Raw genomic sequence first — 71,322 nt, 5'->3', positions numbered from 1 at the left:
AATGAGGGAGTTGCCACCAAGTCAGGAAACTCAGGGCAGATGTCGACGTCATAACTCTATTGCGTACTCGTAAGTCCCTTCCCAAATGACTTATCCAGGCCCAAATATTTACAGCTTGGTATGTATTTGTAACCAGTCCAATATTCCCTGGCTTTCTGGCAGGGGCTCGCCGTACCATGCTGGCATCGCCTCTGCCTTCGTCTTGATGAGGCCCTCACGGCCATTCGTTTTATCTTGGCATGGTAGGTGACTGGACTGCAAGGGGAGGTCCCCAAGGTCCAAGCACGCAAGCATACTGAGCTGGGCCAGAGCGGGGGGTCCACCGTGTTTCATTTGAGAGAAGATTACAGGAGCAGTGGCGAACAATCATGAAATCAGCGCTGCGCAGTTTTCACGATTTTCCAGACAGAATTCTCCCAGTGGATGCTTCTCCACAACGCAAACGTGGATCAGTTTATCGAGGAATATAAGTTCTTCACCGTTTTTGGATGTAATTTTATTGCAAGGCAGAATGCCTACAGGTCAAGGAAGATGTTGTCTTGGTGGTCGGCAACTCGGCATTCAGAGAAAATGCAACAGTCACATCTTACAATTTAATCTAGAGTCTCAATGAATTGGTCATCAGACCAAGGACGCCTCGGAAGCTAGGCCCCTGCTCCAATTTTATCAACAGCCATTAGCCGGAGCGGCAAGACACACGACGAGACCGGGATATCCAAGTCCCGATAAGACGAGCCAGTTCGGAAGGACATAGGCCCACCTCCAAGGGGCAGCAATTGCGTTCCAAGCCGGGTCACGCCGGTGGGATCCTAAGATGGTCACAGCGCGTCCGGCGGCAGTTTAAGAAGAGCACCAATGACGGAGCGCAACTCAACTGAAATTGAGCGTTTCCAAGCCGGCTACAAATGGCAATTCTCCACCTTCCGCCACTGCCCCCGCTCCCGCAGCCGCCGCCCCACCCACCTCTAAAGTGATACTTCTCCATTGTCTCCCATTCTGTCGTCCTTCTGGAAGGAAGGCAGTTTGTTTGCTGCGCTTTCTAAGACTGCCGCCGCCAATGCGACTGCTACCCCTGCATACATCAGGACCTCAATCTTTGGGAAAGGAAGAACAATCTAGCAAATCCATGGACCAGCAACCCATGACTATCTTGCAACAAGTCAAAGGACTTGAAATCAAAGACAAGTGAAAAAATGATGGCCACTTGATTAAGGTCTTGCATGTCTTGACCAGCTGACTTGAAAACCAGCCAATCCCAAGAAGACAAAACAAGGTATTGGGAGAGGGGGAAATCCTCAAAAAGAGACCCCAGGAAGCATTTTGAAACCTAAACATATATCATTGTCGCAGCAGCGCGCAGAGATCATTTTGTTATCCAAGCCTGTTTTTTTGCCCCTTGATTTTCTTGAGTTATTTATTTGTGAAAGGATATCAAGAAGGCACTAGAAGTAGACCAAGTCAAAGTAAAAATGTCTACAGCTTGTATTCTCTTTTCTTTCTTTCAGTTTTTCTGCTTGGTTTCTTTTTTCTTTTTGCTCATGATGACTAAACATAAGACAAGAGTGATTTCTATTCCTTTGATAATGCCCCTTTTCTCCTTCTTTGGTCTCCTATGATTTTCCGCTTCCTCTCTCTCTGTGTCGTGCCTTTTGCCTCATCTCTTTACTCTTTCATTCTTTTGTATACTATTAATCCTCTGAAGGTATTATTATTTGGATAGTTTTAAGATTCAACAGGTAATTCACAAAAAGAACTTACTGTTGAATGATATATAAAATGACAAGCTCAACTGACTTTGAAATTTGAGTTGGAGATGCAGCAAGCATAGAGGATAAATATCACTAATTTGGTAGTTTCTTGGTGTTTCTGCCACTAAATCTCAGTGCAGCGTGGGATTTCTTCCATGATATTGGTACCAGAATGATCACATGCCCTCAAAAATTCACGGTGTACCTTGAATGACCACAAAACCCCCAAATGGAGCAGCCACAATGTGATCAGTTGCCAAATATCACTACTTTGGTAGTTTCTTGGTGTTTCTGCCACTATATCTCAGCGCAACATGGGATTTCTTCCATGATATTGGTACCAAAATGTTCACATGCCCTCAGAGATTCATTGTGTACCTTGAATGACCTCATAACGTCCAAATGTAGCAGCCACAATGTGATCAGTTGCCAAATATGACTAATTTGGTAGTTTCTTGGTGTTTCTGCCACTATATCTCAGCGCAGCGTGGGAGTTCTTCCATGATATTGGTATCAAAATGTTCACATGCCCTCAGAGATTCATTGTGTACCTTAAATGACCACAACCCCCCAAATGTAGCAGCCACAATGTGATCAGTTGCCAAATATCACTAATTTGGTAGTTTCTTGGTGTTTCTGCCACTATATCTCAGCGCAGCATGGGAGTTCTTCCATGATATTGGTACAAAATTGATCAAATGGCCTCAAGGGATCATGTTGTACCTTGAATGACCTCAAAACGGCCAAATGTAGCAGCCACAATGTGATCAGTTGCAAAATATCACTAATTTGGTAGTTTCCTGGTGTTTCTCCCACTATATCTCAGTGCAGCGTGGGATTTCTTCCATGATATTGGTAATAAAATGTTCACATGCCCTCAAAGATTCATGGTGTACCTTGAATGACCACAAAACCCCCAAATGTAGCAGCCACAATGTGATCAGTTGCCAAATATGACTAATTTGGTAGTTTCTTGGTGTTTCTGCCACTAAATCTCAGTGCAGCGTGGGATTTCTTCCATGATATTGGTACCAGAATGATCACATGCCCTCAAAAATTCACGGTGTACCTTGAATGACCACAAAACCCCCAAATGGAGCAGCCACAATGTGATCAGTTGCCAAATATCACTACTTTGGTAGTTTCTTGGTGTTTCTGCCACTATATCTCAGCGCAACATGGGATTTCTTCCATGATATTGGTACCAAAATGTTCACATGCCCTCAGAGATTCATTGTGTACCTTGAATGACCTCAAAACCTCCAAACGTAGCAGCCACAATGTGATCAGTTGCCAAATATGACTAATTTGGTAGTTTCTTGGTGTTTCTGCCACCATATCTCAGCGCAGAGTGGGATTTCTTCCATGATATTGGTACCAAAATGATCAAATGCGGTCAAAGATTCATTGTGTACCTTGAATGACTACAAAAACCCCAAATGTAGCAGCCACAATGTCATCAGTTGCCAAATATCACTAATTTGGTAGTTTGTTGGTGTTTCTCCCACTATATCTCAGTGCAGCGTGGGATTTCTTCCATGATATTGGTAATGAAGCGTTCACATGCCCTCAAAGATTCATGGTGTACCTTGAATGACCACAAAACCCCCAAATGAAGCAGCCACAATGTGATCAGTTGCCAAATATCAATAATTTGGTAGTTTCTTGGTGTTTCTGCCGCTATATCTCAATGCAGCATGGGAGTTCTTCCATGATATTGGTACAAAAATGATCAAATGGCCTCAAGGAATCATGGTGTACCTTGAATGACCTCAAAACGTCCAAACGTAGCAGCTACAATGTGATCAGTTGCGAAATATCACTAATTTGGTAGTTTCCTGGTGTTTCTCCCACTATATCTCAGCGCAGCGTGGGAGTTCTTCCATGATATTTGTACCAAAATATTCGCATGCCCTCAAAGAGTCATTGAGTACCTTGAATGACCACAAAACCCCCAAATGTAGCAGCTACAATGTGATCAGTTGCCAAATATCAATAATTTGGTAGTTTCTTGGTGTTTCTGCCGCTATATCTCAGTGCAGCATGGGAGTTCTTCCATGATATTGGTACAAAAATGATCAAATGACCTCAAGAGATCATGGTGTACCTTGAATGACCTCAAAACCTCCAAATGTAGCAGCCACAATGTCATCAGTTGCCAAATATGACTAATTTGGTGGTTTCTTGGTGTTTCTGCCACTATATCTCAGCGCAGCGTGTGAGTTCTTCCATGATATTGGTACCAAAATGTTCACATGCCCTCAAAGATTCATTGTGTACCTTGAATGACCACAAAACCCCCAAATGTAGCAGCTACAATGTGATCGGTTGCCAAATATCACTAATTTGGTAGTTTCTTGGTGTTTCTGCCAAGATATCTCAGCGCAGCGTGGGAGTTTGTCCATAATATTGGTACAACAATGATCAAATGCCCTCAACGGATCATGGTGTACCTTGAATGACCCCAAAACCTCCAAATGTAACAACCACAATGTGATCAGTTGCCAAATATCACTGATTTGGTAGTTTCCTGGTGTTTCTCCCACTATATCTCAGTGCAGCGTGGGAGTTCTTCCATGATGCAAGACACCTTACTCAAATCTGGTACAAACATTAAATCAATCTCAGGCCTAGTAGAAATTTAAGATATTGGATACAATGAGTCCTATATACAAGCCATAAATTGATGTAGCATGATATATTGAGACTGATTGTTTTTTTTTTTTTTTTGGAAAGTAGATTTCAACACTTCTGCAAGGCTCAAGTGACAATAATTCATGCCTCCCCATTCCTCCTCCCCCCTTCCCCTCCCTGCTTGACTTAACAGACTATTTTTTCTCAGGAATAATTCATATTAGTATGTAAAAATGACCTATTTGATCTGGCAACAAAATGAAGCTTTTACTATGGTTGAAAACTAAGAAAGGAGGAAATCAAGAGAGAGATGATAGAAGGGTTATGATGTTGCAGGAAGGAAACAAATTAAAGAGAAATTTCAAAAAAAAAAAAAAATGATCAATATATGCCTTCCCAAATTCATCCATGTTTGTAGTGCGAAGCCATCTCTAACGCTATCTTCACGAGCGTCATTAACGACGACAACGAGCAGGACCCCTACGCAATATGGTCAGACATAAAGACCATTTAGGCATCTGACTCTCTGTTGTCAGTGTTCCAGGTCTGGAACAAGTGGTTAGATATCCAATACAACAAGGATATGAACTCCTACATCGTCGAGATGGAAGAGAGCCTAGCCGAGTTCAGCTCTCTTGGTCTCAAGGTCCCGGACGTGCTCGTTGGATGCGGGATAGTGGGCAAGATCACAAAAAGGCGACCGATGTTGATGCAGGCGTTGTTCGCAGACCTCAAGGCCCTGGCTAAACCAAAGGAAATCATCGCCAAACTTCGCGACATCGGACGCCACGAGACAGCCACAAAGAGAAAATTTGTAGAGGACCCCGAACCCACATCAACAGCCCTTGCCACAGGAACCAGTCGCAAGCCGAAGAAAACCTCGGCTCCGATTATTAGATGCAGCAAGGGAAAGCACAATCCCAAAGCCACCTCGCACGTGGAAGCGGACTGCTGGACCATCAATCCTACTTCTCGCCCTCCGGAAAAGCCCCTCGTGGAAAAGGAGCGCCCTCAGAAACGGCAAAGGACCGCATACCAAGCTGAAGTCGATGAAGACGAAGAGGAAGCGCATCATGTGGCGCTAGTCAAGCCGTCTTTTACCTACAACACGACGGCAACCGCCAAACCATTGTCGACCATCTTAGACTCCAGTGCAAGCAACCATATGCTCAATTCGTTGGCATACTTCATTGACACCACCCCGGTCCACATCAGCATCCTTACCGGAAGCGGCAAATCCGAGCTGGTGGCCATTGCTCGCGGCACTGCTCGGCTTTGCCTTCCCTCCGGCGAAACTCTGACACTATCAGGAGCCCTTTACGTGCCGAAAATAACACGTAACCTTATCTCCATGGTTCAACTCCTGAACCATAAGGCAGCAATCCGCGAAATCAACGGCGCCTTCGAGGTGCAGATTGATAACAGCCGTCCCTTCCAAGTCAATGTCTCCAACGACCTGCTAGAGATAGTAGATGTTTCCCCGGTACCTCATCTAGCAACCGGGCTAAGTACCACTACCGCGGCCAGTCTCTCTGAATTCCAGAAATGGCACAACAGACTCGGCCACGCCAGCTCAGGACGTATAGCGCGAATGGTACCGGAAAGCCTTAACCTGACGAAGACCCATGCGTGTGATGCATGTATGCAAGGAAAGATTGCAAGGCCCCCCTGTAATGGCAATTTCAAATCTGCAAATGCCCCTATGAGCATCGTGCACGCAGATCTGGTGGGACCCATTTCCCCCCCGACGAACGGCGGAGCCCGGTATTTCCTCACTCTGGTCGACCAATTCACAGGCTTCATCCACACGACTATACTCAAAGAAAAGAGTCAGGCCGCCCAATCCATCCTGGACTTCAAGATTTTCTTCGAGAAGCAGACCGGCCATCAATTGAAGAAGCTCATCTCGGATGGTGGAGGTGAATTCGTCAACGGCACCTTGGCGGATCACCTTAAGGCCGAAGGTATACAACACAACGTTGCCCCGGCCTACACGCCACAAAACAACGGAGTTGCGGAGCGGGCAAACAGGACTATCATAGACATGACCCGCTGTCTCATGATGCAGGCCAATCTCGCCCCAGAATGGTGGGCGGAGGCCGTTCAAACAGCAACAGCCACGACAAACTGCCTTCCCTCTCTCGGAAAAAGCAAACTCTGTCCGCTCGAGCTGCTGTTCAACATCCGGCCAAACATCCAGTTCTTCAGGCCTTCCGGCTGTCGCGCCTGGATTTTCAAACCGAAACCAAAGCGCGACTCAAAATTCGCTTCAATCTCCTGGGAAGGAGTACTCCTGGGCTATGCAAATGATTACTCGTCATATAAAGTCTACCGCCTTGAAGACAAGGCCATCGTTACCGCCAAACACGTCCACTTTGATGAATCGTGTTTTCCGGATTGTCCCCCTCTCAGCAAAAGCTACACTCCTCTGGGACACAACAAACTCCCAAGCTTCAAAACTGACGAGCCGTTGCCCTTCTCCGAGGAGGACCACTTGCCTGAGACCTCCGACATGGCTGCTGCAGCGGAGGAACTAGAGGCCGAACAGCAAGACATCACTAGGATCATCCGAGAACTCCGTTCAACCAGTCCTCAAATCCCCACCCAAGAACTTCAAACTCAGGCCGGGCAAAAAGACGCGTCGATCCCACCGGAGGCCGCTAGCGGCCGGCGCTATGCCTGGACCACCGCCCCTCCGGCAAAGGAAATCTCCAGCCAAATCGATGCCAGCAACATAGTCTCTGGAAAGCGGACTAGACAAGAATACCTAGTGGAGATTGAGGTCGACCCCAAGAACCACAAGCAAGCTATTGCAGGAAAGGACAGTCAAAACTGGTCGGCGGCAGAGAAGAAAGAAATCGAGAACATGATCAAACACGAAGTTTGGGAGATCCGCCAGCGACTAGACTCCGATGAGCCAATCCCATCAACGTGGGCCTATAGGAGGAAGCTCGGCCCATTGAATGAAGTAATTGAGTTTAAAGCCCGTATTTGCGCGCAAGGTTTCAGGCAGATCCACGGCAGGAACTTCAACGTAATTTATGCGCCAACCGGAAAAGCCGCTTCCCTCCGCCTGCTCATCTCGTTTGCAGTCAACAACGGAATGAAGATTCACCAGTTGGACGTCAGGAGCGCGTTCCTCACCTGTCCACTGGAGGACATGGTGACTCTCTTACCGCCGCAGGGTTACGAATGCCCGCCGAACTCAGTGTTGCAGCTCAAGAAGGCGATCTACGGGTTACGGCAATCACCCCTAGTTTGGTATAAGCGCCTCACAGCATACCTTAAGACCCTAGGCTTTCAGATCTCACTGTCGGATCCGTGTGTGTTCTGGAGGCGTGAGCAGAAAGGACGGTCAGCTACATGGTTATTTGCTCATGTGGATGATATAGTCATCATCAGCAAACACCCGGAGGTTTTTCGCAAGGAGATGGAGAAAGAGTTCGACATCAAGTACCCAGGAGAAGCTGAATTCCTCCTCGGAATGAACATCGAGCGCTTCGACGGAGGCCTTCAAATCAACCAAACTCAGTACGTCAAGCGTAAACTGGCTGAATTTGGATTTGAGAAAGAGCATCCTGCCTCATGCCCCCTGAATCCTAGAGAGCGTCTTTCCAAGGCTACGGCACAAGAGATTGAAGTCTTCAACAAACTCAACGTGAATTATCGCGCTCTAGTGGGTTCATTGAACTACTTAAGCATCTTAACCAGACCAGACATATCTTTTGCCGTCAGTCAACTTTTGCAGTACCTCGAAAGCCCAGGAATCAGGCAGTACCAAGCAGCGGTACAAGTATTCAGGTACCTCTCGGGCACGCGTCGGGTCGGATTGACCTTCAAGCGATCGGAGGCGGCCAACTTGAAAGCCTTCTCAGATGCCAACTGGGGCAATTGCTTGGACACTAGGCAATCGACTACAGGCTTCGTGATAACCATGGGCTCTCACCTGCTAAACTGGAAGGCAAGCAAGCAACCTACAGTATCTTTATCCACCGCCAAAGCAGAATACAAAGCCCTGTCCGACTTAGGCCGCGACTTAGCGTGGTTTGCTAGCATCATCAAGGAAATCGAACTCAGCAACAAGGTCAAGCTGATAGACGTAGCTGCCAACAACAGAGGCGCGATAGACCTGGCCAACAGTGAGACTTTGCAGAACAGCTTCCGAACGAAGCACATGGACATCCGGCTTCATTTCGTCCGGGAACTTATCTTCTTTCAAATCATCAAACTCAGACACGTCAAGACCACCGCCAACGCGGCCGACTTCCTGACCAAAGCCCTTGGCCGTTCAGTAATCCGCCGCTCACTAGCCCAAATCGGGGTAGTCCAAATCTCCGACCTTGCTTCGAATCTCACGACTCAAAGCATGCAAGGCTGTAAGAATACAGGACCAGAACACCCCCAGCAACCGCTAAGGAAGCTGGTGCGGCCAAGCCCAGACCACCCGCAGCAACCGCAAAGGAAGCTCGCGCGGTTAGCCAGAAACATAGACCCAGCTGCGCAAAGAGGTAAGACCCCTCGAGCAGTCCAGACCCAAAACCTAACCCAATCTCGAGCTGACAAGCCCCGCTTGATCACTTGCAGATACGGAAACCGTAACGGCAACCGCACCGGGGAAAGGAAGAATAGACTCAGCCTCCGGGTACGTGCTTGTGGAGAGATAAAGTTATGGCTCAGATAAGCTGACCAACTTTACTCTCGTAGATCCCTCGCAGACCGTCTCGGCAGTCAGACCCCAGCCCTCCTACTCAATAGGATCACGGCCAGCACCGCAGCCGGTGAGTAGTCCAACTCCTGTGACCCAGGAAAGGATAAAAAAGCAGATGACTGACTTGATCCGAGCTATGCGCGACAAGCAGATCAAAAGAAACCAAACCCGTACCGACAGGATAAGACCAGGCTACTTAGTTGACTGGCTCCTGCATCGACCCGCCCTCGGACAGTCATCTCTCTCATCTCAGCTCAAACCCAGACGAAGCAACTTAGAAGAATTATCCCTAGAAGCAAAGCACCCACTCGTGCTGCTTTCAGGTAAATTCTCCATTCAGATTTCATTTTCACTTATCTCAATATAAATATGTAAATACAATAAGTTATTGAGATAAGGAAAACATTTCAGTTGCTCCAAAATTTTCAAAGTCTCCTGGAGAAATCCGCGTCTTCGTACATACAGAAATACTCACTACAGGCTGCTTGAATGTTGCAAATTTCCATGCTACCAGCAATTTTGGGGTCAAGATCAGTAGGATAGATGCAGTATGTCCCACGAGACCGGAACTATTGACGACCCCTAACCTTTGTATATATCCACTCGCTAGTATATGCCCACATATTGATTCGTTCCAAGCATGTTTTTTCCGGTGACACATGTGGTTGTAATGTCAATTTCTCTGGCAAAGTAGTTTTCAGAAATTAGGTTATGTATTGGTTGAAGTGGGAAGACAATCAAGAGAAATTTATGGATGGAGAGGAACAATACGAAATCTGAATTAGAGCAAGAGAGAGAGGGGAGAGGAAAGAAGATAATACGGACCGCTTGAGTGGCACGGAATTTGCAGAGGGGTCAGCCATGATTAGTGCGAGCGGCGTCGATTCAATTTTGGTTCCTGATAGTCTAATTGAGATTATGAGAGCATCCTTACCGGTCGAGCTATGTTGGCGCGAGTTTTGACTCGCAGCTGTTGCAAACTAACTTAGCGACAGCGATTCAGCCGTATCGGTTCGGCTTGCGCGGGGTGGAGCTGAGTGGTGGGCGCGGGAAATGACAGTTAGCTTCGAGCTAACCATCACTAAATGTAGTGACGGTTAGCTGAAATTCAAGCTCCCCACTAATTTAGCTTGGGCTTAGCTACACCCGGTGTGGTTGAGATTGGTGGCTAAACTAGCTAATTTCAAGCTAAACTAGTCACCGGTAAGGATGCTCTGAGTATCTGAAGGGAAAGTGGGATGGAGAGTGTCGGGTATTTGTGGCGTTTCCTAGCGAGTACTTCGAGTCTTCTAGAGATAAGAGCGGAGAGATAGTCCCGATCGGCGCTTTAATGAACCAGCCATACAATTTCTTCACGCCTGTTCAAACAACTGAGATAAAAGCCGTAATCAGCAGCAAGAAAGAGGGAACCGGGTTTGAAGTGGCTGTACAAACCAGCGAGGATGAAAGAATGCACGGGGGCTGAGGACAGTGGGGTCGTCGGGATGAGCCTGGGGGAGCGCTTAAGGAACGCCTGGAAAATATTCCGCCCAGCGATGGTAATCCAAGATGCGAGGACTGGAGAGCGGGCGATGATGGTGATGGCTTCGCTAGGATGATCACATCGCGGATGCCGACGGACTCATCTACCGATTCCCAGCCGCAGACCGACGCGGACGGGCTGCCCTGGACCACGACGAGGTTGAGCGTACTGTCCAAGTTCCGCAAAAACATATGCATTTGTCTTGTTCAGTCTTCCACTCCAAACCAGTAGTCACGTTTTCTTTTTGCTTACATCCAGGTCAAGATAGATGCCGCCGTCGTATTAGAGAACCGTGAGTCAATCGATATATTCCGAGGTGCCATCGCACATGGGGTAAGAGGCGACCATTAGGTCTGGGTGAAAAAGACTGAAGGCAAGTTTGAGCGGAGTTTGAGTTTGTGTCCTTACGTAATCCTCGACTCCGCCGAACTCCAGCCCAGTTGACTCTGGCTCATCACCACCACACCAACCGACGACCACAACCTTGCTAGTCTGTAAGTCTCTTTCGATTGTGCACACCCAGCTACGAATAATCAAGCACTGACTGACAAGCCTGCACATACGAACCCCGATCACATACCTCCAATCAGCTTCCGCCCGTCATGCCTCCTCCCGAGTTCCAAACCATCCTTGCCAATCTTCTCCAACAACCGGACAACAAGACTTGCGTCGAGTTCAGTACTTAAAATCACTCTCTCTTGGCCTGCATCCACATCCTGACCCCTTTTCGTTTACTTTCTAGTTGTGACGCACCTGCCCCTCAAGTTGAGTCTTTCTTTTTCTACTTTTTCTTTATTGTGTGAGTATAGAAGAGATGAAAAGCAGGAAAGCTGAGATAAAGAGTACTTGGAAATTTGTAGTGGGCTTCAGTTAGTTACGGGATTTTCTTTTGCTTGAATTGTTCGGGATCCCATCGGAGTCTAGGCGTTCATCTCTCCTTCGTCAGGAGTGTTTCTTTAGACAAATGGTCTGAGGACCAACTCACAAAAATGAGTTGAGTACCTTAAAAATAATGTAACTGTTGCTAAACGGACTTTGCTGATTGATTTCTTTCTGTTTCTAGAATTAGGTGGGAACGGTAAATGGAAAGAATGGTGTAAGGAGCATGGAGCGGCGGAGAACTACAATAGTGAGATGACGATTCCCGTACTTTACAACACGCATTTTGCGGCGCAATATCGAGACAAGCTAGCAGCGGAAGCGGAAGGCCGAACATGGCAGCCATCGGACACGCCGCCCACGTTGGTGTTACCCGCTGACCCGGAGGGCTCGATGGGGCTGCGGAAGCCGCGAGGACAGCTGGGCCAGAAGCTTGGAATGTCTCCCCGTACCAGCTCGGCGGGCTCGTCACGTGCAGGAACGCCGGTGGGGACGAACCGGAAGGCGGAGAACGAGGCGTATTTCTCCTCCTTAGGCTCGGCAAATGCCCAACGCTCCGAAGACCTCCCTCCGTCCCAGGGAGGCAAATATGTGGGCTTTGGGAGCTCGGCGAGCACGAATGTCGGCGGCGGAGGAGACGGCTGGGATGATGCTCCGGCGGTCCTAAGTAAGGGCTGGGGATTCCTGAGCTCGACGCTTTCACAAGCGACGAGGACGCTGAACGAGGCCGTTGTCAAGCCGGCCCAGGAGACAGTGAGCGACCCGGAGCTCCAGTCGCAGGTCTGGTCCTTGGCGAGCCGGTTCCAGAGCACGGTGCTCGAGGCCACCAAGGTCGGCTCGAGCTATGCCGCCGAGGGCCTCAAGGTCGCCTCCCAACAGGCCAAGGCCCATGGCTACGACCTCGGCGGACTCGGCAGCCAGACCCTCGAAGAATTCAGTCGCCAGCAGAACCATCCGAATACGAGCTCCGCCGACTACTCCCCGATCGATGGTAACTTTCATCTCGACCAAGATCCTGACGAACACGACCAACACGAACATGAGGATGAGAGGGACGATAATCTGCAAGGCTACTCCCACCACCATGACGACGGCGCAAACTACCAATCTCTCTCCTCAATCGCGCCCCCTGACGAAAACGCCTCTGCTTCTAATAAAGATTGGTCCAAACTCGCCCCGCTCACTGCTGCTCGGCTCAAATCTCAGGCTAACACTACTAAGCCCACTGAGAAAGCTGAGAAAGCCAAGAAACCGGCCAACGATGACGGCTGGGATGACTGGTGATCCGCCCTCTACATACGTCTGTCTTTTCTTTCTCTCAGGATCAAGGTCTTGCCTTCCATACACTTTTTTCAGATCTTTTTGAACGTTTCTACTCCCCCCTCTATAATCCCACGTAAACACACGCCCACTTAGATCCATACGTAGACCAACCCTCACACTTTCGCTTTCTTTTTAGTTTCTTTTTACTTTGGTTGGAAGACCCATGATACGCAAAACTTTTCTCTTGTCTCTCTCGTTCCCCCCTCTCTCTCTGTCTCCGTCAGACCCTTGCCCCTGTGTAAGTATATAGACTTTCCATTTTGTCCATGTGTGTCCGTTCTTTGCATCGAAATCAGACTCTGTTTCTTTTCTCGGTGTCTATATGGAAGGGCAGTCGAGCTACTTCAATACTTTCTTTTTGAATATAGCTTTTTCTGATTGGTATGTAATTGTCCATTTCTCTTGAAAAATTAACAAGTTGAAGTACACTTGGCACACAAAACAATTGCCACCATCATCAGTCTTCACAACAAGAGAAACCAAAACAATCATATTTCTATGTTCATACATCCTAAGTCATTGATGCCTGTCTTCGGGACTTCCATACCTTTGATATTGTTTGTATTAATCAAGAAGAAAAAAAAATCTTTGCTGATGTACCAGTCCAGCATAGCAGCCTTTTCATCCTGACTGGAAGTAGCTGCTACACATCCCTAACGCGTTTCTCTGTATAAAAAAGAAGTTGCAAGCTAAACAAAAGCAACACTCTTTTGGCATAGCTTTGGTCTTGTGGATTTTAGGAGAGGGTATACCGCTGGGACACTGCCTGATAGTATACCACCCGCCCAACCGGTGCCGGGTGAGGTATATACCATCTGTGCGTTTTGGGCTGAAAATGGCCTAGTACCCGGGTTCTGGCGGTCATCTTCACTACAGCACCTTCATCTTAGACTAATCACTCCAATGATGGTCAAAGTATGCACCATTTATTCATACAAATTTGTTTAGCAACAGATAGCAAATCACACGTTCAACTAGTATTTTATATTGCAGGCCAAAAATTTGGTGATAAGGGGGATTGGGCTTGCTGATTTCTGACACAGTGTTATGTTTTGGTGAGAAACTCCCCGGTAGACTAGAAGCAAGATCTTGCAAGGAAACTTTACTGAAATTGTGCCTGAGTGGGGTTGGGGTTAACTAAAAAAAACTAGGGTTTGGATCAAACGTAATCTGCTGTAATCCAGGTGTACCAATTTACGAATCAGGTGATCAATACAGGAACTTTGGAGTTGGGATGATCTAGCAAAGGCCATGAAATCATTGAGAAACTATTTCTACTGCCCCAGCAAGCTCTTTGGCGTAATCCACAGCGGGGAAGGGATCTGCCCAGAGTTTTGAGAATTCAGCTCGGTACCAATGGCCTAGAAGATCGAGTGCAACTATACCAGCATTGAAACTGCTTAGCTGCACCGGTTCAACCAGTACATAATATAAGCGCTTCTGGGCCTCATTAAAATTCTTCCTGATCCCTCGAAGTGCAGAGAGGGGGGGGCGATATACGTTGTAGTGGGCTTCGGTAAATCTCGTGTTTGGACTAATTTCTTCCAGTTGCATTGTGGCCATGCCTAGAAGAGGGGGGTGAGCTGGGGTATCGTAGAATAGCTGCTCGTAAAACCATGGTAATGGACCTGGATGACCGGCGTTCTCTCTTTTCAAAATCTTTTGATCCAGTCCATTCAGAAAAACCAAGTTATGATAGTGGTTCAGGGCTTTTAGTATTGCCTGGATCTTGAGGAACATCGGAAGATATTTCCTAGCTTGAGTTTTTGATTTGAGAGGTATTCGGATGTCGATAATACGAAAATAATGTTCTCCAATATTCAGAGGAAGTCCAAGGTTGCGTACGCTCATTTCCAAACCGTCGTATATTTTTGTAAGCGTATCCGATGAGGGTACACTCAAAGAATTGCTGTACAAGACATTTATCTCGTGGTATTTTTGGTTCAACATTGCTGTGAACACATTGAACTCTTTTTTTGCTAGATGGTCCTGGAATTTAAGGGCCAAGGTCGCCCGACGTTCAAGCATACGCATATTAGGTCCTTTACTTCCAAAGTATCGGAGATCAGCTCCCTTCGTGACTCTGGTTGGTGTTTCGTTGTCTTCGTATGGTCTGTTTGGCTGGCTGATTGGGTCCGACGTGGAGAGAAAGCGTTGTGGATGCGGAGCAGATGTTGTGGGGGTCTGGGTTGCTTGGTTGATAGGTGTTTGAATTTGTTGATCAACTCTCAACCTTTTGTTGGATCCTACTGGTTTGCTCCCATTGGGCTCGGCTTCCGAAATGGTCTGGGAGGCCTCCAAAGGGGCCCCAGTTTGCATGGGAGTGCTGGTTTGGTGGATAAGTGGTTGATCTGGTCGAGCAACTTGTCGTTGTCCATCATGCGGCCCGGCTTGCCCAAGTGTTCCGGAACTCTGAGAATGCGCCGCATTTTCGGTAAGTGGTTGGATATCATCGGTATAAGCTCTCTTCAATCCTGATCGTTCATTCCTCCCAGATGGCTCGACTTCTCGAGCGGGCTCAGAGCTCTCGGGAGGCGCCACGTTTTGCGCTGGGGCCTGGATCAATATGTTGTTCGATTGTACTCCTTCTCTGTAATACGCTACCTGGTCGTGATTAGCACGCGCTCCGACTAGATTTTTAGTTCCGAACCGAAAGGGTCAGTTTGTGAGCCGCGCGTCTAAGTTGACTGAGCACCGCGTCAGCTAACCTTTCTCCTCAGATGGCCGGAATTCCATCGGCACAAAGTGGTCTGCCAGGGAAACGCATTCATCAGTCATGCGTGGCTGCCAGTCTTTATAACAAGATGTGGCTATATATCTCACCAGAGGCATCGCTATGGGGATCACAAGCCGAATCAAGATTTCCAAATGCATCCCAATGATCCTTCGTGAGGAAGTTGGGATCGCCCGGGGTCGTGAGCCCTAGTACTTCTTCTGGCCCAACAGGAGGAGCGGCGGCGACCCAGTTCAGGAAGCAAGGAATGGTCTTTAGCCAAATTGCGAGCCGAGCCATATCTTATGGTAAAAGTTGAAAATACGACTTAGATCGGAGATGAAGTGACTTCGTTGAAGGGAGAAACAGGCAAAACAGAACTACGTCTCAACCCACTGGCACTGTTTCGGAATATTTTCCAGCTGGTCATCCCCATGGGCATTGGGAAGCCCATGGCATCAGGCCTCTGCCGTCGCAATGGATCTCATGATGAAGTGGGGCCTGCAGCTGACCCTGTTTCAGTTCACCAATCCACAACATCATGTGCAATTTAGGACTCACTGAAACACGCTCATAGAGTCAATTTGGAACAATAGGACCAACTTTGTCCCAAACCTCAAATCCGAAACGCCCCAGGTGGTCACTATTTTTTCACAGTTGGATTCCCTGATGAGGGGGGGAGCTCATTTGCCTTGCTTTGGAAGGTCCCTTTTAGGGCCCAACTAAAAACAAGTTTTGCAATGGTTTTGGGTTTGGTTCCAAACAAGTTTGAAATAGCTTTTTGCTAAATTTTTCAGGAAAGAAAATCTCAAAACAATCTAAACCTATTACAGCCATTCCAAAAAAGCTTGGCTTTGTTGGAAGGAATTTCCACCCAAACTTTGTCTTGGATTTGCCAATAATCACTGGCAAGGTTGGACATATGTATATTCATGCCCACCTCATTCTTATATGCAGGGTGCATATACAGCAGCCAGATGCCCTCAATCATCTCCTTCCTTTCATTTTTTCCTAATTCTGAGTTCAGAATCAAGCGGTTTGGCTGATTTTACCCTGGATGGCATACTGATCCTGTTTGCAAGGTTGGATGGTGCTGGTCCCAGCGGCCTGCGTGTTTTTTTTGCTACCAAACAGCTTGATTGGTGGGATCCTGCAAGCAACTGCGCTCGCAGGTCTGGATATCATGTGTCCAACCTTGATGTTGGATGCACATACATTGGCAAATCCGGAAGGAATTTCCAGCAGAAATTCCTTCCAAAGAAGCCAAGCTTTTTTGGAATGGCTGTATGTCAGCCTTAGAGTCAACTCAGCTGACCTAAAGTCTGCCTTTTTCTACTTTTTACATATGAATTACTTCATATATTTTTAATCTTAAGAGATAACCTTGTTTTGACTTGATATTCTGTTTCCTCTTGCAATTTTAACCCTAGTTACAACTTACCAATTCTTTGTAACTATACTCCTTCCCTGAGTTATTGAGTTGTGACGCGCATGCGCAGTTGTGATGTGTCAGCGCTACCAGGCGCGCCAAACCACATGTACATATGTAAATTACATAAGCAAACTGTGAAAATTTTTGTAGCCAGGATCCCCCTTGCCTGAGGCGGATCTACAGACTCCAGCACACTAGAACCACACCCCAGATTAATGGGCGACAAAGGTGTGATGCCTATGGGAGCAGCAATGAGCTGTGAGCTAAAGGAATCAGTCAGACTGATGATAGGTGGATGCACACCTATGGGAGCAGCAATGAGCTGTGAGCTAAAGGAATCAGTCAGACTGATGATGTCAGGCTTGGTGATGCCAAGACACGAAGTCCTCTAGCTACACGAGTGACTGCGGCGAGTGAGCGCGTCGGTAGACGCGGTAGGATGATGGTGTTAAAGTTTTTATATCCCTAATGGGATGTAACGGAGGGGCCGCGAGAGCAGCGGAATGGTTATGGTGCCCTCCGGGGCGGTTCTTACAGGGCCTGACGAGCAGGGGTAGTGGATCCTGTGTTGTCTGGGGTCCGACAAGCGGGGGTAGTTCAACAGATTCCCAAATAGATAGATAGGGAATAATTCCCGAGGTGATAAAGAGAAAAGAGGCTGGACTTACTGAGAGTCCAGCGAGAAAAACAGCGAATCAAGAACGGTTCTAACACAAACAGGACAGCGAACAGGTTGGCAAGGGTGTGCGCTGATGTGCGGTTTAAGACAGTTGACGATTCTGGGGAGCAAGAGTCCTCCAGAGCCCGTTCTTTTATGCGGTTCTGGCAAGCTCTTCGGCTTGGTAAACTCCTAGCTATCCTCCCGATACATCTCATCGGAGAACATAGCAATTTTACTGCTCATGATACTCGTAGGACCCGTATCTCGTGGAGACGAGTCATAGGCAACGGGGCCTCTTTGCTGGTTCTACGGAACCTTCCTACTCAACCTGACGCTCTATCCATCCTCCGCTCTCGTGTAGAGGATGGATAAATGTCGGTATACATGCGGCGAACTCCAGAACCTTTGGGATTTGGAGTTACCGTCTCTGAGGTGCTATGGCCATTGGAAACTCGTTTCCTTGGCGCTAACTTCCAGGCGGCTGTCTTCTTCACGTTATCAGGTACAGAAGTACTCTGTTTCGCGTGGATTTTGTTGTTTAGCCGCCTACAGGCGGCGGTAGCTTCTACACAATCGAGTACTGTAGTACTCTGAGTTACATGGCTGATTTATTTTTGCCGCTACCCGGCGCAACCTGTTTCCAAGCTAACAGTGGCTGGATGCTGTAAACCACTTGGGTCTTCTAAGGAGGTCTTTCTCTACTTAGTTCCTTTTTTGTTACATGTATATTTTTATGATTTGCTGTACAATGAGGTTCTGGACCGCGCAGCGGTCTTTTTCGTGTCTAGCTTCTCTAGGAAGCTATTTGTTGTAAAAAAATGTTCAAACTAATCTAACCTGTGCGGAGGTCCGCGCTGCGGTCTACTCTGCACCTAATTTACTGTGCTCTTGACTGCGCTACCGGAGCTGCAGGCGGGGCTCTATTCTAGAATGGTAGCCCGGCTGACAGATGATAGGTGGATGCACACCTGCGGACAAACCAAATGAAGAGATGAGTTTGATGATTGATTGAAAACAAGATGAATGAATGGAGAACAACTATCATAAAGACACTGATACTAACCTATGGGAGCAGCAATGAGCTGTGAGCTAAAGGATTCAGTCAGACTGATGATAGGTGGATGCACACCTGAAGTGATGAAAAACAAAGGTGTAAGACAATAGCAATGAGGGTGTCAATGAGAGGAGAATGAAGTGGCATACCTGCGGACAAACCAAATGAAGAGATGAGTTTGATGATTGATTGAAAACGAGATGAATGAAGTACAACGTGAGGAAAGAATGTTGGACTTATAAATACAACTCGGTTAGGTCTATCTAAATTCAACAACTAGGTTTGCTCCGCAGCAGAGCAACCACTTGGCTATGTGCCCCAATACAGAAAACCCCAGGATCACCACCAAAGAGATTACCACATTCCCAGTATACCTACCGTCACAGGCGCCTAGGATATTGACAGTAAGTAACCTCTTTCACTGAACCTTGTTTATCTTAGAGGTACAACTCTGTGTCTGCTTGATCTGCTCTTCTTTGCTGGCCTTTGCCTTATCCTTGATCACAGGGCTGCCCCTGCTTAACATCATTCTTTTTCTGTGGTTTTTGTAAGAAACAAACCACATAGGTTTCCCTTTAAAGAACCTTGACTATCCAGAAGGAAGCTAAAAAATTGTGGCTGGATTAAACTTGTCTAATCCAGAAGCCCTCCACGTTTGTTTGGTGAGAGGAGGCTGTTGCACTCTCTAGCACAGCTTGGCAGCACTCTTCTAGAGAGGTAGCATTGCCAGTAGAAGTGCATTCCCACCAGAATAACCTTGAAAATCTGCTTAATCTTGAATCTGCTCAGTCTCTTTCTCTCTCTCTCTCTCTCTCTCTCTCTCTCTTATATTTTTATTTTATTTATCCAAAGAAATCCAAATATTCCCCCCCTCTTTTCTTGTGTCCTGCTGTCACTATAGAGACTCAGGCTCACACTGTACCTATGGTGGACCTGACCTACGCAAGCCAAGGTACAACACAATTGTGCCACCCCCATGTCACATGTCCTGTGAAGCCTCTGCCTTCAGCAGGGTTTCACATGAAGGTTCACGGGATTGTGAACCCCGCGCAGATGGGTACATATACTTGACCCTCTCCTCCAGCAGAGAGTTTCCTCTCTCCCAGCTAGCCCTTTGCAATTGAGTCCCCCACCGTTTGGAACTAGAAAGTTCCCAAAGGCTCCGGCCTTTTCCCCTTTTGCCCGCTTTCCTCCTTGTCGCCAGTGAGGGTTCACAGAACCCTTACATGTCCCATGTGCAAAAGCCAAAAGTCAAAGACTCAAAATACTCAAAGCCCCTGGTCAACCCTGGTTGTCCATGTGTCAACCTCTGTATGTATACTACATATGTCCAATGGCAATATCTTCTAGCTGCCTTTACAGCAAAGCCTACCACCTACATGTTGGGAGCCTCCCCTAGGAGCCGTTGCGCCCCACGGGCCATTGCCCTGGGTGTGTGTATCCAGGTTGCTGAGGGGAATCCTCTCTGCAAGCTGGATGCATGTGTAGCCAGCTTGCCAAGAGGAGAGCCTCCCAGCCAGCTAGGCTGCCAGGAGCAAGTCGGGAGCGGTGCCTCCTCTTGGCGACCGGTATATCATATACAGCTTGCCAAGAGGGGTCCCCCCAGTGTGGAACTCTCATGCAACGGGTAAGTAGAGCTTGGAGGGGAAATGTAGAATATCACAAAAATTACACGCTACAAGGGTGCTTGAGAGGCTGCCCTCCTGTAATAAGCTTTGGAAATACACTAGAATTTAAGTGTGGTGCAATCTTCTGAAGATTTTTAGTCTCAATCTTTTCTACCTAAGAAACCTTATAAGGATTTGAGAATTGAGACAATTTTTGAATGGGCAATTTTAGAAGGGAGCTATTTTTAGAAGTTTTCAATTTTAGAAGAGTTCAATTTTTGAAGACAATATTTGAAGTGATGAATGCTATATATCCAAGTTTATTGAATCCACAGAAACGTGGACTACAATTAGATCTAAGTTTTGGCATACATTTTAATGAAAAAAATGAAAAAATTGTTGAGTTTACTCCCCAAACACTCCAAAGAGCACCTTGGAATCACCCTCCAGCCCGTGCCGCAGCAACACACAAAAAAGGGTGGGTCATTTTGGAAATCAAGGAGGGCCTAATCAAATGATTAGGGCAGCTCCAGGGAGGGGGTAGGTGTTATGAGCCGTAGCGCGGGCTCCGCAGCGCAGACTCACATGTACATAGACTACATGTACATGTCACGGACCATACTCAAGGTTCAAGAGGCTGGAGATCCAAGCCTCTTCCTCATCCTGCAATCTACTATCTTGGATCCAGAACCCCCAGAACCCCAGAAACCAGACCCCATCTTCCTCTCCACAGAACAGACCTTAACATATTGCAGGATCTACTTAACGGAGACAAAGACCAAGAACCCAACAGACCAATAAGAACCAGATCGCTCCGACTCCAAAACCTTGAACATCCCAACTCCAAAACCTTGAATATCCCGTAATCCACTCCTAGAAACCTTGAATATCCCACTCTGACATCACACAGCAATACAATGGATGCCTCCAAAGCCACCAAACTCCGACAACAACTGGCGGACATTACTAAGAAGGCCAACAACGAGGAGGAAAAACGCCGCCAGGCCGAGGCCAAGTTGGAGGACGCACTCCGCACTCCAAATCCACCCCCTTCCCCAACCGCAACCAAGACCCCCAAGATCGCTCAACCCAACAAGTTCAATGGAGAACGCGGAGCGGTGGCGGAGACGTTTGCCCGCCAGGTCGGCATCTATATGACTGTGAACAAGCACTTGTTCCCGGCCAACACGACACGAATCCTTTTTGTGTCCTCGTACATGACCGGACCCGCGGGCGTGTGGGCAGCCCCGTTCCTTGACCAGGCAGCAGTGGAACCACCCACCCTGACCTACGCGGAGCTCACGGCGGCCTTCTGGGGCATGTTTTTCAACCCGGAAAAGAAGGCAAAGGCAGAACAAGCCCTCCGAGCACTGAAGCAGACTGGTTCTGTGGCAGACTACACCCACACCTTTGTCCAGCACGCCTCCACAGCGGGATGGGAAATCCCCACCCTCCTCAGCCAGTACCGCCAAGGTCTGAAGCGGGACATCCAGATGGCGCTCATTGTTTCCCGCACCGCATTCACAACCATTAATGAGGTTGCTACCTTGGCCCTGGAGCTTGACACGGCGATGAGTGGAGCGGAGGCCGGAACAGCGCCGGCTAAACAGAAGATTGACCCCAACGCCATGGACCTATTGGCGTTAAACGGACGACTATCCGACTCCGAGAAGGCCCGGATGATGCGGGAAGGACTCTGTTTCCGATGCAGAGCGCAGGGCCACATCTCCCGCGACTGTCCGACCAAGAAGGGAAAAGGCCGCGGAAACGCCAGGATTGCGGCAATGGAGGATCAGATCCGACAATTAGTGGAAGGGATGGCAGCAATAGGTGGAGGCGTACCAGCGGATAAAGGCGGAAAAGGCCGGGCCGACTCGTCAAAAAATGGAAGCGCTCAGGAATGAAGGTTGTGCCTTTCTTGAGTGCGGCGGAGTTGTCTTGTAGTATTGGTGCTAGTCAAACTTTAACCAGAAATGAAATTGACCCTAGATGTTTCATCTCTTGCACCATCACAACTCCCAGAGCCACACCCCAGAACCCCTTACCCCCTGCCTCCTTTTTGATTGATTCCGGAGCAACCCATGATGTGTTGAGCGAGTCCTATGCCGCCGCGGCGGGATTACTCCGCAACGCCACCGCCTCAAGGGGGACAGTGTCAGGATTTGATGGATCCACATCCCAAGCGGCATATGAGATTGACCTGACCCTGAATGAAGAACCCCGCCCTTCAAAATTCATCATCACCCGACTGAAAGACACGTACAACAGCATCCTTGGGATGCCATGGATCCGCAAACACGGACACCAAATTGACTGGACCACCCGCACACTCCGCTCCGACCACTCCAACATTGCAGCTTCGTCCACTCCGAAAACATCCTCAACAGAGGGCCAAGGGCCTATGATGGGGAAAGCTAGGATTTGTGACGAGGGGGTGTGTGTTTTACCGCCCCCGCAATGTGAGTTTGATAGACTACCCTCTTCCATACTCCCTGAAAAGGCTGGCAAGCTTTTTGTCCCCGTAGATAGTACTCCGCACCCCAACTGGAATCCCGCCCCCCCGCAGCTGGAATGGAACCCCGCCAACCCCGCCAACAATTTTGCTGCCGCTTCGGCGGTATCGTCCACTCCGCAAACATCCTCAACAGAGGGCCAAGGGCCCATGATGGGGAAAGCTAGGATTTGTGACGAGGGGGTGTGTATTTTACCGCCCCCGCAATGTGAGTCCAATAAAGTTTCTCCGCAATCATTTTCCGAAGCAGCTGGCAAGCCCCTTTCTCTCCTAGAACTGTACACTGCAGATATTAGCGCCGCCAAGACATTGTGGTCGACCTCCGCCCGGCTAGCAGCGGCGGGAAAGGCCGCTATTGCAACACGGACTGTTGAGGAACTTGTCCCGCAGTGCTACCCTTGATTCATTGACATGTTACGGAAATCCAGCGCTAAGAGCCTACCGCCACGAAGAAAGTATGACTTCCATGTTGACCTAGTCCCCGGAGCCACACCGCAAGCAAGCCGGATCATTCCGCTTTCACCGGCGGAGAACCAGGCACTCGACACACTGATTGCAGAAGGACTGGCCAGCGGAACAATCCGGCGGACCACATCACCATGGGCGGCCCCAGTCCTATTCACCGGAAAGAAGGACGGAAAACTTTGCCCCTGTTTTGACTACCAAAAACTCAACGCACTGACAGTGAAAAACCGCTACCCCCTTCCGCTGACCATGGAACTGGTTGACAGCCTGCTAGAAGCTGACACCTTCACGAATCTGGACCTCCGCAACGCCTACGGAAATCTCCGAGTGGCGGAGGGAGATGAGGATAAGCTAGCGTTCATCTGCAAGGCGGGGCAATTTGCTCCGCTCACCATGCCGTTTGGACCCACAGGAGCGCCGGGATACTTTCAATACTTCATGCAGGACATTCTCCTTGGACAAATTGGAAAGGACACCACCGCATACCTGGATGACATTATGGTATACACACAGAAAGGCTCCGATCACACGGCGGCGGTCAACGGAATCCTGGAGACCCTGAGCAAGCATCAATTATGGCTGAAACCGGAGAAATGTGAATTTTTGAAACCGGAGGTGGAATATCTTGGACCCTTAATTGCGTGTAACCGGATTAGAATGGACCCCGGAAAGTGAAGGCGGTGACGGAGTGGCCCGCACCGCGGAACATTACGGAACTTCAGCGGTTCATCAGATTCTCCAACTTTTACCACCGGTTCATTGACCACTTCTCGGGGAAGACCAGACCTCTACACAACCTGACCAAAGCAAAAAACCCCCTTTGTCTGGGATGACAAATGTAACTCCGCTTTTGAATGCCTAAAGACCGCCTTCACCTCCGCTCCGATACTTAAGATTGCGGACCTGTACAAGCCGTTTATCCTGGAATGTGACTGCTCCGACTTTGCGCTTGGAGCAGTCTTGTCTCAAGTCTGCAACAAAGACAAAGAACTCCACCCCGTCGCTTACTTATCCCGATCATTGGTGCGGGCGGAGAAGAACTACGAGATCTTTGACAAGGAACTATTGGCCATTGTTGCCGCTTTCAAAGAGTGGCGGCAGTACCTGGAAGGAAACCCGCACCGCCTGACCGCCATTGTTTACACGGACCACCGGAACCTAGAAAGCTTCATGACCACCAAGGAGCTCACTCAGAGACAGGCGCGGTGGGCAGAGACCATGGGTTGCTTTGATTTTGAAATCATCTTCCACCCGGGCCGCCAAGCCACCAAACCCAATGCCCTATCAAGAAGACCAGACCTAGCCCCCGCCCATGGTGAAACACTGACCTTTGGACAGCTGCTGAAGCCCAATAACATCACGGAGCGGACTTTTGCGGAGATATTGGAGTTTGAATCCTGGTTTGAGGACAAATCAATTGACTTGGCGGAGGCGGAGCACTGGTTTGAGGTAGACGTACTGGGGATAGATGCGGAGCACGGAGCGGAAAATGAACTGGCAATGGCTGATGCGGAGATCATTGCAAGAATCAGAGAATTGACCCCACTTGATTCCCAACTGACAGGATGGATAGAATCCTTGAAAACCCCCACAGGTAACCGGAACAGATACACGGAGACTGATGGCATCTTGTACAACAAAGGGCGGATAGTGGTACCGGCGGACCCAGCACTGCGGACCGAGATCCTGAAGAGCCGACACAACACCAAAGCGGCGGGCCACCCAGGCCGATCCCGCACCCTTGCCCTGGTCCGACGGAGTTTTGTGTGGAACGGCCAGAAGAAGTTCGTCAACCAATACGTGGATGGATGTGATTCTTGTCAAAGAGTTAAAGCCTTGACGCAACAGCCATTTGGGACACTGGAGCCACTGCCAATTCCGGCGGGGCCGTGGAGGACATCAGCTATGACCTCATCACAGACCTACCTGAATCCCGCTCCCACAACAGCATACTGACTGTTTTTGACCGTCTGACAAAGATGGCACACTTTATCCCCTGCAGGAAGTCCATGAATGCGGAGCAGTTAGTGGACCTGATGGCGGAGCACGTTTGGAAACTCCACGGCACTCCGAAGACTATTGTTTCCGACCGAGGGAGCATTTTTGTATCCCAAATCACCCGGGAATTTGACAACAGACTTGGCATCCGCCTCCAACCATCTACGACGTACCATCCAAGGACAGATGGACAGTCGGAAATCACAAACAAAGCGGTGGAGCAATATCTCCGCCATTTTGTGAGCTATCAACAGGACAATTGGGCTCCGCTCCTGGCAACGGCGGAATTTGCTTACAACAATCACACGTCAACAGGGGTGTCACCATTCAAGGCAAATTACGGTTTCAACCCATTGTACAGCGGAATTCCATTGGCGGGACAGGGTGTACCGGCGGTGGCGGAGCGACTCCGCCAGCTTGCGGAGGTACAGGAAGAACTGAAGCACTGTCTAGAAGCGGCGCAGGAGGCCATGAAAAGCCAGTTTGACTGCGGAGTGCGGAAAACACCGGAATGGAACAGTGGAGACGAGGTTTGGCTAGATGGGCGCAATATCTCAACAACACGCCCCAGCCCCAAATTGGAACACCGCTGGCTTGGACCATTCCCAATAGCTAGCAGAATTTCAACCTCCGCTTACAAACTGACCCTTCCGCTTTCCATGCAGGGAGTCCACCCAGTTTTCCACGTGTCTGTACTCCGCAAACACAAGCCCAACAAGATCGCCCACCGACAGCGGTGGACCCCGGAGCCAGTAACAGTCAACGGCGGAGATGAGTGGGAGGTTGACGGAATACTGGACAGCCGGCGGAGAGGGCGGACGACTCAATACCTTGTCAGCTGGCGCGGATTTGGACTGGCGGAAAATTCTTGGGAGCCGGAGGCGAACTTGAAGAACAGCGGAGACCTATTGGCGGAGTTTAACTCAAAATTTCCGGAGGCGGCGGCCAGGCATCGGAGGACGCGGAGAAGAAAGTGAGAGGGCAAGCTTTTTCCCACTGGGTTTTTTAATGCTGCCCGGGGACAGAATGCAGAGCCAAAAGAGGAGGATTTTTTTTTCTCATTGACCAACCAGAAAAGGGGGCGGCTTGGGCATTAAAGGGGGGATAATGTTATGAGCCGTAGCGCGGGCTCCGCAGCGCAGACTCACATAGAGATCGCCAAGTGGACCCGCGCGCGGGTACCCGGCACCCGCCACATGCCTTGAGATGAGCGGGAAAGATCCTGGTCATCAAAGAGAATCAGCCCTCTCGATGACCGAGACAGACCCCAGTCATCAAGAGGAATAGTACAGCCCTCTTGATGACCGCATCAAGAAGAATCAGTCCTCCCGATGACCAGGATCTGTCCTGGTCATCGGGAGGGTTGTTTTTTTCTCAATGACCGGGACAGATCCTGGTCATCGGGAGGAATCAACCCTCTCGATGACCTGGACAGACCCTGGTCATTGAGAGGAATTGAACCCTCTAGGTGACCCGGACAGACCTCGGTCATCAAGGGGAATCAGCCCTCTCGATGACCGGGACAGATCCCGGTCATCAAGAGGAAAAAACCCTCTCGATGACAGGGACAGAACCCGGTCATCAAGAGAAAACAACACTCTTGATGACCGGGTCCTGTCCCGGTCATCGAGAGGAAACAACCCTCTTGATGACCGTGACAGAATCCAGTCATCGTGAGGAAACAACCCTCTCAATGACCGGGAAAGAACCCGCTCATCAAGAGGGTTGTTTCCTCTCAATGACTGGGACAGACCCCGGTCATCAAGAGGAAACAAGCCTCTCAATGAGCGGGGTCTATCCCGGTCATCGAGATGAAACAAGCCTCTTGATGAGCGGGGTCTATCCCGGTCATTGAGAGGAACCATCACTCCTGATGACCAGGATCTGTCCCGGTCATCGAGAGGAAACAACCCTCCCGATGACTGGGACAGAGCCCGGTCATCGGGAGGAACCATCACTCCTGATGAACAGTCTGTAGCTGTCACCGAGTGAGGGTGTTGGAAAAAAAAAAACACAAGTACCCGCGGTACCCGCAAAAAGTACCGCCAGTACCCGCCCGCAGGTGCCGTGTACGGGTACGGGTCTCTGAATATCACAAAAAACACCGCGGGTACCCGGACACGCGGCGGGTACCCGGGTCCACTTGGGGATCTCTAGACTCACATGTACATAGACTACACGTACATGTCACAGACCATACTCAAGGTTCAAGAGGCTGGAGATCCAAGCCTCTTCCTCATCCTGCAATCTACCATCTTGGATCCAGAACCCCCAGAACCCCAGAACCCAGACCCCATATTCCTCTCCACAGAACAGACCTTAACAGTAGGACAAAACTGGATCCCCTACCGCTCCCCAGAAGGAATCCCTCCACTATTTATAGCCAGTCTGCTCAAAGCTTCACCAGTCCACACCCAACTTGCCGCATGTGCCTGGCTTTGCCACCCCTACTGTTTCCTAGCCCACGCCGTGCAACCACCAACCAAAACCATCAGCCCATCCGCCCTGCTGCCACTCAATTCAAAACAATCAACAGCAAAAATTGTCATGACCGCAAACGCTGTGCTCAACTTAACTTGTCCTTCAGGGCCTACCCACCCAAACCAGACACCTACCATGCCGTCTCCTTTTCATCTCCAGCACGCCACTGCCGCCAACCATGCCTGAAACTCATTTCAATCAGTACACTCAATCCCAAGCCCTTTCCCTAATAAATTAGGGGCAGGCTAAATCCACACCAAAAAATTACTTCATCCACTCCAAAAATGGAGTGAACAGTAGTCCACTCCAACTTTCATTGGAGTGAACCATAGCCTACTCCAAATTTTGTTGGAGTGAACAAAATTACACTCCAAAAAAGCCTGTTTTTTGGAGTGTACCCATGATGCACTCCAAAAATTTTGGAGTGAGCCCAATTCCACTCCAAAAATATTTTTTCAAGGGAGATTTTTTCATTTTTTTTTGGAGTGCACAGATGTTTACTCCAAATTTATTGGAGTGGATTAAGGCTTCTCAAATTTAAAAAAAATGCAATTTGGAATCTGTATAATTGAAACTTGTAACTTTGAAAAATGTATATTCCAAGTTCTTGGGATGGAGTACCAGGAAAACTTTATAGCAGTAGTATGCAGGTTACATGAATCAACCTAATTGAATCCCCCCTAATTTATTTCTGGTGAAGGTTTTAGTCATTGTAGAAACTGAAAGAATTGCACACACATCATTTTAGATGTATTTTAAATACACATATGATGCTGACATAAGGCTTTGTTCCTCTTTGAGAACCCTGAATTCTTTCACTAGAATATTGTGGAAAACCACTCCAATAAATTTGGAGTGAACGTCTGTGCACTCCAAAAAAATGAATCATTTTACTTTGGAAAAAATATTTTTGGAGTGGAATTGGGTTCACTCCAAAATTTTTGGAGTGCATCATGGGTACACTCCAAAAAACAGGCTTTTTTGGAGTGTAATTTTGTTCACTCCAACAAAATTTGGAGTAGACTATGGTTCACTCCAATGAAAGTTGGAGTGGACTACTGTTCACTCCATTTTTGGAGTGGATGAAGTAATTTTTTGGTGTGGATTTAGCCTGCCCCATAAATTATTGCCCTGCCCACTCATTTCGCATCCAACCAGCTACAGTCTTGCGCTTCACCCCATCATCCACTTGGCATGGCGCGCCGGCAGGTGTCAGAGGAGCAGCTTTGCCAAACTTCTTTGATTGCCATGAGCTTTTATTCACTGCCCTATCCAAACCGGCCCCATTCTTCCCCTTCAAATTGCAGCAATCAACGGTCACAGCCAATTCCAATGATGACGAGCATCTTACTTCACCCGGCGTCTTGTCTACCAGCCGCATTGTTTCCCCTGAAGGGAAATACTGAAGCAATCTGTTCAAGCCGTCAGAGAGCCCTAAATGGAAAACCTTTGGATCTCCTGCCTGTTAATCCTCAACCGGCTTGTCAAAGGAAACGGGACACTGAAGATTCATGGTTTGATTCCTGCCAGCAGCCAGACCGGCAGAAGCCTAAAGAAAGTCTACCAACGTATGTAAGCCTTCCTTGAAAATCCCAGGGATGGGGAACTGATGCCGGGGGTGATTATCCAGCAACCTTAAGAAAGTCTACCAACGTATGTAAGCCTTCCTTGGAAATCCCAGGGATGGGGAACTGATGCCGGGGGTGATTATCCAGCACCCTTACTTGACTTGGTTGAGAAAATTAGGATCCCTCATTACTCGCTTCCTTGGCCAGCAAGGCAAACCCGCTCAAGGACTGGTCTGTGAGTGGTCAACTAGCACCAAATTCAGTAAACGATTTTATTGACCAACGAATTGGCGATTCCAGATACCAGAGAAATTTGCACGACTGGAAGAAGACAATTGACACCCGGAGCCAATGCTACTTAGTTCATTTTTTGCATACAGGATCCTGGCAGAGATGATTGGCCGGTTCAGACATCTACAAGCGCTGAACGTCAATCCGTCCTTACTACCGCGGTATCAGGACGCGGCACCGACCCAATGGCAGCTGGCCAAGTTGGAGCCCAAGCTGGGCCTGTCGATTCAAGAACTCAGTCCGAAGGCCTTTGACACTGGCGCTATCCTTGCTCAGAACTCACTCTTGCTGCCCCCCACCACTTGCTACCTTGCGGCGAAGACACCCCTTGTGAGCCTGAGTCTCTATAGTGACAACAGGACACAAGAAAGAAAGGGGGAAATAGTTGGATTTCTTTGGATAAAGAAAATACAACTATGAGAGAGATAGAGAAGGAGAAAAGAGAAACAGGACAGGATCAGGATAAGGAGATATACTAGGTTATTCTAGTGGGAATGCACGTCCACTGGCAATGCTACTCTTCAGAAGAGTGCTGCTAAGCTGTGCTAGAAAGTGCTACAGCCTCCTCTCACTAAAGAAATGTGGAGGGTCTCTGGATTAGATAAGTTTAATCCAGCCACAATTTTTTAGCTTCCTTCTGGATAGTCAAGGTTCTTAAAGGGAAACATGAGGGACAGCCCTGTAACCTAGATTTGAGGCAAAGGCCAGCAGATAAGAAGGGACAGCCCTGTGATCAAGAATGAGGCAAAGGCCAACAGATATGGAGGGACAGCCCTGTGATCAAAAGAAGGCAAAGGCCAGCAGAAAAGAACAGATCAAGCAAGACACAGAGTTGTACCTCTGAGATAAACAAGGTTCAGTGAAAGAGGTTACTTACTGTCAATATCCTAGGCGCCTGTGACGGTAGGTATACTGGTGGTGTTGTAAACTCTTTGGTGGTGATCCTGGGGTTATCTGGGGTGTGGTTCTGGTGTGCTGAAGTCTGTAGATCCGCCTCAGGCAAGGGGGATCCTGACCACTAAAATTTTCACAGTTTGCTTATGTAATTTACATATGTACATGTGGTTTGGCGCGCCTGGTAGCGCTGACACGTCACAACTGCGCATGTGCGCCACAACTCAATAACTCAAGGAAGGAGTATAGTTACAAGGAATTGATAAGTTGTAACTAGGGTTAAAATTGCATGAGGAAACAGAATATGAAGTCAAAACAAGGTTATCTCATAAGATGAAAAAGATATGATGTAATTCATATTTAAAAAGTATATAAAGGCAGACTTTAGGTCAGCTGAGTTGCCTCTAAGGCTGACACCCCTAGCAGACCTTGCTGCTGATATCCTCAACCAGCTGATCCCTCATGTATTTTCAGCCTTTCCCTGTATCCCTCTCAATAAAATCAGTCACTGACGGCCAATCATTCATCCAGGCTTTGGCGCGGCCTCAGGATCCTTCTAAATCCACCTAGGCACCCAAAATCACCTGCTCAATCTACGTATTGACCCCAGCTGGAGCTACACCAAGTTACCAGGAAGATGCCGCGGGATGAGCCACCAGGTCAGTACATATCCATGCTCTCTGTCACGCGGTGTTTTGTAGGAATGTGAGAAAGACTGATGGAAGAAGGCATGACTGCAGCATCCATTAAACATCCAACTGAATGGCGAGATCTATCAGGTAGAAGTAGATCTACCAGAGACGCCAACAGCGGAAACCTTTGCAGCGCATAATTGGCGCGCACAAAGCCAGGTGATTTGCTGTTCGACCGCACCCTTGACCAGATTGCGCTTTGTCTTGGCCCGGATCCATCAACATGACCAGTCCTCATCCAGGCGGGCGGGAAGGGCTGGCTTGCCCCCGGTTGGTGGGATAGACTCTATAATACCATCTCCCCGTACCCAGGACCCCTTGCTCCCTTAAGACCTTCACCATTGCCGTCAACCCGCTCCCTGCCTCTTCCTGACTGCCCTCCTTGCTTTCCCCACTTCTACCTGTTAGCATATCCACTACCCAATTGCTTGATTCAACTGCAGTGTGTAATCCCTGACTCTCTGGATAAGTGACATGGAGGGTCAGAGAGGCTTGCCCCCAAGTGTCCAATTCAAGCGTGGAAGCTGAGGGATTTTAGGTCTGGCCAACCCCCTCTTTGCTGGATCCCTTTGTACACATCAATCATTGGCCAGAAATGGATATGGGTGGAAGCACCATGTTGCCTTGCTTCTTCCACAGGTAACCATCTGTGCATCATGACTCATCCATCAAGCAGGGTTCCTTCAAGATAAAAACATACAAATTTGTAGCCTTATGAGTGCAAATGGTGACTTACTGTTGAGATCTTTGGGCCTCCCAGAAGTGATCTGGAGTCCCAAAAGCCAGATTTCCTTGCAAAAATCTAGACTTTTTTAACATATTTTTTTTTTGAAGAATGCAAGCTGAGCCTTAACCTCTTCCAAAGGCTCTAGATTGATCCAAACTACCAGCCAGACAAAGGCAAGAACTTTACCATTCCTTAGGGTCAGGACAGCCATGAGCTCAATTAACAGCAAGAACAAGCATACAATGAATCACCACATCCACCAGAAAATTGACGGAAGGCACATCTTGTAAGGAAGTTCTCAACAATAAGGGTGTTCAAATTTGAAATTACAATAATAATAATAATTTAAGTGATAATTTCTTATGTTTCATTCTAGAATCGTTGATCTACTTGTCAGTTTTGGGTGGTACACATTTCTTTTCATTATGGAATTTGACAACTTTATAGCATTCTGATTTTGTGCAACTCAAAATTGAACCCTCCTTATAATGCAGCTGCAAAAATTGTTTTTTTGTTGACATGGTTTTGTTGATGATATGGTTCTATCATGTCCTTTTTGGAGCTATCAATTGATTGTTTTTTGGCATTCTGATGTGGCAAAAAGTAAAAAAAAGGAAATCCTACTTTGTGTTACTTAATACTTTGGCCTGAATCAAATGCAATACAAAAAACTTGGTGCCTCAGGACATCCAAGCATCTGAAAAATCAATCTCTTTTCCCTGCAGAATAGTAAGATCTGAAGTACTTCAAGTTTCAAAGAAAAACTGGCTTGGCAATATGTGGAGGATCATCTTGCCATGAAGAGTGTAAATTTAGTTCTTGCACTGTCAAAGTGGGGTGGGAATCAGGGTTTAGGGCTGACCAATATTGACAATTGGGATTCCTCCATGAGAAGTGCAAAATGAAGGCTTTGAGAATGGGGGGGTAGGGGTGGGTTTTTTTTTTTTTTTTTTTTTTTGGGGGGGGGGGGGGGGGGGAAGAACTGGACCATTGAAAGTGCAGCGGCGTAGCCGCCTTGAACTCTAGTTCTAAAATACAAACTAATGCAGACATGGGGAAAAGAAACAAGAAGGGGCAAGGAAGGCCTCCTTTTATAGAGGAAAACTTGTCTGAGAGTGGTTTTTAGATGTATGAAATAATAAGCAGTGTGAAATAATAACAAGAAGGTGTGAAAAGACTTTTTTAATATAGTGTGAAAAGAAACTACTACTTTGGAAAAGCTGTACTGTGTGTAGTGAAAGATATACCAAATTGGGAATTAGATGATGTGAAATAAAATTCCTCTGGCTTTCACCTTAATTATTTGGGGGGTGGGTTAATTTTACAAGGTGTGCTTTACAAGGTGCAAGGCCTTGTAAAAAAGGTCCTTGTAAAATTACACATTGAGAGGGTAATGTGTAATTTCACAAGGAGTTTTCCAAATTTTGACCTTGCAATTAAAGTCCTTGCAAAAAAGACCTTGTAAAATTCCACCTCAGTTTTCCCATGTGCAATTTCACAAGGTATCTTTTTGCAAGGGGTGACCTTGTAAGAAAATGAGCTTGCAAAATTGCACATTTTTAGCAAAATCTTGAATTTTACAAGGTAAATTCTGGAATTGTAAAACTCCTTGTAAAACCCACCTTGTAAAAATCAATAAAAATGGTTAACCAGGTGAAATTTAAAATGTTTCTAGAAAAAATTACAGTGTCATTTGCCCCCCAACCCCTTTCTTTTTTTTTATTTTTTTTGAAAAAAAACAGCTTCTCCAAACTGCCCAATGTGCCTAACTTTAACTGGGTGCCTCCCCCTGGGAGTGACTTAGGCCTTACAGGCAATTTGATACCAAGAGGTTGTAAGACCCCAGCACCTTGGGTTTCACAAACCTTTCACAAGAACCAACTCAGTCCAAATAGTCACGTTCCCTCCTTTCCTTCTAAGTTCAGCAGACACAACCCCAACTAACTGTCTCTCTGAGCTAGTTTAGCTTTCCATTCTCTTCTCTCTCCCTGTTTCTATTTTATATATAAAGAGTGTTACAATTACCTAGAACATTGATGTAACTTTTTTAGAGTTGGTGCTATTCACTGGGCTAGGGGAAATGGCACAGGGGAGATAGGGTCTCAGTTATTTCTGATGCTAACAGTTGGGAAGAATTACATAGGCCTAGCCCTGAGAGACAGTCAGTTGGGTTTGGGTCTCTGCTGGATATATAGAATCCAAGTTTACTAAATCCAGAGATTTGCCAAAACTCAGATCAAGGTTTCCCCCTTACACAAGTCAAAAACACACAAAAAAAAATCAAATGTTTCCCTACAACCAAATTTCCAAAAAAAAAAAACAGCAATTGAATGACTTCCCGTCATATCTGAGACCCTTCCAGTTAATGATATAGACCCCAAAAGTTTAGATTTTTGCAGAGAAATCTAGCTTTTTGAGCTTCAGATCACTTCTGGGAGGCCCTCAGATCTCGAAGGGAAGTCACCCATTTCCTCCCTTACAAAAAGCAATCCGCTGCCATTACAATTCACAAGCAAAGCAAAAAAAAAGTTCTCAACCCAGCCTTCCAACATCAGCATTGCTGTGCAAACAGGCTCACGTTTCAGCCCGCGTCAAGCGCACGGGTCAAGAAAGGTGGACGTGAAGGCCCCCAGCCCGCAGCAAAGGCCACAAGCCAGGGGGGGGGCACTCTTTTCCCCCCAGACTGCGCAAATGCAACAGTGGGGGCGTTGAGGGCAGTGGGTAGCTGGAAGTACAGCATCCCCAACCGCCCTGGGGCTAAATCAACAAAACTGGGCCTTAATTTATAGTCAACAACCCTCCCGGCCTGCAAATCCACCCCACCAACACCAAACCACCGCCCCGCCCTTGGCTAAGGCAATTACCACGCCGCACCCTGCCTACTGATTGCCACAAAAATGCCTGCAATGCCAATACTCATCAGCTTATATGAGTGCTCAGTTCAGCCAACCCCCAACTCGTAAGTCACCCACCCCTCCACTCTACAAGAAAACCCTACCAACCTGCTCATAATCAAACCTGTATTGCCTCCAGTGTCACTCTATAAACTAATTTTTATCCCATCTGGGCCAGTCCTACCAAAGCATCTCCTGACCTGGACCCTGTTGACAAATCAACTAACACCAGGAAAAATAAACTGTCACTAGACTACAGGTGACATCAGCCTAAGTCCACTGAGCTACCCACCAGCTGCACAGTTGGCCACATGGACAGCCCCTGTAGGAAACAAAGGGGCCATTGTAGCCTAGTTGTGGTAGCACCAGAGCTGGAACAAAGTGATAGTCATTGTTGCTTGATGTCACCTGATGTCTGGTGACAATTGATTTTTCCTGGTGTAACCATTCCCGTCCGTTCCGCTCTCGATTTGTCCGAATCACCAATAATTCATATCATTGGCCCAGTACCAGCCATCTTTGGCTGATTCAGCTTCCTCTAATCATAGCGATGCGCTGGCTTGACTTCAAATTGCCAAAACAGCTGCCAAAGAAGCCTGCCGACATGCAAATTCTTTTTCCGTCTCCTGGCAGCGCGGGTTCCGCCACTCTTCCCTCCAACGCAGTGTCCTCCTTGCTGAAGCTCACACAAACGCACTTGACACTTTGTAATGAATCAAAGGTCTAGGAACAGCGAGATAAGAATTTGATCTATCATGAAGCCTTACCCTCTGAAGCAAATCTACCCCCAATAGAGAAGAGTAGCGTTGGCGACTCTATTGCAATTCAGGAAGTCTATGGAGCACCGGAGGTTCAAAAAGTCGTGAGCCAAGATGTTTTTTTTGCCTTGTGCCACTGAGTGTTCATCAAATTTCAAACCTTTACAGCGAGGAAAAAGCTAATCTCATTCAAACCAAAGGACAAAGGTGTGAAACAGATGATACAGAACTTGTCACTGCCCTCGAATACGCCGGTTTGCCCACAAGCTACGAGAAATTTAGTGACTTTGTCAGCAATGGATTGGCGCGCCTGTGTGAGATGACCAAACCTCCCAACCAAGCTCTTGAATTGGCAGAAGAGGTTCAACAGGGCAAGGAAGTCATGCCAATCAAAAAGATGCGGGAGGAGTCAACTGGCCTGCGTAACAAAGTCCTTCAGGATCTTGACAGCATCCAACAAAAGCTCAACACCGACGCTCACAATTGTGAACAAATGCGCGTAAAATATGATCACCTGTGGGAACAGCAACCCTCTTCTAACTTTACCAAAGCATGGCGGCACAGCTTGAAATCCCATCGAGAAGCACTTGAAGCAGCCAAGAAGTCCAATCAGCAAATTGATGAGATTTGGCAATCGCCAAAGACGGACCTTGAAACTTTAGCTGATCCAACTGTGGAACCGGAACTCACCACTTGGCTCCCACTATTACCCCCGTCAGTTCTGACTGAACCAGACTGAATTATCTTGAGCAAATCTTCAGTCAGACTTGCCACGACGCCCTGAATAAACAAACCTAGCACAATCAACACCTCTCTCAGGATAAGATGAGTTGGCCAAGGCGGTGATGGGAAAATCATAGCAAGTTTGCGGGGTATTGTCACGTCTGCCTGTGATATTAAATTAGGTATACAATTATCTGATCAGTAAACAAATGAAACCGGTCCGCTTCTCACCAATGTCCGCTATGTGTAAAGCTTAGGTGGTGGATTGACTTGGGCAAGGTATCATTTGACTTTGGCTACGTTTGCTGGCTATTGTGGTGGTAGGCCGACAAGTCAAAGGTGACAAAGAGTTGATATTCAGGTTTAGGTCGGAGCCTGATGGCTGAGTTAATTAAATGCAACCTGTTTTTTTGGGTGGAGGCTTGGTTGTTTTGAGTCTGACAATTAGGGGGGAAGCTGGTGCGGGCTGCGGATCTATGATTGGGTCTCTGCTGATTGGTAATCTTTTGCATGTCTGTTATCAGGATGTTCAAATATGTGAGTTGCCTTGCGTGTGTAGCGGCACAGCTGCCCCCATCCTAGAAAATGCTACTGCTAACTATCATGTAAATCCAGAGGTCAATCTCTCCCAACTGGGCCTTGACACAGAATGGCTGGTGGGATGGTCTTGATGCTTTTTTGAGGAAAAGCTGCCTTGTTCATAACTGGTCTGAGGCCAAAGATTTTTCCTGATATTTTGCATTGCACACCCAAAGGAAATCTCGGCCGCTGAAATTGCAGCGGCAAAGCCGCCTTGGCCTCTAGTACTAGATAAAAGAGAAATAGGGAAAGAAACAAGATTGGAAAGCTTGCCTAGCTCAGAGAGACAGTCAGTTGTGTTTGACTTTACTGAGCTATGAAGGGGAGGAGGCAACAGGACCCTGTGGTCTGAGTTAAGTTTTGTGAAACCCAAGGTGCTGGGGTATTACCATCACCTCTTGGGGAGAAAATCACATGTAAGGCCTAAGTCACTCCCAAGGGCACTCCCGGGGGGAGGTACCAAGTTAACTTAGGCACATTGTGCAGTTTGTAGAAGCTGTTTTTCCAAAAAAAAAAAAAAAAAAAAAGGAAGGGGTTGGGGGGCAAATGACCTGGTAATGTTTTTTAGAAACATTGTAAATTTCACCTGGGTAACCATTGTTAATGATTTTTACAAGGTGGGTTTTACAAGGAGTTTTACAATTCCAGAATTTACCTTGTAAAATTCAAGATTTTGATAAAAATGTGTAATTTTGCAAGCTCATTTTCTTACAAGGTCACCCTTTGCAAAAAGATAACTTGTCATGGGCTGATCTACTGCCAGCCCAATTATCATACCAAAATGCTTTGCGCACTGCAAAAAACTCTTTGTGCAATGTACAGTGTGCGCATTTCCAAACACTTTGCGCATTGTCATGGGTGAAGGAAGCAACATTTTTTATATGCCTGTTAAAAAAGAAAAAAAGAAAACATCACTTGAAATCATCAAATTGTGGAAAAAATATATGCAAATATTCTATTCTTGGTATTTGCAACCACAAATCTCCTTGGAAAAGATATTTTTTTGCTTCTTCCTTGCTGTTTATTGGTAGGTAGGAATCCTTGCAGGTACCTTGAATAAATCCTCAATTGTGTGGCAAATGTTTTCCACTAAAAAGCAAGCATAAATATTGGTTTTCTGATATTCTTTTGCTGATTCTTGAATGTTCTGGAAGTGATATTTGATGTGTTGAAATTCCCAATTTCCTTCAATTGCTTTAAAGTGTTTTCCAGGATTGTTCAAATAGAGGGAAAAATCATTTTCTATTTGGAAATTTTTTTTCTTCAAAAGATCTTCCGCGCGCTCCAGTAACATGACACTGAGAGACATGCTTTCAAATTTTATCTTGAAATCTTGGAATGTGTTGAGGCCAATTTTGGAAACATTTTCCCCATAAACCCTGTCAATAAAATTCAGAACCCAGTATGTGAACCTGAATTTCCACCTGCAATCATCCATAAACTCTTTTGATTCCTGCAGATCACCAAATTTTACAAACAAATTGTGTAGATCAAGAACCTTCTGGATGATTAGATTGCTTTCTATGTGTGATAACTGCTTCCATTTGCGGCAATAATTGTTCAGTTTATTAATAATAAAATCATCTTTAAAAATAGAATCCATAAGAGCTGTGAATTCTTTTTCAATGTCTTCAATTTCATCATAGCTCTGATATCTGGAACCATAAGAATGTCCCTTGATGAAATTGTATTCCAAATCACCCAACATCCTGTAATCAATGGCTTGGGTTAAGAAATATATGCAAAGAAAATTTCTGAGTCAGTAATTGAATAGCAGTCAAAATTTGGATAATTATCAATATTGGAAAAAAAAACTCACATTCAACCACTTTTTTTTTATCCAAACCTTTTTCTAGAGCAGTTAAGAAATATTTGCTTCCATGGTATGGTAATCTATCATCCTGTATGTGATTTACCATTGCAAACTTTTGTCCCAAAGATTCTATTACATCTCTTGAATTGAAGAACTGCTGTAATTTTCCTGGAGAGATCATTCCATTTTCATGCATGTAAATAATTTTTTCAATTATCATATACTGTAGTGAAAGTTTTGGACCAATTATATCTTTCCCTATGTTAAATTTCTTGTTTTGGTGGATGGATACCATGCCATCTAAATGTAGATTCTTCAATTCCTCAAAAACCTTTTCTTTTACATTTTTCTCTTCATATCCCATCATATCTTCTTCTGTGCTACCCATCTCTTTGATATTCCTTTTTTGAAGTAATGATATGATAGCATCAAGATTTTTGAATTGTTTAAAATGTGCATTTAGCACTTGAATTTCAGGGTTGTTTTTTCCTTCATGTTGCAGTTCTTGAAGTTTTTCTTCATATTCATCCAATCTTATCCCCAGAGTATAGAAATCATTCTGAATTCTTTGGTATTTTTTGTAAGATGGATCCTTGTGTAGTTGAATTTCTTCTGACTGAAAATTTTCCAATGGGGATTTTTCCCCTGGAAGAGAACCTTTATCTCAATAAGAAAATTTGAATATGGGTTTCAAAATTGAAAGAGGAAGAATAGTGGTAAATTTCAGAACAAAACGATCCTGGTGACTCACATGATATTCTCCCATCACCATTGGAAACATCATTCATTTCTTGATCCAGGGATCCATGTTGCATGTGTGTATGATCAAGCATGGATTTCTTGGAATCATTAATTTCAGAACCTTAAATTCATTGATTTTTTCAAGCACAGGGGATCAAAGGTGATATCAGCTTCTCTTTCTTTGGATTCATGGTTCAAAATCAATATGGAAATTTTGACCTTCAGCTATTAAATCTGGGGTATGGCTTGATGAGTGCATCTGCATGCTTTGGGCTCCTTTAAATCACCATAAAGGGAGCAATATAAGCACAAGATGTAAAGATCCCAATGAAATTTTCATGTTAAACAGATGACAGAGGTGTGATTTCAAAAATATTGTATGGTAAAATTGGCATGAAATTGAAATTTTCATAACTGATATGAGATTTGGGATATTGATTGGACATGAAATAGCATCCTGTCTTTATAGAAAAAAATAATCTATTTTCAGAGTCTAAACACCACATATGGGATTCATTCATTGAGACAAGTTTTATCAAGCATTGATCTGATTGTGCCATATACTGTTTCCATATTCTGTACAACACTGCACACCCTCAAGTTGGAATGTATTTCTTGAGGCAAGTTTTGTCAAGACTAATTTTATCACATTGTGATATTTTCATAGATCCAAGTATTGTCTTTTCCGAGAAGCTTGGAAACATTCACAAAATTTTATTTGGGGTAGATCCTGGCAGATCCCATATCTTTCATGTTTACTCCACGCTTAGTCTTGACAGGTGTCAGATGAGGCCCAAGGCTAAATCTAATCCCTGAGCCATTGTTCTCCAGATGATGGTCAGGGAGTAGACTCTTGGAAAAACAAAGCTCAAATTTGCAACCGGAGAGGCTTTGTTACCCTCCCAGCCCCTCATCAAGTAGCTGGGCTGCTGCCCTCTGCCCAAATGGAGGGACCGACTGAGCTCAGGACTGTTACACACGCTACAATCAAATGAGGGCTGTGGGATATTTAAGCCCGAAGTCTATCTGGAAGCTGAAAATAAATCCATAACATGAAACAAAAAATTACTGAAATCGTTCAACCTTCTTGGAAAACACAATATATTACATCCTGTAAAAGATTAGACAGATTAGACAAGAGTTTCACTCACTCATACTAAGGTACTTTTCAACAGAGCCTATATGTCCACATCTGTAGCCAAGCATTCACATCACAGCATTGGCTGTCTGGAAAGGAGAAAATCCCAATCTTCCAGCTGTGGGCCTGAGTCTCTGAAGTGACAACAGGACACAAGGAAAGGGGGGCAACATTTGTATTTCTTTGGATAAAGAAGCTACAAATATTAGAGAGAGAAAAAGGGAGAAAGAGAATAAGAACAGAGTCAAGATATGCAGACTTTCAAAGATATTCTGGTGGGTACTAACTTACACTGTCAATGCTACCTCCTTAAGGGAGTGCTGCCAAGCTTTGCTAGAGAGTGCAACAGCCTCCTATCACCAAGGAATTGTGGCGGGCCTCTGAATTAGACAAGTCTAATTCAGCCACAATTTTTTATAATTCTCTCTGGATAGTCAAGGTTCTTTAAAGGGAAACCTATGTGGTTTGTTTCTTACAAAAACCACAGAAAAAGAAGGATGAATTGAAGAAGAATTCTTTGGTTATAATGAGGTCAAGATGTGAGAAGACCTGTGATCAAAGATTGGCAGAATAAAGCAAGGAAAAGAGAGCAATCAAGGAGAAACAGAGTTTTACCTCTGAGATAAACAAGGTTCAGTGAAACAGTTTACTTACTGTCAATATCCTAGGCGCCTGTGATGGTAGGTATACTGGGAGTGTTGTAAACTCTTTGATGGTGATCATGGGGTTATCTGCGGTGTGGTTCTGGGTGTCTGAAGTCTGTAGATCCTCCTCAGGCAAGGGGGATCCTGACTTCAAAAATCTTCACAGTTTGCTTATGTAATTACATATGTACATGTGGTTGGTGCGCCTGTAGCGCTTACACATCACAACTGCGCATGGGCGCCACAAATTGAGAACTAAGGGAAGAAGTTACAAAGAAATGGTAAGTGTTAACTAGGGTTAAAATTGCACGAGAAAACAGAATTTGAAGTCTAAATAAGGAAAACTCTTACGATGAAAAATATATAAGGGTATTTAGGTGTAAAAGAGTAGAAAAGGCAGACTTTAGGCCAGCTGTGCAAAGTTTGAATTTCTGTAAGGAATTAAACCATTGGAGTAGATCTCTTCTCACTTCTGAACTTCCTGAGAAGGATAGCAGAGTCTGGAATGTCCTTCTCAAGATGATCAGCACTCATACCTTTGTATCTAGCCAAGTACATCAATATAAAATCTCTGTTCTCCACTCTCAATCTTTTTTCTCTTAGAATCTTTTGTATGACTATATTCTGAGGGTTCTTTTCCATCAGAGGAATAAAAACTTTAACCTTTTGTCTTAGTGGGAACTTATCAGGGTTAGCTTCTTTCCATGGTTTCACTAGGCTGACAGAAAAAGTAGGATGTTTTCTGCTAAACTCTTCAGTCAGTATCACTTCTAAAGCATTCTTTCCATGTAAAGCTTTCACACGGAATGGTCCAGCAAAAGAGTCTCTCATCTTCTTTGGACCAGAAAAATTGTTGAAGTTTGCTGTGGATATCAGAACTTTGTCACCAAATTTGAAGGATGGTTCTTTATGAGTCTTGTCCCATCTGTCTTTGTTGTAAGAGGTAGCTTCTGTTATGCACTGTTCAGCATGCTTCCTTGCTTTCTCAACAATTTTTCCATAGGCAAGAGCTGTGGGATGAATGTCTACAGAGTCTTGCTTCAAGAAGTTCCTATGCAGGTTTGGGATGCAGCCTTTCTGTAGTATGGCAGGAGCTTTTCCAGTGGTTGAATGTATACTGGTGCAGTATGCTAGTTCCAGAATTAGTAGGAGTCAAACCCAGTCATGAGTGTATCCATCATTGTCTTTGAACTCAAGTCCATAGGCACAAAAACTCCTGATCATATCTTCAAGGGTTTGGATCATTCTTTCAGCTATACAATCATTCTGGGGGTGGTAAGCAGTGGAGAAGGAGAGTTTGGTTCCTAGCATGTTATGCAAGCCTGTCCAGAATTCAGATGTGAATTTGGGATCTCTGTCAGAGATGATGAATATGATTCTTGGGATAGGACTTCTGGAATATTTGATGTTGTGGAACTACTCAAATGGGAAAATAGAGCTGGGAAGGGAAATGTACAACTACACTAGTACTAATGTAAGCTATCCCAAGGATGCTGATATAAGAGCTGCCTTCCTGACTAATACTGCTGGGGATGAGTCTAACACTAATCAAAAAAGAAGAAAGGTGTGGCTTTTCTACTATAATCTTGAACTGACTAATACTATGAGCTGACTACTTGTACCTGCAGGCTATGAGGAGGATAGGAGGCGTATTGGGGTAAAAGATGAAACGTGATGTGCAAATGTGAATGATTTATGCAGGGGGATATTTCCTGGTATGTGTGAAAGTGTATAAGATGTGTGAATGAAAATTTTATCTAATGGTGTGGTGAGATATGTACTGATGAAGATGAATCTAATGGTGTGGTGAGATATGGGGTAGAAAATGCATGTGCATGTACAACATCTAGAGGGGAGTATATATGTGAGGAAGTACAACAAGGGGGAAAGCATGATGAGCACAATGTAAAAAAATTCTGAAGATGAGCAATGATGAAATGTAATGATGAAGTGAAGTAATGATGAGCACTAGTAATGTCTATGTATGATGAATGAGATATGTAATATATGTAGTTATGGTGATGATGACTAGAATATTTAGTGTAGATGAGCTGTAAGGAGCAAGAAAATACCTATGAAACTATGAATGCCAATAAATTCTGATCCAAAGGGAATTTCAGGGCAATATGGGTGAGTGACTAGGGATGAAATGAGGTGTAGAATCTGAATCTGGAATAATAATGGTGGGTATGTGAAGGATATGCATGATATGAGAATGGTGATATGAGTGGGAACAGGGTTACCACAATGTGTTCTGCAATTTTTTTGCCGGTGTGATGTTCTGTGCCTGTGTCAATGCCAAAAAGTATACAACAGGGGGTGGAGACAGTACAGTCATCATACAAGACGAGGAGATAGTATCACATCAACAGTTAGGCACATACAAACCAAGGAAGTATTTGTAGTAAGGAATAGTCTCAACCAGGAACAGAACAAAGGAGCACAAAGGAAGAAGGAAGCGAGGAAGGAACAGGAGGAAGAGGAGGAGAGGCCCAGACCCCCAGAATCCAGAATGGACAAGGATAGTTGCATTCTATGCACCTGCTTGTTCAACAAAGATTCTATCAGGAGGCTGTGTTATTTGGAGGTGGAGTTAGAAGGTATCTAGCAAAGCCTGCACAGCATTTTTGGCTGGAGGCTGTGTATTTGTTTGTTCAACAAAGATTCTATCAGGAGGCTGTGTTATTTGGAGGTGGAGTTAGAAGGTATCTAGCAAAGCCTGCACAGCATCTTTGGCTGGAAGCTGTGTGTTTGTTTTTTCAAGGAAGATTCTATCAGGAGGCTGTGTTGTTTGGAGGTGGAGGTAAAAGTTATCTGTCAGGAGGCTGAGTTGTTTGGAGGTGAAGATAGGGTGTATCTGGTCCACCCTCCACAGAATCTGCTGCTGAAGGCTGTGTATTTGTTTGTTAGTTTTTATATCATAGATGTTTGGCTGTGGAGTTAAAGTGTATCTAGCACAGCAAATCTGTGTTGTTTGTATTTGTGGCTGTGTAGAAAGGCTGTGTAGGTGAGAACCCCTGCAGCAGAAATCCCTCACAAGGAGCTTACTGCAGCAAGATCCCTCATCCTCCAACATCAAAGGAGGGCCTCTCCCCACTATAATTTTCCTTTTTCCCCATCAGCCTATAGAGGTTTGGTCACTGTGGTTAGTTTATTTTGTAGCAGCCTAGGAAGGTCTGTTTATTGTGGTTATTAGTAGTGGAGTAGTGTAGAGAAATTTAGTGTGTGTTAAAAAACAGTAGTGGAACTAACAACCAACCAACATCCAACATCTAACCCATATATATATATATATTTAATTTGTAATAGATTATTATAACAATATAGTGTCAGGAATTTAACATCACAAATTTCACAACATTTATTGAACTTGATCGCAACCACCACGTTAAACCAAGTTACAAAAGATTCACCACAACTGTTGATGCAAGTGATCTAGGTCAGATAGAGATTACTATACAAAAGTAAGAGCTATCTTTGGAATCAGCCACACCATTTAAATAGGGTCTTGGAAAAACAACTCCCAAGTTTTGGGAAAACGACTTCCATACGTCCGCGCAACCTTTTTTTGACCAGCGCTTGGCGTTGACCTAGACCCTTTTTTTGGGTACGGTTTTTTTGGGAGTCGTCAACCCAAAAAAAATTATTTTTGGGAGTCGTCAACCCAAAAAAAAATATTTTTGGGAGTCGTCCGCACTAATTTTTATGAATATTTTTATTATTTTTCTCTCAGGGGGCTTGGGAGTCATTCACCCAAAACAAGTGCCCCCTGCGTTATTTTGGGAGTTGGCCGTGGGGGCCACGGAAGCCCCCAGGGAGTCGTGACAACTCCCCTTCAAGCCCCCCACCCATCACACAAGTCACACACCACAACCGCCACACCAACCACCCAATCACCGCTAACCCGTCCACACCAACCGCCCGATCAATCAAAGAATATGATTAACCCAGCCGCCCCCGCCGCCATCCAGGACCAGGACTCCCAGGCCCCTGCTGCCGCCATGGAGCACGCCAGGCCCCCTATGGCCGCCGTCAAGCTCGCCGAGCCCCCTGTTGCCGCCATCCAGTACGTCAAGGCCCCAGTGCCTGGCGAGCACGCCAAGGAAACCCCAGCCGCAGGGCCAGGTAAGCTCCCTCCCCTGCTGACTCCCCCATCCAAAATGGAGGCACTGAGCCCCCAACACCCTTGTTCACACCCTCAATCCTGTCCTCAATCCAGCTGCCAATGAAGACGCCGCCGAAGGCCCCGCAAACGGGTCTGGCATGAACACCAACTCCCTTGCGATTGCGGCCAACTCCCTTGCAATTGCGGCCCAGGACCACGGAGCCACCCTGGCCATTCTAGACCCCCAAGGAGCCGTCCTAGCCAGCGGTGCTCAAGGTCTAGCCCCCGCCGACTCCTGTGACCCCGTTGACTCCCCACGTCCCGCAGCCGCCAACCCCCAACCTCCTGCAGCCGCCGACTTTCAAACGGCAGCCGCCAACTCCCATTCAGCCGCCAACTCCCAAACCGCAGCCGCCGACTCCAAGGCCATTGCCGCTGTCAAAGCCTGCATTCAGACCACTGAAGCCCTTCAAGACGTCACCCTAGACCCCCTCCTCCTTCAAATTACTCAAGAAATCGCCAAAAAAAAAACTAGAAAAAGAAATCCACGAAGAAAATGAGGAAGAAGTTGAAGATTATAGCTTAGATAATCCAGACGGCAAGAAGACACTTGAGGAATATGTAGAGCTAGCCAGAGAAGAGAAAACCATAGAAGATTGTATTGTAATGTTAGAATTAGATGAAGATAATACTAACAATGATCCAAACTCTGGAATGGTTCCAACTGAAAAAAACGCAGAAGAAATTGAGAAAATACTTGAGAAAATTGCTGAAGAGAGAACTGAGAAGGAGCTCGAAGAAATGGAACTTGAGAACGAGAATCAACCGGATGATGAAGACTCAGTAAATGAAGAAAGAGAAAGGAAAATCTACGGCAACATTCCTGCGCCGCCAGCTGGAAATTATGACGACATTGAATTGGTTAAGGAGGCCATCCAAGAATTTGCTTGCGCGCATGGCTATGGGATATCGGTCAAACGCTCTGTTCCTGGAAAGAGTGTCCATTTTAAATGTGTCAGGTCTGTTATTTCCCACTTCTTTTTCATTCTTCTGTTAGTATTGACTGACATTAAATCCACATTGAAATGATACAGAGGGGGTGATCCTGGAAAAAACGAACGTAAAGGTGATACTTGTGAAAATATATCATCTCAATTGATTGGCTGTCCGTTCGCCGCTGCCGCATACAACTAGAAGAAGAAGGGCCACTGGAAATTCACATACTCCAACTTGACTCATAATCACCGCCCCACCGCCGCCGTTGCCCACACTGTTCACCGTAAGCTCAGCGACACTTTCTACAAAGAAATGAAAAGACTTGGCAAGGCCGGATTGCGACCGGCACAAATACTTGAATGCCTCAAGAAGCTGCACCCCAACAAGACAATCCTGGCCACAATTGATACGATTTACTCAGCACAAAAGCGGGCTGCGCAAGAGATGTTGCAAGGAATCAGCCCCATCATTCACCTGAATGAAATTCTGGCTGGAACCGATTTCACAACTATGAAAAAGGTCGACAAATCTGGCAAGCTCAAGGGCCTTTTTTTCTGTCATTCCCTCTCTGTGAAGCTTCTCCATCAGTACCATTCAATCCTTTTCCTCGACTGTACGTACAAGAAAAATAAGTATTGGATGCCTCTCCACCACATCACCGGTGTCACTGGAGCCAACAAGTCTTTCAGTTTGGCATTCTGCTTTCTTGCCAAAGAGACACAAGATTATTACGACTGGGCACTCAAATCCCTCCTGACATTTTCACCTCGAACAAGATTCCCCTTCCTGCTGTTGTTCTGACCAACCGAGAAGAAGCTCTCATCTCCTCTCTCCAGTCCAATTTTCCGGATTCGACCCACATGCTTTGCGCTTGGCACATACAGAAGAACTTGGTTTCCAATGGCGCAAAACACATCAAGAACAAGGCGAAGGAGTTCGAAATGCTTCAACACTGGAGCAACTTAATCAAGATGACTAGTCCTGGCGATTTCCGTTCAAGCTTCAGTTGGTTTTGCGCAAAATACGGCGAAGCTTTTGGAGATTATTGTTATGAGCTGCATGCGCGCCGTACTCTATGTTACGCCTGGGACATGTTGTATCTAGTACATGTCACAGCTCTTCACCATAAGGGAGAGCGGAGGAGAGATCCCCAAACTCTCCTCATCTAGCAATCTACATAGTTTGCCACTCAAGACTTGGCCGGTCTTTCTTCCTTAGTTTGATCATAACATATTGCTAGATCTCATTAGAAAAAGGAACAAGGACCAACCAGAACCGAAAACCAGATCAGAAACCAACTCTTTGGACCCAGACAGATCCAACTGAACAGATACGAACCACAAAACTAACCTGAAACCCCGTAAACAAGATGGACGCCGCCGCCGCCGCCGCATTACAACAGCAACTGGCCGACTTGATGGCTGTTGTCAATGAAGAACGTGGTCTCCGTCAACAAGCAGAAGCCGTCAGACAGGAAGCCGAGAATGCCTGCCAGGCAGCCGAGGCTGCCCGTCAGCAAGCTGAGAACGTGCAACCACCACCCGACGCCCAGGCCCCAGCCATCAATCCGGTAGCCCAACAACCGGTACGAGCCCCAAAGATTGGAGTACTGGACAAATACAACGGCTCCAGAGGCGTCAAAGCAGAGTTCTACGCGAGTCAAGTGAGCCTCTATATCCTGGCGAATGTCGCCGCATTCCCAGACGACAGATCGAGGATCATTTTTGCACTCTCGTACCTGACGGGACAAGCAAGTAGCTGGGCTCAGCCTTGAATGCACAAGGTCTGCGATAACCAAGCGTCCACCTACGCCGAATTCACGGCGGCGTTTGAAAGCATGTTTTACGACACCGAGAAACAGACTAAGGCCAAACGTTCCCTGAGAAACTTGAAGCAAACGAAGACGGTGGGCCAATAAACCCACCAATTCCTCCTCTATGCTCACAACACAGGATGGGAGCCGCGAACTCTCGTTGGCCTATACACTCAGGGCCTGAAGAAAGAAGTCCGCGTGGCACTAGTACTATCGCGCGCTCAATTCACAACCTTGGCCGCGGTCTCGAACATGGCGCTCAAAATCAACAACAAATTGAACGGGGTTGAGTCCATCAATGTCCTCCCAACCTTTGCGACGGACCCGGATGCGATGGACATATCGGCAATGCGAGGCCAACTGTTGGAATCCGAGAGAAGCCGGATGATGCAAGAGGCATTATGTTTTTGGTGCGGGAAACAAGGCCACCGAGCTCGCGAGTGCCCGGAAAAGGGCAAGGGGAAGGGGACGGCACGCATAGCTGAGATGGAGGAACTGAACCAGTGGAGGAGCGGGGCAAAGAGGTTTGGAGAGGAGGGCGTTGCGGAAGGGTCAAAAAAAGGCAAAGCTTGGGACTGATGGGTATGCCCATCCCGAGCTCAAACAAGGAGTTGTTAATTAGTGTTGGCGTTAGCAATCTGGTTGATAGTAATGCATTCGACCCTCGACTGTTCATTTCTCTTAACATTGCGCCACACACCCTCCTTGAGCATACCACAACCACCACTTCTCATCCAACCAAATTCCTGGTGGATTCTGGAGCTACACATAACGTGCTGAGCCTCTCCTTTGCGGCTAGAACTGGGCTATTAGCCCTGGCGTCCTTGTGCACGAGGACAATCGCGGGATTTGATGGATCGACAAGGAAATCGTCGTACAAGTTGGAGCTTAGGCTTGATAGGATGGCCCAGCCGTCCAGGTTCATCGTTACACAACTAAAGGATACATACGACGGCATATTGGGTATGCCGTGGATCAAGTTATTCGGACACCTCATCAATTGGAAAAAGCGCTCACTGCAACGGGAGGATGGCTGCATTGCCACCGCGGAGACGGTGTTGTCTTATCCGACAAAAGCCTCATCAGACGGGAAGGAGCCCAAGAGGCAAGCAAGGATAACTGACGAGGGGGTGTGTGCTTCATGCACGTTAGCACTCCCGCAATGTAAGCTCGATTTCTCTCCACTCCATGCCACGTCAGAATCAACTGGAAAGCAGGATCCTCTTCTAGGATGCCATCTCCACAGGACATCGATGGACAAGTCACTACGGGACAACGGCTGCGTTGCGACCGCGATTGCGGTATTGTCTTATCCAACAAAAGCCTTGGCTGACGGGATGGTGCCTGTGAGGCAAGTGAGGATAATGGACGAGGGAGTGTGTGCTTTGTGCACGTTAGCACTCCCGCAATGTAAGCTCGATTTCTCCTCTCAGGACATCCCAAAAGAATCAACTGGCAAGCAGGATTCTCTCCTGGAAAGCTGTAACTACAGGACACCGATGGACCGCACCACCACATCGGACAGGACGGACCGAGCCGGGAACATTGCGGTTGCTGGTGCGACATCGTCTTATCCGAAAAAAGCCTTGTTAGACGGGGGGGAGCCCGTGAGGCAAGCAAGGATAATTGACAAGGGGGTGCACACTTTTAGTGGGATAACACCCCCGCAATGTGAGTCCCTAGCACACCAGTCCCAATCTCTTAGTGAAACAGCTGGCAAGTGTTTACCCATGTTAGGACATGAAACGGCGGCGATCATCCACACGGCCAAGGCGTCGTGGTCCACATCGGCCAGACTAGCAGCGGAGGCACGACGGACAGGGCCAACGAAGGCAGTGGAGGAGATGGTCCCAAGGGTATACCATAAATACCTTCACTTGTTTCAGAAGATTGGTGCCCAGAGACTCCCACCGAGGCGCCAATATGACTTCCGGGTAGATTTAATACCGGGCGCAACTCCACAGGCCAGCAAGATCATCCCTTTATCACCCGCGGAGAACGAGGCCATGGACACACTGATTCAAGAGGGCCTGCAACACGGGACCATCAGACGGACAACATCTCCGTGGGCGGCTCCTGTGTTGTTCACCGGAAAAAAGGACGGTAACCTCAGACCTTGTTTTGATTATCAAAAGCTAAACGCAGTTACAGTGAAAAATAAGTACCCGCTGCCGTTGACCATGGATCTTGTCGATAGTCTCCTGGACGCGGACCGGTTTACAAAACTTGACCTACAGAACGCGTACGGCAAATTGTGTGTGGCCGAGGGGGATGAGGACAAACTCGCATTTGTGTGCAAAGCCGGACAGTTTGCGCCGTTGACTATGCCGTTTGGCCCGACTGGAGCGCCGGTATTTTTCCAGTTTTTTATTCAGGACATCCTTCTGGGACGCATCGGGAAGGACGTGGCGGCTTACCTTGACGATATTATGATCTACACGCAGAAAGGGTCCAACCATGAAGAGGCGGTCCGAGGGGTACTGGAAACATTAGGCAAGCATCAGTTGTGGCTCAAACCTGAGAAGTGTGAATTTGGAAGGGACGAAGTTGAATACTTGGGGCTCCTGATTTCTTGCAATTGACTACGCATGGACCCGGCGAAGGTCACCGCTGTAACCGAATGGCCAGCACCCGCCAACGTCACCGAACTTCAACGGTTCATTGGGTTTGCCAACTTTTACCGGCAATTCATTGATCATTTCTCAGGAACTACACGGCCTTTGCACGACTTGACAAAGGGAGATTGTACCTTCCAGTGGGACAACAGGTGCCAACAGGCGTTTGATTGATTGAAGATAGCCTTTACCACAGCACCGGTGTTGAAGATTGCCGACCCATATCGGCCGTTTATACTTGAATGTGACTGTTCGGACTTTGCACTAGGCGCTGTATTGTCACAGGTGTGCGCGAAGGACGGCGAGCTACACCCAGTGGCGTTCTTATCCCGGTCTTTGATCCAGGCTGAGCGTAATTACGAGATTTTTGATAAAGAATTACTGGCAATAGTGGCGTCATTCAAGGAATGGAGACACTATCTGGAAGGCAACCCGCACAGACTGGAGGCAATTATGTACACCGACCACTGTAACCTAGAGAGTTTCATGACGACAAAGAAACTCACTAGACAACAGGCTTGTTGGGCGGAAACACTTGGATGTTTTGATTTCGAAATCATTTTCAGACCCAGCAGACAGGCCGCTAAGCCAGACGCGCTGTCCAGATGCCCAGATCTTGCCCTGGCAAAGGAGGACAAGTTGTCGTTTGGCCAACTGCTTTGACCGGAAAACATCACGCCTAACACGTTCGCGGAGATTGCTATTTTGTGGACGAGTCGTTTGAGGCCAAGGAGGCGGCAAAATGGTTCAAAATTGACGTGCTAGGGGTCAAAGAACGGGAAAACCTGGAAGAGGGAGCGGACACGGAATTGCTAAGTCTTATTAGAACTGCTACCCCTAAGGATGCACGGTTAGCGGGACTAATAAATGATGCGACAGCCCATTTGGATGAGTGTAAATTCACGTTCGTGGAGGGCCTAGTGTATAGTCAAGGAAGGATTGAAGTACCAGCGGATGACGACATCAAAACCGCTATACTACGGAGCCGGCACGACAGCCTATTAGCAGGCCACCCCGGGAGAGCCAAGACACTAGCGCTGGTCAAACGCTGCTTCACCTGGCCGTTGTTGAAGCGATTTGTAAACCGTTACGTGAACGGATGTAGATCATGCCAGTGTGTGAAGCCCTTGCTGCTGAAGCCCTACGGTACCCTAGAACCATTACCTATACCTACGGGCCCGTGGACTGACATTTCTTACAACCTGATCACGGATTTACCAGTGTCGAACGGCAACAACTGTATTCTGACGGTAGTCGATCGATTGACTAAAATGGCACATTTCATCGCGTGCAAGAAGTCGACATCAGCAATCCAATTGGCAGACATCATGACGCGACACGTGTGGAAGTTGCACGGTACACCCAGGACAATTGTGTCCGATAGGGGGAGTGTCTTTGTGTCCCAGATCACAAGAGAGCTGAGAAAACGTCTAGGTATACGTCTCTGCCCATCCACGGCATATCACCCTTGGACCAATGGCCAGTCGGAGATAGTTAATAAGGCCGTGGAGCAGTATTTACGGCACTTTGTCACATATCAACAGGACAACTGGGACAACCTATTGCCGACAGCTGAATTCGCTTACAATAACAATGAGCACGTGTCCATTGGAATGTCCCCGTTCAAAGCCAACTACGGGTTCGAGCCGACATTTGCGGGAATAGCTTCTCCTGACCAATGCCTCCCACAAGTGGAGACAAGATTGCGGGGACTAGCAAAAGTCCAAGAAGAACTAGCTGCCGGGTTGGAAAGGGCTCAGGAAGCTATGAGGATCCAGTTCGACAGGGGTGTCCGCAAGACACCACGATGGAAGGTCGGAGACTCTGCTTGGCTCAATGGCCGGAATATCTCAACAACTCGACCTAGCCCAAAATTGGCTCACAGATGGCTAGACCCTTTTCCCATTGTTAAGATAATATCATCATTGGCGTATGAACTGACGCTACCCCCTTCAATGAGAGGGGTGCACCTGGTGTTTCATGTCTCTCTCCTTAGGAAACTAGAACCGGACAAGATCGTGGGCCGACAAGTGGCACATCCGGCACCGGTGGTCGTGGAAGGCAAACAGGAATGGGAAGTGGAAGACATTTTGGATTGCAGAAAAAAGGGAAAGAGGCAGGAGTATCTAATCAGCTGGAAGGGATACAAGCCGCAACATAACTCGTGGGAACCGGAGGACCATGTAAAAAATTCAAAACAACTATTGGACGAATTCAACAAAAAAATTCCACAAGCGGCGGCGCGACACAGGACAAGGAGGAGATTATGAGGGTTAAGCTTTTTTTACCCATGAGGTTTTTTTTAATGCTGCCCGGGGAAGAGAATGCAGAGCCAGGGGCTTGGGCGTTAAAGGCGGGATAGTGTTATGAGCTGCACGCGCGCCGTACTCTATGTTACGCCTGGGACATGTTGTATCTAGTACATGTCACAGCTCTTCACCATAAGGAAGAGCGGAGGAGAGATCCCCAAACTCTCCTCATCTAGCAATCTACATAGTTTGCCACTCAAGACTCGGTCGGTCTTTCTTCCTTAGTTTGATCATAGCAATTATGTGATTGAGACATGGCTTCCGGTGTGTGAAAAGTATGCTAACGCTTGGACAAAGGATATACCTCATTTTGACCATTGGACGACGTCTCAAATTGAATCATTGCATGCTTTCATCAAATCTTATCTCCTGGGCCCCAACAATTCTTTTGCCGCCGTCATCAAGTTAATCACGAATGCGCTTGAAGCTCAATCCCACAAAATCTCCGCGGCGCATCACAAGGAGAAGATTAGGAGCCTTTGATCAATAGGGAAGATTTTCTTGCTCTGTCATGGCCGGATCACCCACTTTGCTCCCCGGAAGGCGCAGGATAACCTGAGAGCAAGTGTTGACCTGGAGAATTGGCACAGGTGCAACGGGTGTTACGAAAACCGGATGGGAATTCCCTGTAAGCATACACTCCGGCAGCGCGCAATGGATGGCGAGAAGATACTCCCCGAGGATTTTCATGTCCAGTGGCACATGAAGGTAAGATCTGGGTTTTTTTTATCTTTTTGTCATGTGGGGGGGCCTTGGATGTCCGGTTTTCGTGGACGACTTCCGTTTTTCCTATGACAACTCCCATTTTTCCTATGACAACTCCCATTTTTCCGCGGACAACCCCCATTTTTGTGCGGACGACTCCCATTTTTCTCCAACGACTCCCGTTTACCCCCGCACGCCCCAGGGACAGGAACTGTCAGCCTGCGTGATGCCAAGGACAATAATCCTTCTAGCTACACGAGCTGCAAAGTGAAATAATAGAGTTATAATGACTCTAGGGATGATATCCAAGGCTTTGGATAGGTTGTGTGGCGTAAAAAATAGAGAAAAAAGTAGTTTAATTATATTAATAAAATTAATATAATTAAAATAAGAGGGGCCTGCAAGCAGGGGTGGTTTAGATCCCTCTAAGGTATTGTGCAAAGGCAGAAGATTTAGGTACCTGTTAGTACTGGGGCCTGCAAGCAGGGGTGGTTTAGATCCCAGCAAGAATAAAGCGGAGAATCTCAAGAGAAAGGGGTTAAACTTACTAGGATTAAGCCCTTAGAGTCTTGAGGTTCTTCAGGGGAGAATCTGAGTAGATTCAGACGAAGGAATGAAGCTAAAGTCAGCAACTAAGGATCTTACCAGGCAGAGAACAAGTGTTGAGCACGTGTTGGAAGCGGGTAATGATCAGAGTAGGTGTAATAGCATGAGGGAGGGTCTTTGGAGCGCACAGAGGGCCCTTTAAATAGTCATGAAAGCCCTCAGGGGGCGCTCAGGGAGCCATATAGCTGCTGGCCAACTTGTGGGCGTAATTCTGGCTCAATGTGGCGGTTGGCCAACTTGTGGGTGTGATTCTAGACCAATTTGGCAACGCTTCAGGAGGACTATTCCCTTTTGGGGCGTGCAAATAGCTGCAAAGGTAATATTTGACCGTATCAGGACTAGTCTAAAACACTTCTAACTAGTAGGGGTTGTTACGTGTGTCCTATCTTCTGGATTGGGCCACTTATGATGCTCCTGTATCATAATTAGTCTGAAACACATGGTAATTGTTTCAGACTAATTTACAGGTTACATAATGGTAATTACTGTTTGGGACATGCAGACTGTCACGTGAGGTCAATTGTTCTGCTTTGGTCTACATAATGACATCACATGTACCAATTGGTTGGTACTTCTTATCTTTGTGCGTCAAGAATGTTTTATTTACATCATTACATATGTAATGGAACATTCTAGGCGCTCATGGGACTCAGAAGGTGTCATATCTTCATAGTATGGCATGATTTCGGCCTTTTTGGGTGTCTGTGGCGCTTACAAGCATATGTAAATGAGCATATAAGCATGAGCTCTACCTTATCTGTGGTAACTGGGTATATTTTCATGTGTAATTTACACAGGGAAGGAGTAAGAGTTTAGGGTACGTTGCAGTGAGGTACCCTAGTTTATTTTAAGCGTAGATTAGGAATCTGAAGTAATATTCTACAATTTACATATGTAAGAGTACGTAATAATGTCTCTTTCATAGGTAATATTTATACTTTTTATAGTGTTACATATGTAGGGGATTAGTAATAATGTCTCTAACATATGTAACAATTTTTATTATTTTTCTGTGATATTATGTCACAGTGGCTCTGACATAGTAGCCGGCTGACAGGAACAACCCCCATTTTCCGTCCGTGCGGCTTGCCAATTGGGATAACGACTCCTAACGACTCCCAAATCCCCCAGCCGCGGATCCTTGATTGGAAGAACAACTCCCGCCAACTCCCATTTGTCCGGCCATTGCCACCGCCCCTCTGCCACCCCTCCCTTGAATTTTTAACCTCCCCTGCGCCATTCCCTTACTAACTGGAGTCTTTTCATTCCCCCCAGGATCTTCATGCTCTTGACACCAACGCTGATCTCACCCAAATTGAGCAAGTCAACCGGATCCGCAAAAGGCTCCTGCAGATGGCGGCCCAGTTACAAGCTATCAACAGCCTATTGGAAGGCTCTGGAACCGTTGTGACGATCCAGGAACCAACACAAGCTCAGACCACTCGTGGACGTCCAAAAGGCGCGCCAAACAAACCAAAAACTACAAAAAGGGACCCCTCTGCCTTTGAACGTGTTGAAAATAAAAGGAAGAATGAAGAAGGAGCAATGATGAAGTCCAAGAAACAGAAGCTAGCGGAAACCAGAAAAGCAGAGAAGGAAGAAATGAAACAAATGAAGAAAGAAGAGAAGGAGAAACAAAAAAGAAACAAAGAAGAGGAGAAGAAGAAGAAGAACAAACCAGCGCCCAAGAAGAGGAAACTCCCGGCCCAAAAGTCAAAGACCGCCAAGAACGTCGCTCTGTCTCCTTCTCCAACTCCTTCTCCGTTGCCGTCTCCATCACCATCACCCTCCTCACCTGCGCTTCCTCCTCCTCCGCCACCGAAAGCCCAAGTCCCAACAAAGCGCTTCAAACCGGTCCGCGTCGCGCCTAAGAAGCCAGCTTCCCCTTCCCCTCCTGTGAACTCCACCTTGTCTACCGCCGCCCCTCCGCTGCAACGTACGTTCCCGCGCTGCTGGGAAGATGCAAGCTCCGCCTTCCCCTTCCCCTCTCTTGCAATCAACCTTGTCTGCCCCCGCGCCTCCGCAGCAACTTCCAACCCGCGCCACCGCTAAGAAGCCAGCTCCACCTTCCCCTCCTGCTCAATCAACCTCGTCTGCCCCCGCCCCTCTGCCGAAATCAAGCCGGGTACCTCCTTGGCAAGCCGCGCGAGCCACACGAGTCCCTCCACCGCCAACAGCTCCAGTCCCTCCACCACCAACAGCTCCAGTCCCCCCACCACCATCCAAAGAACCAGTTGACCGACCAAATTGGCTCAATCAACTCCCAGTCATCATCAGAACCTTGGTCAAGCGGATACTTGATGTCGATTCGGATGGCCATTTTGGATTTTGCGCGGTGGCATGGTGCTTGGGGAATGGTCAGGGCGCTTGGAGTGCAGTCCAAGAAGCTCTAGCCGACGAAATCAGCAAACGAGGCAAGTGGTACGTCAAGTTGGGACATTTTCACAACATCAAGTCAACTCTGGTCAGAATAAACTTTTCCGGTACCAAAGGTTGCGGTATGGCTCATTGGATGGCAATGCCCTCCTCCGGCAAAGCACTGGCCAACACTTTCCAACGGCCAGTTTTTTATTTCACTGAAGAGTGGTCTCAAACTTTCCTTCCCTCCTTCTGCCCTCCTAACCAAAACCCCCCAATCTTCTTGGCTTTCATCCGGCGACTTGATCACTTTATGGCCCTAGAACTATCCGAACTTAACTAAGTCCCTCCTTGCCTGAGGCTTTGCCGGAGGGACTTATGACTTATCAGGAATTCTCGCATGAGAGATCCGGATAATTGACCACGCTCAACGTTATATTCCTCACTACTCCGTCAATTCTCAACCTCTCCTTACCAGACCCATTTTTACTGAATGGCATCATTCTCAACAAAATTATCATGTATTTTACATCCTATGTATCTAGCTCATCTACTTCAAAAATAAATATTTCAAAAATCAGAATAAAAAACAAAATAATAGTGATGTCAAGCACATCACTCCATTTCATTCCAAATTAATTTAGTAACTGCATAGTGCACGGACCCACCCACGTTGGGAGATGATTGGAGCTACTAAGCCTGATCAGGCGTACATGATCAATGATATATACAAAACGGAGAAAAAACACAATGGGATTGAAAAAAAGAAACACTTTCATCAACAAGGAAGAATAATGTAACCTCAAGAAACATCATCATCTTTGGACAACTACTTTGACCAGCCATGGAACCCACCAACAAGGATGATAGCAATCTCACCTCTCTCAACCTTTCACAAGAAGAAAACACCACTTCTAAACTGACCTTACGCGAAGAATTTGACCAGATGTCCGATGAGGAGCTCGCCAATCATGTTACTCTCACGGCAGCAAAATTCTACTCCAAACCACTGAAGCCAATCCAGATGGAGACTGTGATCAGCCTGGTTTGTCGCAAACACACCTTCACACTTGCTGGGACCGGTTTCGGCAAGACCAGGATTGGGGAAGTATACTACCGCCTCTTTCCCGCCTACAAGAAACCTATCATTCTGGTGTTGAATCCTTTAGATTCGCTGGGGGATAATCAAGTGAGATAAACAGGATTTTTTTTGTGATACTTCATACTTACAATTGAACTGCCACACCTTGGACAATCAGGTGCTTGAGAATAAGCAGGCAAATATCAAAGCGGTTAATCTCACCAAGATGAATTTTACGCCGGATGTTGAGAAGCAGGTTCTTAGGGGAGACTATGCGTTTATCTACCTGGTTAGAGCCCTTATTAGCCTTTCATTCAAAAAATTGAACCTAAGCTCATGTCTTACTGTGAAATCAGAGCCCAGAGGTTCTGTTGAACAATGCAATGTTCCGGCATATCTTCTTCAACCGTCGATTCCTATCTAGATTGGTCCTCACGGTTGTGGACAAAGCACACATGATATATGTGTGGGGGTTGGTTGCGAGCAGACTTGGAAAAAAGATCAGCTGTCATTTTAAGCTGCAAGACCGAGGTATTTTTTGGCCTTCTTATGGCGACTTGGGGGCCAGACTTCTTGCAGCGGTTGGAGTACCCATCCTCTTGCTTTCAGCAACCTGCAGGCCCATTGCAATAGAGAAGATACTCGAAAGCTTGCAGATATTACCGGAAAACATGAACATTGTACAAGGCAAACTCACCTGTACAGAAATCCGCCTCATCTGCATGCCAATGAAGTTGTCTCTTGGATTGTGTAATGACCTGAAAAGATTGTTTGTAACCCGCAAAACAATGCCAGATAACAAGATTCCTCCAACATTAATCTATGCGCCCACACGCAATCTCACCTGGCAAGTCCTGTGTGCAATCCATGAGGCTTGAGAGATGCAAGGCGGCCATTTGGACCCAGAAAGCTCCTTTGCTTGTTGCTATCATTCATGCACTGGAAATTTAGATAAATTAGATATCATTGGTGGATTTGAAGACAAAAATTTCCTGGTTATCTTGTGCACAATGGCTCTTGGATTGGGTCAGAACTGGAAGCGAGTCAGGTGTGTTGTCCACATTGGTCAAGGCGATCCTTCATCAATCTGCCAGATGATTGGGAGATGTGGTTGTGGGGAAAATAATCCGGGCCTGGGTTTAATGCTTGTTGAATCCAATCAGAGGTCAGGAAAAAATAAAATCAGTGACTTTACTACTCCATTGAAGCAATCCAACGATGATTGTATGGATGCATTTGCCATCACCCCCGTCTGCCTTTGCATTGCCTTGTTGCTTGATAATTTGTGAGTCTAACCGTTGTGATACAGATACATCTGACAATGGTGATTTTTAACTGTAAATTATCCTTGTCCACAGATTAGGATACATCCTGTTAGATAATGCCAACCCAAATGTGAAATTAGAAAAGCTGAGGGAGGAGCAGAATAAATTTACCATGTGTTTGTGTTCAAACTGCGACCCCGATAACGCCAAGATTTTGTTTGAGGCTTTCAAATATCTCACAACGGACAACTTTAGCAAGAACATCACCTCTAGAGAGTTGTTGATTGACGTACCAGTGCCACCAAAGGTTCCAAAAGTCTCTACCACTCGATTGGTTATTACAGCTGAGACAGGAATGAAGCCGTTGGTTGGAGAGCTCAAACAATTTTCTGAGTTCTTGGTTCAAGAATTTACTCAATTTCACCATTTGCAAATCGGGGCTGAGCATTCAGAGTTTGAACCTGAGGACCACTTCCGAATGTTTGAGGCCCGAAGAGTTGTTGTTGGGTTTTGTGGGGGATTTTCTGAGGAGCAGTTGGAAGATCTTTCCGGTGGTGTGAGCCTGAGTCTCTATAGTGACAGCAGGACACAAGAAATGGGGGGCAATAGTTGGATTTCTTGGGATATAAGAAATACAACTATAAGAGAGAGAGAGAAAGAGAAAAGAGAAAACAGAGCAGGTTCAAGATGAAGAGACGTACTAGGTTATTCTAGTGGGAATGCACGTCCACTGGCAATGCTACTCTTCTGAAGAGTGCAGCTAATCTGTGCTAAAAAGTGCCACAGCTTCCTCTCAGGAGGGTATCTGGATTAGATAAGTTTAATCCAGCCACAATTTTTTTAGCTTCCTTCTGGATAGTCAAGGTTCTTAAAGGGAAACCTGAGGGACAGCCCTGAACCTAGATTTTGAGGCAAAGGCCAAATGATAATAAGGGACAGCCCTGTGATCAAGATTGAGGCAAAGGCCAATAGATTTGGAGGGACAGCCCTGTGATCAAAAGAAAGGCAAAGGCCAGCAGAAAGAGCAGATCAAGCAAGACACAGAGTTGTACCTCTGAGATGAACAAGGTTCAGTGAAAGAGGTTACTTACTGTCAATATCCTAGGCGCCTGTGACGGTAGGTATACTGGGAGTGTTGTAAACTCTTTGGTGGTGATCCTGGGGTTATCTGGGGTGTGGTTCTGGTGTGCTGAAGTCTGTAGATCCGCCTCAGGCAAGGGGGATCCTGACTACAAAAAGTTTCACAGTTTGCTTATGTAATTTACATATGTACATGTGGTTTGGCGCGCCTGGTAGCGCCGACACGTCACAACTGCGCAAGCGCGCCACAACTCAATAACTCAGGGAAGGAGTATAGTTACAATGAATTAATAAGTTGTAACTAGGGTTAAAATTGCATGAGGAAACAGAATATGAAGTCAAAACAAGGTTATCTCTTAAGATGAAAAAGATATAAAGTAATTTATATGTAACAAAGGTAGAACAGGCAGCTTTTAGGTCAGCTGTGATGACTCTAAGGCTGACAGGTGGTGAGGCTATCAGTGTTCAAACAGAACATTTGCTCAGACAGATCAACAAATATGCCGAAAAACCATCTTATCTTAATTACTTGGAAGAATTAAAAGTACAAAGTCAGGCTGCAGAAGAGGCGAAGCGTCAACAGGTGCTAGGAAGGAATGAAGCTACCCTTGAAAGGCACCGACAAAGAGTAGAAGAAACAAAAAGGAAAAATACAGAACAAGCAGCCAAACAAAAACGCCAAAAACTAGGTGGTCAACCTGGAGAATAACTGAGATCGACCTTAGCTTCTGATTTCACCATCTTCGTCCTTGTCTTCTTCAAACAAATTTGCTTCCTCAATTGGACCCGCTGGCGTGTGATACAGAAGTATAGTTGACGGTTGCATTTGATTCAGCTTCTTCCTCTTTTGTTGAAAATCTTGATGCAAGACGGTTGACCCAGCTTTGTAAATGTCCACAATTCTCAACTTATACACCGACAAACTTGAAAGTAAATTGTGCTGTTGGGCCATGGCTAGATAGCTGTTTATCAAAGTGATTGTTAATGCGTGCTTGTGTGATTGATAGACTATATTTCTTCCTGAATCCCCCTTAATGCCCTGCACCAGCTCGCGCAGCTGAAAGAAGTGAGATAAATAAGCAAAGAAATAACATGAAATGAGTTTGGTCAAATGTGGAATTCTTACAATGGGTATAATCAGTGAGAAAACATCTTTTAAGCGGCAAATTTCGGTCCCGATCCCGCTGTGGTTCTAAAAATATTTGAGCCAGAAGTTGTTGTTTTCCAAGAAGAAATCCTTGGAAACAAAATGGTTAGGCCTCCCGGTGGGGTTGATGAGTAGAGAATGCAGTAAAGTTTTTGCAAGGCCCTTTGGAAGCACTTTGGTTAAGAGTATTATCATTCTGGGCAAGTAAATTGCGTAGTTGTTGATCAGCCCCTTTATCCCGCGAGCCATCACAGTCCAACGTTGCCACATGTTGAGAACTCTTCCAATGTCTCCTTCCCGCATGGCTCGATCACATTCAATGATAGATGCAAAATCTCGGAGGCGCAAGAGGACGTTCTTCAAACCGGTTGACGAATCCGCTGAAGCAGCCTTCAAAGCCGAAGGCAAAAAAAAACGATCATAGCACAGATCCGCGAGTTCATTGATCCGTTCCGAAGGCATCTTGACCTTCTCCTCCGGTATCAAGGCTTTAGGGAGCTTCATCACCGTCCTGGCACAAAGAAATCAGAAGTCAGTAACAAGAAAATAATAGAAGCTGTTCAATCAGATACCCACAAGAGACAATACACAATTGTTGCTTCATGACATTTGGTCATGTGTGTAAGCATTAAAGTAAAATCTTTTTTTGTTGTCGGTCGCTCAGAGGGTATTCCCAGCGATGATAGTTTATGCCATGCGCCCAAGTCTTGCAAGTCCAATGGGTTACCAAAATGGAGGAGAAAGATCGCTTGAGCAAAATTCCAGAGCACATGTGAGGCTCCAAGAAGTGAGAAGAAACCAGAGAGGTTGTCTTGAACATGGGCGCTGGGTTTTCGCTGGTCTCTGAGGCTTTCCAGATTCATGCAAGTTGCTAGATCACCCTCAAGTACTTGGAGTCGAGAGTAAAACTCCTCCGAGGTCAAGTTCGTTTGACGCAGGAATCCTTCCAGGACCTTGCCGACTCCCTCGGTGGAATTTTCCGAGGCTATCATCAGTTTGAACATGGAAATATCTGGTTTCTTGAAGGCAATGGGATCGATTGGAGGCGGGACTGTGCGTAATTTTTGCTTCTTATCTGATGGAGTCGCAATACAGCCCAGTAAAACTTTGGTGATCTGACTCTTGAGTACCTCGCGAAAATGTAAGCTGGCATCTTTGTCCGGAAGAAACCAGGCGGGTTGGACTTTCATATCTGCTGAATCCTTGATGGCTGTCTGGTAACGCTTGAGAGAGAAGTCGTCTGGGTCAAACTTGTCAATCAGTTATTTATCGGGGACGTGGAGGTAGCCCCAGGTGCCATGGAACATCTGTGTTGTCTTTTCAATTGATTTTTTGTGGACTGACTCTTTGAAGTCTAGATTGTCCAGGCATATGATTGGGGCCATTGGTGATTTCTGGCTGGCCATTTGTCTGGCAACCTTCCTTTCCGCAAGTCTGCCGAGAGAACTGATTGCGCGGTGAGCCCTTCGGCGAGAAGATGCTAGCCCAATTTAATTCAGGTAAGCGCTGACCCTTTCAGTGACGCCACAGGCAAGCAAAAAAACCGAATTCTGTATCTGGAGGGCGTTGTCCCTTCTGTTTGCCGCAAAGGAAACCATCAAACAAACAGTTGAGGCGATGACGTGGGGTCAATTAGCGCGGTCAAAGGGTTCCTTGCAGTCTTCAATCTCTTTGAGGGCGGTTTTCTTGGCTAGAGGGGTTTCTCTCTGTGTTTCTGCTGGCGCGGTATCAGTATCAGATTCTAACTCTTTGTCTGATTCTGAGTCGGACTGATTTGTTCAATTTTCTCTTGAATCACTTTGTGTAGGACCTCTGGTTTCGAGCGCTGGAGATAGTTCTAGTTGGTCCCTTTGCACTTTGTGCAAGATTAGTTTATAGAGGAACGGCATCTCCGCCGTGACAAGTTTTTCTGTTTGGGTGGCCTTTGATTTGCCCAAGAAAAAATCCGGTGTGATTTTTCTAGCATTATGATAATTCCCACCTGGGAATTGTCCGCGTGCTCCACCTTCAGCGGTGAGGATTGCTTGTGCCTGCTCAAACAATAAGATAGAATGCATCAGAACCTTGCCACCCAAAGAAAACGCAGCCAAGACAACAAGATAAGAAGGACGCGCCTCGGATAGTATGTATTGATTCCAACGAGCTCTTCCTTCAGCAGTATGGCGAACAAGTTGCTTGATTGCGATCAAAATGGCTGTTGTTGTTGGCCATCCGATTGGTGCTCCCCACAACCAACGATTGGACTTAATTTTTGGATTTTTGTGCGTAAGATAAGCCTGTAAGAACTGCTTTGGGTCGAGCCAATAAGCATGCAAGACCTTATCAAAAAACTGCAGTTTATCCTCTAAGCGCGGGAGACGCGCTAAGTTTTCAAGACACATGATCTTGTAGGGCGGTGATTGGGTTGGATGTGTGCGTTGAAGGGATACTAGGATTCTGATTGGTGGAGGAGATTAATGATCAGCACTAGGAGATATATGATTGAAGCTAAGGAGAGGGAATCAGTGAAATAAAGGGACGCACGTGCCTTTATAACGTTGTATCAAGTGAAGGGACCTCGAGATGTCTGCGCACGGGCGGTTATTTTCTGATCCGGTGGAACCTGCAAGAATTTGAAGGAAATGGATGTTTTGAAAAAAATATATAAGGGTGAAGATGCAGGCGAGGGAGTCTGGAATTGTATCAGAAGGAGGGGCAGATGCACACATACCATCCACCAAAAACTTAGAAGGTTGGGGATGTTCAGGGTTGAGATTTGGTGGTTCAAAGGAAAACACCACCAAATATAAAATATCTCTCATGCGAGAATCCCTGATTAGTCATAAGTCCCTCCGGCATAGCCTCAGGCAAGTGAGGGACTTAGTTAAGTTCGAGAACTATCCTCCCCTGACGTCTTCCCTGCCCCTTCCCTACAAAAGAGCTGGAAGCTAAATGCCAACCCAGAGGCACGAGGTTGGGAGGAAAAATACTCTGATTGTTTTGCTCAAACAGGTGGAAGAAAGCTCCTCTTTCCTGAGAAGAGTGGTAAATTTTACTAGTATTTCTATTTGTAGTTTTCATGTATTGGTGGTTGTTCTAGTCTTTTTTGAATAAATATTGTGAATATTATTCCTCTCTAGCATTTTTTGAATGAACACTTTTTATATTTTCTTGTCCTCATTATTTCTGGCAGCTCTGAGAGTTTGTGTCATCAAACATGAGGTACAAATTGTGCGCTGGTAGGGAGCATGTCTATTGTGGAGCTGCACCCCTCAGTTCTCATGTTCTGATGGCACACTAATGCCACAAACCTTATAGCGCAGAGGAGTTACAGTCTTGAAATATCCCTGAGAATTTTAGACTGTTTGGGTGTGTAACACAAAAGTTACACAGTTAGCAGTCATTTCCTACTGAGCATTCAGCATGCCCCTTATGTGTCATGTTCTGATGGAAAAATAATGCCAGAAATTTTATATCACAGAGTTTATGCAGTCTTAAGATATCCCTGAAATTTGTGGACATTTTGGGTGTGTAACACAAAAGTTACACAGTCAGCAGTTATTTTCCTACTAATTTTGGCGCACATCCCTTATATCTCATTTTCTGATGGGGCAATACTGCTAAAACTTTCAGTATTGTCTTTTTATGTATGTTTCTCTGTGCTCTCAAATTTTTATGTCTCTAGTACGTGGAACAAAAAAGTTATACATATTAAAAATAATAAAAAATAAGACAAAAAATTAGTGGGGACGACTCCCAAAAAAATAATTTTTTGGGTCAACAACTCCCAAAAAAGCCGTACCCAAAAAAAGGGTCTAGGTCAACGTCTAGCGCTGGTCAAAAAATAGTTGCGCAGACGTATGGGAGTTGTTTTCCCAAAACTTGGGAGTCGTTTTTCCAAGACCCTTTAAATATTGATTACAAGACTCTTGGTTATTTGCATAGTACCAACAGAGGGGCAGGTCTTTCAAACCACCCATAAATTGTAATAGGCTTTCACCTTATTCACAACTTATCTCCCCCTCAAAGGAACTTTGATTACCACTCATCCATCCCTTTGGAGTTTCTACACCGGTCAAAGAGTTGTAGAATTGTAGGCAATCTTTTGAGTCTCCAATGACAACAATCGACACATCCAGCACCCAGCAGAGATTGAGGAACAAGAGTTTCAAGTTGTTTTTGGCTGTTCAGATTGACTTGTATCCCTCTGAGCAACATGCCAATCCAGTGCAACATTCAATCAATCAATAAACTGATTTACTGTGTGGAATCATAAGTTTTGGTTTCATTAGAAACAAGGGGGAGGCCGGACAGAGATTTTTCAGGCACGCCTTTCCAACTTTTTAGCTTTGGCCCTGGCTTCCATCTTTTTCTTCAGCTGATTTTCTCTACACAATCAAAAAAAAAAATGAACGGAACGATTAGATGGTCAAATGTCAGTGTCACTTCAGTCTTGAACAGTGGATCGGACCCACTTTTGCTTATTCAGATCTGCCTTGTCTTTTTCTATCTTCATTCGACTCTTCATTGATAGTTCTTGTTTCTTTATTTTCTCTTCGTGTTCAACTATTTTCGTATTCAAGTTTGGTCTTAACAATATCTCTTCGGGGAAAAAGGACACAAAGAAAAATAGGGGCCATCCTCCGAATCAGTTTGGATGTATATTTTTGTTGGATGTAATGTGAGGAAGGACCGACCATCAGGGTTTGTATATTTTTTAGATTCGACTTTTTTGCGCTGTCGTTTTTTCATATCCAAGAGTTTTAATTCCTGGTCGAGTAGGTCGAGGCGTTCCTGATCGATCTCGTCGGGATCACTGGCTTTAGCTTTGTTATTATGCGAGGGCTTTTCTGACTGGAGTATGCTGGCTTGATCAACCTCGACTTTGCCATAGTTATCCACGATCGCCTTCTTGCGTTCGATCGCTTTGATGCGCTCTTCTTCTTCAATTTCCCTCTTGCGTGTTGATGATATTGAGCTCCCCCTCGAACGGCTACTCGACCTTGAACTTGTTGTTGTTTCCGCTTCTGAGCCCTCTTCTGCCCGTGTAGATAAGTACGTGTCGGCTCGTTCTATCAGATCCTTCACTGATTCCTCAATGGTGTTCGGCGTAGACCTATCGCTAAAAATAATAATTGTAAATGAGAAGCATTCAGTCAATTTCTTGTTTCCTCACTGCTCCGCGTCTCTATGATTGAGGAGTATGGGGCGGTAGCCCTGAAGCTGATACGTTTTTGGGAAGTTTGAGACAGAGGAGGGAAAATACTTTGTGATTTACTCATCGGTTTTCGAAGGGTGACTAGTACTACTACCGGTAGACTGATGGAGATCATCGACGGGTTGTTGTTGAGAAGAGGGATCTAAATGGAGCTCTAAAATACCTTGGATGGTTTCTTGCTTCTCTTCCTTTGCGATTTCTGGATCTGAGAGTAGATCTACAATATATTCGATCGTTGACTTGATTGCAATTAAGGAAATAATGCCCATTAGAATGATTCAGTTGTGAATCCGGAAGATATTTAGAGACTTACTTCATCGGTGGAAAGGGAGTTGAGTTGTCCATCGAAGGACTGGATCACCGTCCGAATAGCTTTGTTCAAGAAAGACTTCATCGTATATCTGTACATGCAGTATTTTTTAGCTTGTTCTGGTGAGTCTGGAGGACTATCCGATTGATCCGTCCAAACACAAACCCCCACCTTCGACCCTGACGGCCCGGATGGGGACACCCCATAAGCCGTCGGATCAACGAAATGTGACAATAGGTTGTCCAGATCAGGCACATCAAAAAAACTCATCAGGGTGTCGAATTTTTTTTGTTCTCGTATATTGAAATACGGATGTCTTCCTTTCATTGTACAAGTGGCCTTGCCTTGCATTCCTATGAAGAGAAAATCAAACCCTTACCAACTGCTCTCAAATGGTTCCAAGAAAGAAAGAAAAGAAACAAACCCTTTCTTCACTTTCATCCTCATCACCAATGACCATGGATAAGAAAAATGTGTGTGGGGCTACCCTTTCTTTTTTCAATCAAGAATGCTGAGATTAAGCTACATCTGAAAAAATACAAGCATCACATCAATCATAATTTTCGGAAATCCTGTAAGGCATGCGAGGTTTTTTGAGCAGATACTTTCTAAGAACAAAAAAAATATGTGTAGAATAGAATAGAGAAAAAACGAAGAAAGAAACCCGAAGAGGAAACTGCCAAAAAATAAACAAGGTTAAGAGAGAGGAGTGAGGAATCAGCGATTGATATCGATGCGATCAAGAATGAGAGGGATTTTAGAGTTGAGTTCGAGATGGCCATGGACGAGATCAGAGACGTCGAGGGAGTGAATGTGAGGGAGATTAAGGTCTCTGAGCCCGGCGACATGGGCGACTTTGCGGGCGCTGAGGAGGGAGTCGAGGCGAGCGAGGATGGCAAGGACCCAGTCGTTCTTGCTGTACACATTCACCACCCGTCGACTCGTCATCCGACGCAACGTCTTCCATTCTAACGGTAACGGCGATAACGGCGAACAGATCAGTATCACTTGGTCGATCTGGAACTCTTTCCCTCCCGCTCCTCCTCCTCGTTTTGATAGTTCTAGGATCGCTCGGAATACCGTGATCGAGCCCATCCCTGAGCCTATCTACTTTGTTTGCCAGGGAAGACCCCCCTTCATCGTCAGTATTTTATCAACCCCTGATCTGCGCTTCTTTTACTTACCAATGTTAGCGGACGTGCGCCATGAGCTCTTTGCTCGATCATGTCCTATGGAGAGTGATCAAGAGCGCCCTGTCAATGAAGCTGGATGAATGGGGAGGGCAGAGAAGGCGACGTACGGCGAGTAGAATGCCGGCCTTTTCGCAAATATCGCGCGTGCGTTGGTACTCGTTATCGAGAGCCATGACGGCGGCCTTATAGATGGAGGCGGGGAGGAGCAGGGCGGCACAGACGGAGGCGAGGATGGTGTGTCTGATGATCTCTGTCGCGCCGTGTTGGAGCAATGTGTCCCGGATATAGGTTTCCAAGTCCTTGCCCGCCGAGAGTAATGCCCCGGTCTCTACTTTCAACGCATACACGTCCCGCCGGTCTATCGTCTTGCTTAACGTCGGCATCCATGTATCCTTGTATTCCGTCGCAGTCAGTATAAAACCCGTCGTCACTATCGTCGCCTGTTTCATACCCGATCTCAGTCCCCCTTCTCACGCCCTCTCGTATCCTGACAGAGCCACTCACATGTAAGCTCGGGATTCGTGGAAGGTCTCCATCCAATTCTCCGTCCTGATCGGGGAGACGTTCGAAGGTGAATTCGTCGATCCCTTTGAGTCTTCTCTGAGCCCTAGAGGAATCATACAACGTCATCAAACCAGGTCCAAAGTGTGTGTGTTTTTATGGTCATGGTTGCTACCTGTATCCTACCAAGCCGCCGCCGGCCAGACCGAACAGGGTCCCAATGAGGATCGCGCCCCCACTGGTAGCCAGAAAGCCGAGCGCGCCGCCGGAAAGACCGACGAGGAAGGGCGCCAGGACGGGTGCGGCGAGGCCGCCGGTGAGTCCGATCGCGACGCCGCCGACAATCACTCCCGCGCCGGCGCCGAGGTAGCGGAGCCATTTCTTCTTGCCCGCGGCGGCGCGGATCGCCGCTTTGGAGGTCTTTGTAAGCTTGCTTTCGGGCGTCGTCGAGGCCTCGCCGTCGTCCTCCCCGTCCATAACACCCTCTTTCGAGACCTGCTCGGTGTGTTGGAGGATGAAGAACAGCTCCTGGGCGACCAGCTTCTCGGCACCATAGACGATCGTGGGCTCGATCCCTAGTCCTTGGGCTACTTGGAAGATCAGTTGTCGGTCGAGGGCAGAGTAGCTCAGGTTCTCGGTTGCGCTGGTGCCATCCGCCCGGGTGCTGTCATGGGAGGCCGAGAGGGAAAGAATGACCAGGTCGTGGATGACCTCGACGTGCATCGATGATGGCATCTCCTTCGAGAGCTCTTTCAGATCCGATTCTTGCGGCCTCTCCGGCAGACAGGCCGGATCTACTTTCATCGATTCTAGCACAAACTTCAGCCATTCCTCGCACCCTTTCTTCCTCGCTGAAAGCCATTCTTGGTGGGTCCGTTCATCCTGTTCTTCTGCCTTCTCGGCCGCGATCTCTTCCTGCTCCTCCTTCTCTTCCTCTGATCTTGCAACCCGGGAATAGTCGACAGGCACTGGTCCTTCTGCTTTCTTCTCGATCATTAACGAGCTAGGCGGTTTACGATCAACCGAAGAGAGTTCTTCGAGTGAAGCAAGTTCCGGTGTGGAGATAGTCTTTTCAGATGGGAAACTGACAGCCGGGAGCGTTGGTGTGGTGGTTGTCGTGGGTGGGGATGTAGGGGGCAGGCTGGGCGAACAGAGCGGCTGGAAGGATTCGTCAAAGGTGGTGGCTTGCACTTGCTCGCTGGCATACTTGAGTGCGATCGAGACGATCTGGAGATGGAATGGCTCCCATCTCTCATAGAACAGGTCCACTTTCGTCGGGTTGTTCTCCATCTCGTTCTCTGTGGCGCGTCTCTGAATGCTTTCGTATGTATGTTCAACTGGGTTTATCGACCAAGTTTTTTGTCCTGGGATGGGCTCGGTTTGTCAGCCTTGGTTCTTCTATTTATCCTCAGGTGATGTGCATTCCAGCCAAGTTGAACATACCCAGAGTACGTACATAGTTCTTGTCGAGTGTGATCTCATCAAATTATTGTCGAAGGAGTGGTGATACAAGCTCCCCGAACTCAATCCCCGGTAAAACGCTCTTCGCTGAGTGTCGGGGACTCGGATGAAACTCTGCCAAGACAATTCCCCGGGGGGCCCGATCAGACATTTTCTGCATGGGCGGATACATACATTCTCTCGATCGGATCGTCTCTCGCTCCCTCTTCGTGGTCGAGGGAACAATCTTGCTGTAACAATAATCAGACAGTAGGATGGAGAATAATTGATGTATATACGCCCTTGTAGAAACAACAATCAAATTTCAATCACTTCTCTTTCTTCTCCTTTGTTATGTTTATATACTACAATTGGATACAACTTCTTCGGCCTGAACAAAGAAAGTGGATGAGGATTGGTTTTCTTCTGTTTTTTTTTTGTGTGTATTGAAGTCTTTGAGAAGGAGGGATTGGGAAAGTAAAATCAGGGTCACGAGTTGATCAGCATGAAAACATGTGAAAGTGTGTGTGTCAGTACAAACAGGATGAGTGAGACTAGATGGTGGATTGCATGGAAAGGTCTAGACAGGATTGGATTGGGAGAGCAGTTAAGAGAGTTGAGTGGGTGTACGTTCAGAGAGGGTAGGATGGTCGATGAGGCTGGCCGCGGCGGCACGAGGACTGAGGCCAGAGGAATAGCCGAAGTCGGGCTCGGGCATCCGACGCATCTGTTCCTCGATCGGCGTGGGTGGCCCGCTGCGCTCGTCGTTGATCGAGTTGCTCCAGCCAAAGACGCCGTCTAAGAAGCGGAACCTCAGCCGATGGAAGACCGGTAACTTGGGCAGGAGGGCCATGCAGAACGTGCAGGTGAAGTTCAGCGTGAAGAGCGATGGATGTAGGTCCAGATGGGTGTAGTGGGTACAGAGCAAGAATCTATGAAACACATCATCCATCAGGCTTAACCAATTGTTGAAGTTTGGATGAATATGATTGAATGAGGACGAACAGAGCAATCGGTAAGATGGTGAGCCACTTCTTGGTCGGGGTGTAATGAGCTCCCATGTCGATCTGTTCCCACATCGTCAAGCGATCATAGACTCCACCGGAAGATTCGAATGGGGTCCCAGTAATATAGTGGAACATGATGTAGGTCACCTGGAACATGATTTCATTTGTTTTCAGTTGAGTAGAAGGACCAGCTGACGAAGGAATGGAGTGCTTACGACATCGTAGCAGATGTTAACTGTTGTCCAGCTGACGTCTTGAGTGATTCCTGGAATGATATCCACGAGGATCTTTCCAGAGAAGATCAAGACCAGATGGATCATCCAAGCACCTAAAACAAAAGAGGGGGGAAACAGTCAGGATGAGGGAAATTTATGAAGATGTGTGTACATACGCAC

The 71,322-nt window shown here is 46.6% G+C and overlaps 7 protein-coding genes across 7 annotated transcripts; 2 read left to right on the top strand and 5 right to left on the bottom strand.

Moving 5' to 3' along the window:
• Positions 1-11,214: 11,214 nt before the first annotated feature.
• PtA15_6A613 (uncharacterized protein) lies at positions 11,215-12,775 on the top strand (the record flags this gene model as incomplete). Its single annotated transcript, XM_053170337.1, has 4 exons — positions 11,215-11,285; positions 11,355-11,376; positions 11,473-11,605; positions 11,676-12,775. The coding sequence occupies 4 exons, from the start codon at positions 11,215-11,217 to the stop codon at positions 12,773-12,775; spliced, it is 1,326 nt and encodes a 441-aa protein (XP_053021538.1).
• Positions 12,776-14,071: 1,296 nt separating this feature from the next.
• Positions 14,072-15,827, bottom strand: PtA15_6A612 (uncharacterized protein; the record flags this gene model as incomplete). Its single annotated transcript, XM_053170336.1, has 3 exons — positions 14,072-15,444; positions 15,523-15,606; positions 15,638-15,827. The coding sequence occupies 3 exons, from the start codon at positions 15,825-15,827 to the stop codon at positions 14,072-14,074; spliced, it is 1,647 nt and encodes a 548-aa protein (XP_053021537.1).
• Positions 15,828-35,639: 19,812 nt separating this feature from the next.
• On the top strand, positions 35,640-36,300 carry PtA15_6A611 (uncharacterized protein; the record flags this gene model as incomplete). Its single annotated transcript, XM_053170335.1, has 2 exons — positions 35,640-35,665; positions 35,730-36,300. 2 exons carry the CDS (start codon positions 35,640-35,642, stop codon positions 36,298-36,300), a joined length of 597 nt encoding a protein of 198 aa, XP_053021536.1.
• Positions 36,301-59,236: 22,936 nt separating this feature from the next.
• PtA15_6A610 (uncharacterized protein) lies at positions 59,237-59,500 on the bottom strand (the record flags this gene model as incomplete). The annotated part of the gene is made up of 2 exons (XM_053170334.1): positions 59,237-59,276; positions 59,346-59,500. The coding sequence occupies 2 exons, from the start codon at positions 59,498-59,500 to the stop codon at positions 59,237-59,239; spliced, it is 195 nt and encodes a 64-aa protein (XP_053021535.1).
• A 6,079-nt stretch (positions 59,501-65,579) lies between these two features.
• PtA15_6A609 (uncharacterized protein) lies at positions 65,580-66,870 on the bottom strand (the record flags this gene model as incomplete). The annotated part of the gene is made up of 5 exons (XM_053170332.1): positions 65,580-65,646; positions 65,734-65,860; positions 65,956-66,380; positions 66,537-66,715; positions 66,790-66,870. The coding sequence occupies 5 exons, from the start codon at positions 66,868-66,870 to the stop codon at positions 65,580-65,582; spliced, it is 879 nt and encodes a 292-aa protein (XP_053021534.1).
• Positions 66,871-67,503: 633 nt separating this feature from the next.
• PtA15_6A608 (uncharacterized protein) lies at positions 67,504-69,770 on the bottom strand (the record flags this gene model as incomplete). The annotated part of the gene is made up of 5 exons (XM_053170331.1): positions 67,504-67,893; positions 67,971-68,015; positions 68,087-68,419; positions 68,484-68,586; positions 68,656-69,770. The coding sequence occupies 5 exons, from the start codon at positions 69,768-69,770 to the stop codon at positions 67,504-67,506; spliced, it is 1,986 nt and encodes a 661-aa protein (XP_053021533.1).
• Positions 69,771-70,527: 757 nt separating this feature from the next.
• Positions 70,528-71,247, bottom strand: PtA15_6A607 (uncharacterized protein; the record flags this gene model as incomplete). The annotated part of the gene is made up of 3 exons (XM_053170330.1): positions 70,528-70,852; positions 70,926-71,074; positions 71,143-71,247. The coding sequence occupies 3 exons, from the start codon at positions 71,245-71,247 to the stop codon at positions 70,528-70,530; spliced, it is 579 nt and encodes a 192-aa protein (XP_053021532.1).
• Between the last annotated feature and the right edge of the window lie 75 nt (positions 71,248-71,322).

This window comes from Puccinia triticina, chromosome 6A (genome assembly GCF_026914185.1).
Source record: "Puccinia triticina chromosome 6A, complete sequence".
NCBI classification, from domain to species: Eukaryota; Fungi; Basidiomycota; class Pucciniomycetes; order Pucciniales; family Pucciniaceae; genus Puccinia; species Puccinia triticina.
Note: the sequence above shows the minus strand (reverse complement) of the source record. Positions and strands in the feature narration are given on the sequence as shown.